At 46.4% G+C, this 72,089-nt stretch overlaps 5 protein-coding genes and 1 pseudogene across 5 annotated transcripts in view; all 6 read left to right on the top strand.

Moving 5' to 3' along the window:
- LOC138771664 (UDP-glucuronosyltransferase 2A2 pseudogene) overlaps nt 1-2,437 on the top strand; it is a 4,359-nt pseudogene extending 1,922 nt beyond the window's left edge.
- A 1,280-nt stretch (nt 2,438-3,717) lies between these two features.
- LOC138772033 (E3 ubiquitin/ISG15 ligase TRIM25-like) lies at nt 3,718-6,490 on the top strand. The gene has a single exon (XM_069952115.1). It carries the CDS (start codon nt 3,791-3,793, stop codon nt 6,275-6,277), a length of 2,487 nt encoding a protein of 828 aa, XP_069808216.1. The 5' UTR covers nt 3,718-3,790; the 3' UTR covers nt 6,278-6,490.
- Nucleotides 6,491-14,880: 8,390 nt separating this feature from the next.
- LOC138771896 (E3 ubiquitin/ISG15 ligase TRIM25-like) lies at nt 14,881-17,076 on the top strand. Its single transcript, XM_069951898.1, has one exon. It carries the CDS (start codon nt 14,881-14,883, stop codon nt 17,074-17,076), a length of 2,196 nt encoding a protein of 731 aa, XP_069807999.1.
- Nucleotides 17,077-27,283: 10,207 nt separating this feature from the next.
- On the top strand, nt 27,284-32,890 carry TOB1 (transducer of ERBB2, 1). Its single transcript, XM_069951721.1, has 2 exons — nt 27,284-27,431; nt 31,449-32,890. Exon 2 carries the CDS (start codon nt 31,529-31,531, stop codon nt 32,489-32,491), a length of 963 nt encoding a protein of 320 aa, XP_069807822.1. The 5' UTR covers nt 27,284-27,431; nt 31,449-31,528; the 3' UTR covers nt 32,492-32,890.
- Nucleotides 32,891-51,797: 18,907 nt separating this feature from the next.
- Nucleotides 51,798-54,888, top strand: LOC138772155 (E3 ubiquitin/ISG15 ligase TRIM25-like). Its single transcript, XM_069952344.1, has one exon. The coding sequence runs from the start codon at nt 51,929-51,931 to the stop codon at nt 53,360-53,362; it is 1,434 nt and encodes a 477-aa protein (XP_069808445.1). The 5' UTR covers nt 51,798-51,928; the 3' UTR covers nt 53,363-54,888.
- Nucleotides 54,889-62,715: 7,827 nt separating this feature from the next.
- The window catches only part of LOC138771895 (uncharacterized), a 10,548-nt gene continuing 1,174 nt past the window's right edge, over nt 62,716-72,089 (top strand). Inside the window, exons 1-3 of the mRNA XM_069951897.1 lie at nt 62,716-64,596; nt 64,826-64,833; nt 70,607-72,089. The exon at nt 70,607-72,089 is cut by the window's right edge and continues 1,174 nt beyond it. Coding sequence (XP_069807998.1) covers nt 63,066-64,596; nt 64,826-64,833; nt 70,607-72,089 — 3,022 coding nt within the window. The 5' untranslated portion in view covers nt 62,716-63,065. The remainder of the gene's footprint in view (nt 64,597-64,825; nt 64,834-70,606) is intronic.

Here is a 72,089-nt window from a genome sequence, read left to right as displayed (position 1 = left end):
AGCTGGTAGAGAGAGAACACGAGCTGACTGTTCTTAGGCCTTCAACCAGTCTGTACATTGAAGAGACGTCTGAGGACTTCAAGGTGTTGACTGTACCGATGTCTGTACAACAAACAGTGAGCAAGAAGGAATTTGAGGACTATGCCATGAACTGGATTTTCCAACAAGCTTTCACCAAGCATGAGTCGCCTTTCAGCCTGGCGTGGGAGTTCATCCAGGCCCTACAGACAGGCACACAGATGGCCACCGTGGCCATTGGAGCTTTATTTGAAAATCAGGAGATTCTGGAAAGTCTTAGGAACAGTGAGTTTGATCTGATCCTAGCTGATCCCTTTACGGTCTCGGGAGTGATGCTAGCGCATTACTTGAAGCTTCCCATTGTATTTTTTGGAAGGTGGATGCCTACAGAAGACATGCATTTTGCTATTGCACCATCTCCGCTCTCCTATGTGCCTGTTATAAACTCCAGGGTAAAAGACAGAATGGTTTTCTTGGAAAGGGTACAAAATGTTCTGCTTTATTTCCTGTACCAGGCGGCCAGCCATCTCATGATATACCCGGTCTATGACAAACTTATTCAGCGTTACCTGAATACTGACAATAGCGTGTTTGAGATGTACAAGAAGGCTGACATCTACCTGATGAAAGTCGACTTCGTGTTTGAGTTTCCACGGCCAACTATGCCCAATGCTGTGTATATTGGTGGCTTCCAGTGCAAAGCCCCCAAGCCTCTTGTCCAAGAAATCCAAGAGTTCATGGACGATTCTGAGCACGGCATAGTGGTCTTCTCCTTGGGAACCATTGTGAAGACCCTGCCACTTCACATAGCCAGGGAGATTGCAGCTGGTTTGGCTAAACTGAAGGAGAGAGTTATCTGGCGTTACTCTGGAGAACCTCTGGACACCCTGGGGAATAACACCAAGACTGTTGACTGGCTTCCGCAGAATGATCTTCTCAGTCACCCTAAGACCAAGGCTTTCCTAGCACATGGTGGGGAGAATGGCGTCTATGAGGCTATTTGCCATGGTGTCCCCATAGTAGGGTTCCCGCTTTTTGGTGACCAGTATGAAAATATCCTTCGATTGAACTCCAAAGGGGCTGCTATCCTACTGGAGAACACCAAAGATGTCACTGCCCAGGATATATTCAGTGCTGTACGTTTGGTTATTGATGACCCTTCCTACAGCCAGGCCATGAAGCAGCTCTCTAATCTGCACCATGACGTTCCTGTTCCACCAAGGGACCTTGCTGTGTTTTGGACGGAGTTTGTCATGCGCCATGGAGGAGCAGGTCATCTGCGGGCAGCCGGCCACGACCTGTCATGGTACCAGTATTATCTCCTTGATGTTATGGCTGTTCTTTTTACGGGATTGTGCCTGTGTGTTTATCTAGTGTACAAAGTCCTTCGAGCTGTGCTGAGAGTCTGCTGCGGAAAGAAGCAGAGGACGAAGCAGAAAAGATCATGAGGTTAATATCCAGAGTGTTAATATGAACTGTACGGATGGATTTACACATGGTTTATTGGGTTCCAGATAAGGCTGGAAAAACACTGGGGCTACGGAGCGGTAGTGTGCCGTACCACAAATTGCTGCAGTATGGGCAGTTAACAGGTGAAGTGTATAGTGCAATAGGTGTGTATTTGCAGCGTTTTGTAATAAATCCGATGCGGTTCTTGGCCACTTGGCACACTACAGCCCCTGACTGAAACGTGGGAACACAGCCTTAACGCAGTATCACGTCGTACCTCCCAACTTATGCTGGAAGGAAAGAGGGACATTCACAGCAATGTGCCACTCCCCCCATAGCCACATCCACTCACAGGGGGCGTCTTCTGATTAGATTTGCTTCTCTTTTCCTCTCCATCTGGCTTGGCCATCATGAGGACTACTCCTGGCAACGTCTTGTCAAACATTTTAGGCTTTTTTCTTTTGCACCATCCTGACCTTCTATAAAAAGTCCACATCTGTATTGCTTCACACTGTAACAGTGCTCACTCTGTGTCTCTATTTAGTGTTTAGGCCCAATGTGGACCCTTAAAAAGTACTCTATACCCTTGTATAGTAGTTAAGCCATATCTGTGCCTCCATATAGTAGTTAGACCCCCTGTCCTCCCCATATAGTAGTTAAGCCCCTCTATCTCCCATACCGCAGGTAGGACCCTCTGTCTCCATATAATAGTTGGGGCCCTCTGTGCTATATATAGTCCATATATAGTAGTTAGACCGCTCTTTCTCCATATGGCACTTGGATGTCTATTTATGTGTGGACACATTACATGTCTTTCTAGTAATGATAAGTTGGACAGTTGAGCATTTGTTATTTTATAGACTAATCACTACTGCCTTATTAGATGATGCGTGTATGTATTTTATGAAGGATTCCAACACATGTAGTAGCAACAGGTTTAATCATTCATGGTGGAGGTTGTTGGACATTTAATAAACGACTAATTATCATTCTGTAGGCTTCTATTGGCATATTTTTCAGTAAATCACCCTGGTATTAACCCTCCACCCCCATATAAGCCTTATCCCCTGGTAGTAAACACCCCCCCTCCCAAAATATAAGCCTTATCCCCTGGTAGTAACCCCCCTGGTGATCAGGTAACTATAGTAATAGCGCCCCCATATGGTGATCAGGTAACTATAGTAATAGCGCCCCCATATGGTGATCAGGTAACTGTAGTAATAGCGCCCCCATATGGTGATTAGATAACTGTAGTAATAGCGCCCCCATATGGTGATTAGATAACTGTAGTAATAGCGCCCCCATATGGTGATTAGATAACTGTAGTAATAGTGCCCCCATATGGTGATCAGGTGACTGTAATAATAGTGCCCCCATATGGTCATCAGGTGACTGTAGTAATAGCGCACCCATATGGTGATCAGGTGACTGTAGTAATAGTGCCCCCATATGGTGATCAGGGAACTGTAATAATAGTGCCCTCATATGGTGATCAGATAACTGTAGTAATAGCGCCCCCATATGGTGATCAGGGAACTGTAGTAATAGCGCCCCCATATGGTGATCAGGTAACTGTAGTAATAGCGCCCTCATATGGTGATCAGATAACTGTAGTAATAGCGCCCCCATATGGTGATCAGGTAACTATAGTAATAGCGCCCCCATATCGTGATCAGGTAACTGTAGTATTAGCGCCCCCATATGGTGATCAGATAACTGTAGTATTAGCGCCCCCATATGGTGATCAGATAACTGTAGTAATAGCGCCCCCATATGGTGTTCAGGTAACTGTGGTAATAGTGCCCCCATATGGTGATCAGGTGACTGTAGTAATAGCGCCCCCATATGGTAATCAGGTGACTGTAGTAATAGTGCCCCCATATGGTGATCAAGTAACTGTAGTAATAGCGCCCCCATATGGTGATCAGGGAACTGTAGTAATAGCGCCCCCATATGGTGATCAGGTGACTGTAGTAGCATTATGATACTTGTAGTTCTCCAGCAGCTGTATACTGATCACCTCTAGTAAATACACTACACCCGGGATATTCAGTTTGGCAGTGCATGATGGGAGTTGACGCCAGCAGTTTGGGGATTTCTCTAAAGGATCTGCGGCTGCGCGAAACAGAGGGACGCTAATAAATACGTTCTCATCATGTGACTGTCGTCCTTCCAATCACAACTCCCTGTTCCAAGCAAGAATAGAAGCTGCACTGTGATTGGCTGCCACCTCTGGCTGCTGATTGGCTGTACTGTGCAGCGTTGCCTAGCACGCCGGCGGTTTGGTTTGTGTTGTGCCGGTGGATCGGTTCTCTGCCTCCTCATGGCTTCCGGTGACCTGAGGGATGAGCTGATCTGCGGCATCTGCCTGAACCTGTACAGACGGCCGGTGACGCTGAGGTGCGGGCACAGCTTCTGCTGGGGGTGTATAGAGCGCGCGCTGGACAGCCAGGAGAAGAGCGCCGTGTACACCTGCCCCAGCTGCAGGAAGCGCTTCTCCACCAGACCGGTGCTGCAGAAGAACGTGGCGCTCAGCGGCATATCGGAGCGCTGCCTGTTCCCTCCCCGGGAGAAGCGCCGCCGGCTGAGCTTCTGCAGCTACTGCCTCCAGGCCCCGGTGCCCGCTGTCCGCCACTGCCTGCTGTGTGAGGCCTCCCTGTGTGACGACCACCTGAGGGTCCACAGCAAGAGCCCCGAGCATGCGCTGTGCGAGCCCAGCCCCTTCAAGAGGCTCCATGCCTGCCCCAGCCACAGGCAGCAGCTGGAGTATTACTGCCCCCAGGAGGCCACCTGCCTGTGCTCCACCTGTGCTGAGGAGCACCGGGGCCACCAGCTGGAGCCACTGCCGGAGGCGGCCAAGAAGAAGAAGGAGAAGCTGAGAAAGCTGCTGGAGAAGCTGAGCTCCGAGCACCGGGCCATCAGGGAGAAGATCCTGGGGCTCAGGCGGCAGGAGGAAGCCCTGGACTATGACGCCAAAGCCGCTTCCAGTAGGATCGTGTCCCTGCTCCAGGACCTCCGGCAGCAGATGGACGACCTGGAGAAGCACATCAAGGAGGAGATTAACTCGAAGAAACAGCAGGTGTCCACCGCCCTGACGAAAAGCGTGGAGCACCTGGAGGGGCAAAGCAAGGAGCTCTCAAAGAAGATGTTCCTTATCAGGGACCTGAGAGCCACCAAAGACCCTGTAACCGTCCTGACACACTGGAAGATGGACAGTGAGGACTTAAGTGACATTGGGGATTTTAAGCGAGACAGTGATGACAGTTCATCGGATACTGACGATAGCGAACTAGAGAGTGAGGATAGTGTGCAAGGTGCTGGGGAGAGTGTGCAAAATACTGGAGAGAGCAGTCAAGGTGCTGGGGAGAGTGCGCAGGATACTGGAGAGAGCAGGCAAGGTGCTGGGGAGAGTGCACAGGATACTGGAGAGAGCAGGCAAGGTGCTGGGGAGAGTGCGCAGGATACTGGAGAGAGCAGGCAAGGTGCTGGGGAGAGTGCACAGGACACTGGAGAGAGCAGGCAAGGTGCTGGGGAGAGTGCACAGGACACTGGAGAGAGCAGGCAAGGTGCTGGGGAGAGTGCACAGGACACTGGAGAGAGCAGGCAAGGTGCTGGGGAGAGTGCACAGGACACTGGAGAGAGCAGGCAAGGTGCTGGGGAGAGTGCACAGGACACTGGAGAGAGCAGGCAAGGTGCTGGGGAGAGTGCACAGGATAGTGGAGAGAGCAGGCAAGGTGCTGGGGAGAGTGCACAGGATAGTGGAGAGAGCATGCAAGGTGTCTCGGAAAGTGCGCAATACAGTGGAGAGAGCAGGCAAGGTGCTGTGGACAGTGCACAGGATACTGGAGAGAACAGGCAAGGTGCCGGGGAGAGTGCACAGGATAGTGGAGAGAGCATTCAAGGTGTCTCGGAAAGTGCGCAAGACACTGAAGACAATTGGCAGGGTGTCTGGGTGACTATGCAAAATGCTGAAGGGAATGTGCAAGACACTGGAGAATTTGAGGAAGACCCCGAACGCTGGGCACAAAGTTTTCGAAGGAAGAGGATAAACTCCTCAGAGAGATCTGAAGACACTAGAGTGCACAGGCGAGGTGCTGATGAGAGTGCCCAAAGCACTGCGAATAGTGAACAAGGTGCAGAGCAGAGTGCAGAAGACAATGAGCAGCTCTATGTAGAGGGAAGTCTGCATGGAGACATCTCTGAGATAATATACTGCAGCTTATCAGACATGTTGCTCAGGGTGAGCAGCTGGTTCTCTCTGGGAGCTGCGGCCAAGATCCTGCTGGACAGGGACACGGCCTCCAACAACATCAGTCTGTCCCTACACATGAAGTTTGCTTTCTGTACGGAGAAGGATCAGAACAGACCTCCTGCCCCGGGCCGCTTCCAGAGCCACCAAGTTCTAAGCTACATCAGCTTTACTTCAGGACGCCATTACTGGGATGTGGGGATTGGCGGTTACGGAAGCTGGAAGGTTGGCGTCTGTTACCCCAGTATAGAGCGCAGCGGGGATCGCTCCTACATCGGGAATAATGACCGATCCTGGTGTTTGTGTGACATGAGTGGTGACCAGATCTCCGTCATGCATAATGGAGAACAGATCCATCTACCAATGAAGATCCGCCCCAACACCATCCGTGTCTGGCTGGACTATGAGGCTGGCCGCTTGGCCTTCTATGATCTGGGTGAAGAGGACAGACATCTGTACACATTCAGCACCACCTTCACCGAGCCGCTGTATGCCGCCTTTTATGTAGGGGCAGGATGGGATTCGAGAAATTATTTAAATATTAGTAACCGAAGATGGTGACAACCATAGAGGCTGTGACCAGGAGACCACCATAGAGACTGTGACCAGGAGACCACCGCAGAGACAGGAAGTAGTAGGAGATACCTGGTGGAGACGTCGGGTTATGTTTGTACTTCCCATTTGCTCATCCGCTGGTATGGCGGACGTTGTGCTGCTTTAGGCTCTCAGGTTCTGTTTTTCCTTTAGCCCAATAATAAAGTGAAGCGTTGTGGATCAGTGTCTGCTGGATATGACGGACAGATGACCCCTATAGCAGGGGCCCTTATATGCCTGGCTGTGTATAGCATCGGTTACATTAGGATATATAGTGACATTCCAGTGATCCGGCATTCCGAACTATCAGGATGTGATCAGTGTTGGGTCTATAGCCAGGCCCATATGTTCTCCAGCCTCACAGCAACCAGCAGTGCTGGAGCATCACTCATTACCTGGTATATACCGTATACTGCAGGGGCCAGACTAATGGAATGTCACTATATGATAGGAAGCAATGCATGTATCATACTGTGTACACAGGACGGTGGTATATACACTACAGAGGGACATTGACAGTTCAGATGATGTTATACACAGACTATACAGAGGTGTTATATAGGGATGAGTAAATTTACAGTACTAGTGAAGCACTTTGCTCGGCAGTCGGCTTGTCAGGTAAATGTTACAGCTCCATATAATATGTGCAGGACTGGAGCGAACTTTCATGTATTTCACTTGCTTGATGCATGAGTATGTGGTTAACACCTCGAATCATCACATGGCAGATGGGGAGGAACGCTCGTTTGAATGAGAACCGAAATATAGGAATATGGATAAAGAAACGAGATATAGGAATATTGCAAAAGAAAATGAAAGTGAAAAGCAACTGGACATATGAGTGATAGCTTTTCAATAGTGCTATACGAGTAAAATACATGAAAGTTCACTCCAGACCTATACATATTATATGGAGCTGTTTATGGGGGACCGTGGAACCCTGGTTGGTCTGTGAAGCAGTTCACACAGTGGCAGAGTGTAGGGGTACTATAACACAAAGCAATTATCTGCTGAACTTGGCCGATAATCGCATCATGCAATAGCTCATGCTGTAAAACAATGATCAGCCGACATGCATAATATTGGCTGATCGCTGTGTTACAAAAGGAACCAAAATCCTGAGGCTGATAGTGACAGTCTGCTGTCCGTCGCATCAGACCGCTGCTACTCCCTAACTTTAGATCGTAAATGTAGTAACAGGTCCACCATACGGTGATCAGGTAAAATGTAGTAACAGCACCACCATATGGTGATCAGGTGAAATATAGTAATGGCGTCACCATGTGGTGATTAGGTATAATGTATTAATAGTGCCCCATATGGTAATCGACCAAAGAGCTTAAACAGTGAATAACCACAAGTAACTAGCCATCAGTGGACGACAAATCCCAGAATGCCAGAAATGTTCATACACGCATCTCCGACCTCCCTCTTAGAACCTACCGCCACCTGATTAACACAGCAAGATCATGTATTGTGGGGAAATCCGCAGCCTCCCAGTATCGGTTGAGGATACCAAGCGTATTGAAGACCTCACAGCACAATTGCATGACCGATCCTCTCGCTTTTTCTGCACCTGGTTCTACTGGGACCAATTCACCGATAAGGAGGAATACAAATCTCTGACTTGCTTCCTCTATGCCTTCCTTTTTTTTCTTCCCATTTCTCCTCTTCCCTCTTTGCTCCCCTTCTCCTCCTTTCTCCTCCCCCGGTTTCATGTTGTTTTGGGTGTCTGTTCTCTCCCTTTACTTCTTTTTATGAGGCCAAAACTGTTTATTGGAGTTTTGCGATGCTTCCTCCTTTCTTTTGTTATATGTTGTGCCTTTTGAAGTTTAATGGGGTTATCCAGCGCTACAAAAACATGGCCACTTTTGCGCCGCTCTTGTCTCCAGTTCAGGTGTGGTCTGCAATTAAGCTTCATTTACTTCAATGGAACTGAGTAGGGATGGTCCGAACCTGCCGAACGCTCAGCAGCAGATTCCCGCTGTCTGCCCGCTCCGTGGAGCCGGCGGATACAGCAGGAGGAATGCCTGGAAAACTGGGATACAGCCTATGGCTATGGCTGTATCCCAGTTTTCCAGACGGTCCTCCCGCCAGACAGTGGGAATCATTACCGAGGGTTCGTACGAACCCGAACCGAACTCGGTTCGGACCATCCCTAGAACCGAGTTTCAAGCCTCCCAAACTGGAGACAAGAGTGGCCGTGTTTTTGTAGCACTGGATAACCCCTTTAACTCGTACATGCTGTGTTATGTGTTTTGTGATCTGGGCCTACTTGGTGCTGTTATTTCTAATTTGAAAAAAATTATTGAATTCAGAATTTTAAAAAAAAGTTCATACACTTGTTGCTGGTGCGCACAGACAGCATGGAACATATAGTTCTCCAGGATTGTGAATTGAGTAATGTAATCCCCCCCCCCCCCCCCAGGTAGCGTGAATCAGGCGCTAAGACTACATCTACCTGATCTCTATATGGGAAAGCAATTACTATAGGTTACCTGATCACCATATGGTGGCGCTACCAGTACATACAAGTAAAGAGAAGGGACAGGCACCGCGTGTGTGTGTGTGTGTATATATATATATACACACATGTATATGTATGAATGAAGGGGTGCTATACAAGCTCACACATGAACATATCACAAGCAAAAAATACAAAAAACTGGCCACCGTTGTTGGTGAAATAGCTTTATCAGAATGGCAAAACTATGAAAAACATAGAAGAAAACGTGTAATAGAAGATGTGCTCCCAAGTCACGATGTGTGCAGAGACAACATACGGGAGTACTACTTGTATAGAGCAATAAACCAATGTACACTCCTACATATGCATGGTGTCCACCTGCCTACAGACATTGCTACAGGGAAACAGATATATCATGGGCATAACTATCAGCCACCAATGCGGAGTCCATGGTAGTCGTATGTCAGCCGCCATCTTGGCACGGTCTAATAGCAATTATTATACACTAAAGAACAGGTGTGGTGAAAAGTTTGCTTATTTTTGACAGCAAGTCAGACAATCCCAAACCAATATATAAGGCCAAAATCTGGGTCCGCAAGCAGATAGTCCCCCTAAGGCAGGCATGTCCAAAGTCCGTCCGGAGGGCCATTTGCGGCCCGCGTTCCGAACTTTTACGGCCCCCCAGGTATCCAGCTTGCTATTATCTGCCTGTGTTATAAAGCATGTAGCATGTAAAATGGTCGGCCCTCGCACATGTTCACTTCATCAAATTTGGCACTCTTCGAAAAAAGTTTGGACATGCCTGCCCTAAGGTGACACATTCATATGGGCGTGCCACAGAGAAAACACTACTCTGGACAGTAACCATGGAGGAGGGAGAACACCGGGGAGGAGGGAGAACACCGGGGAGGAGGGGGAACACCACGGAGGGGGGAGGAAGGATAACACCAGGGAGGAGGGGGAACACCACGGAGGGGGGAGGATGAGGGACACTGGGGAGGAGGGGGAACAACAGGGAGGAGGAGGGAGAACACCAGGGAGGAGGGGGAACACTGGGGAGGAGGGGGAACAACAGGGAGGAGGAGGAAGAACACCAGGGAGGAGGGGGGAGGAGGGAGAACACCAGGGAGGAGGGGGAACACCACGGAGGGGGGAGGATGGGGGACACCGGGGAGGAGGGGGGAACACCACGGATGGGGGACACTGGGGAGGAGGGAGAACACCAGGGAGGAGGGGGAACAACAGGGAGGAGGAGGGAGAACACCGAGGAGGAGGAGGAACACCGGGGAGGAGGGGGGAACACCACAGAGGGGGGACACGGGGGAGGAGGGGAACACTGGGGAGGAGGGAGAACACCAGGGAGGAGGGAGAACACCAGGGAGGAGGGGGAACAACAGGGAGGAGGGAGAACACCGGGGAGGAGGGGGGAAAACCACGAAGGGGGGAGGATGGGGGACACTGGGGAGGAGGGGGAACACCGGGGAGGAGGGAGAACACCGGGGAGGAGGGAGAACACCGGGGAGGAGGGGGGAACACCACGAAGGGGGGAGGATGGGGGACACTGGGGAGGAGGGGGAACACCTGGGAGGAAGAGGAACAAGAGGGAGGAGGAGGGGGAACACCAGGGAGGAGGGAGAACACCGGGGACAAGGGGGGAACACCAGGGAGGAGGGAGAACACCGGGGAGGAGGGGGGACACTGGGGAGGAGGGGGAACACTGGGGAGGGAGAACACCAGGGAGGAGGGGGAAAACCGGGGAGGAGGGAGAACACCAGGGAGGATGGGGGACACTGGGGAGGAGGGAGAACACCAGGGAGGAGGGGGAACACCACAGAGGGGGGAGGATGGGAGACACTGGGGAGGAGGGGGAAAACCGGGGAGGAGGGGGGAACACCGGGGAGGAGAGAGAACACCGGGGAGGAGGGGGAACACCGGGGAGGAGGGAGAAACACCGGGGAGGAGGGAGAACACCAGGGAGGAGGGGGGGTACACCGGGGAGGAGGGAGAACACCACGGAGGGGGGAGGATGGGAGACACTGGGGAGGAGGGGGAACACCACAGAGGAGGGGGAAAACCGGGAAGGAGGGTAGAACACCAGGGAGGAGGGAGGACACCAGGGAGGAGGGAGAACAACGGGGAGGAGGAAGAACACCAGGGAGTAGGGAGAACACCAGGGAGGAGGGGGGGACACAAGGGAGGAGGGGAAACAGAAATGGGCAAAATTCTGAAACTAATCAAGGAAATTAATTAGGGGAAAATTTGTTTTATTTAAAAGCAGTACTCTGGCAAAAATCTTTTTCTTTCAAATCAACTGGTTTCAGAAAATTATATAGATTTGTAATTTACTTAAAAAATCTCAGGTCTTCCTAAACTTACTCCAGAGCAGTAATCCCCATAGACACCCTCTACTGCTCTGGACAGTTTCTGACATGGACAGAGGTGGCAGCAGAGAGCGCTGTGTCAGACTGGAAAGAATACGTCACTTCCTGCAGGGCATACAGCAGCTGATAAGTACTGGAAGTAATTTACAAATTAATGTAACTTTCTGAAACCATTTGATTTGAAAGTAAAAAAAAGATTTTGCTGGAGTTCCACTTTAGGCAAATGATATTTGTGTGTGTGTATCTACTTGTGAAGACTATTTCTAAAGATAAATTACTTAACTTACCTGATCACCATATGGGGGCGCTATTACTATACTCACCTGATCACCATATGGGGGCACTATTACTACAGTCACCTGATCACCATATGGGGGCACTATTACCACAGTTACCTGAACACCATATGGGGGCGCTATTACTACAGTTATCTGATCACCATATGGGGGCACTATTACTACAGTTATCTGATCACCATATGGGGGCACTATTACTACAGTTACCTGATCACCATATGGGGGCACTATTACAACAGTCACCTGATCACCATATTGGGGCGCTATTACCACAGTTACCTGATCACCATATGGAGGCGCTATTACTAGTTACCTGATCACCATATGGGGGCACTATTACCACAGTTACCTGATCACCATGTGGGGGCGCTATTACTACAGTTGCCTGATCACCATATGGGGGTGCTATTAGTACAGTCACCTGATCACCATATGGGGGCGCTATTACTACAGTTATCTGATCACCATATGGGGGCGCTATTACTACAGTTATCTGATCACCATATGGGGGCGCTATTACTATAGTTACCTGATCACAATATGGGGGCGCTATTACTACAGTTATCTGATCACCATATGGGGGCACTATTACTAGTTACCTGATCACCATATGGGGGCGCTATTACTAGTCACCTGATCACCATATGGGGGCGCTATTACTACAGTTACCTGATCACCATATGGGGGCACTATTACTATAGTTACCTGATCACCATATGGGGGCGCTATTACTACAGTTACCTGATCACCATATGGGGCGCTATTACTACAGTCACCTGATCACCATATGAGGGCGCTATTACTACAGTCACCTGATCACCATATGGGGGCACTATTACTACAGTTACCTGATCACCATATGGGGGCGCTATTACTAGTTATCTGATCACCATATGGGGGCGCTATTACTATAGTTACCTGATCACCATATGGGGGCGCTATTACTACGGTTACCTGATCACCATATGGGGCGCTATTACTACAGTTACCTGATCACCATATGGGGCGCTATTACTACAGTTATCTGATCACCATATGGGGGCGCTATTACTATAGTTATCTGATCACCATATGGGGGTGCTATTAGTACAGTCACCTGATCACCATATGGGGCGCTATTACTATAGTTACCTGATCACCATATGGGGGCGCTATTACTACAGTTACGTGATTACTATATGGGGGCGCTATTACTACAGTTATCTGATCACCATATGGGGGCACTATTACTACAGTTATCTGATCACCATATGGGGGCGCTATTACTATAGTTACCTGATCACCATATGGGGGCGCTATTACTAGTTACCTGATCACCATATGGGGGCGCTATTACTAGTCACCTGATCACCATATGGGGGCGCTATTACTACAGTTACCTGATCACCATATGGGGGCACTATTACTATAGTTACCTGATCACCATATGGGGGCACTATTACTACAGTCACCTGATCACCATATGGGGGCGCTATTACTAGTTACCTGATCACCATATGGGGGCGCTATTACTAGTCACCTGATCACCATATGGGGGCGCTATTACTACAGTTACCTGATCACCATATGGGGGCACTATTACTATAGTTACCTGATCACCATATGGGGGCGCTATTACTACAGTTACCTGATCACCATATGGGGGCACTATTACTATAGTTACCTGATCACCATATGAGGGCGCTATTACTACAATCACCTGATCACCATATGGGGGCACTATTACTACAGTCACCTGATCACCATATGGGGGCACTATTACTACAGTCACCTGATCACCATATGGGGGCGCTATTACTACAGTTATCTGATCACCATATGGGGGCGCTATTACTACAGTTATCTGATCACCATATGGGGGCACTAATACTACAGTTACCTGATCACCATATGGGGGCGCTATTACTACAGTTATCTGATCACCATATGGGGGTGCTATTACTACAGTTATCTGATCACCATATGGGGGCGCTATTACTACAGTTACCTGATAACCATATGGGGGCGCTATTACTACAGTTATCTGATCACCATATGGGGGCGCTATTACTACAGTTATCTGATCACCATATGAGGGCGCTATTACTACAGTTACCTGATCACCATATGGGGGCGCTATTACTACAGTTACCTGATCACCATATGGGGGCGCTATTACTACAGTTACCTGATCACCATATGGGGGCGCTATTACTACAGTTATCTGATCACCATATGGGGGCGCTATTACTATAGTTACCTGATCACCATATGGTGGCACTATTACTACAGTTATCTGATCACCATATGGGGGCGCTATTACTACAGTTATCTGATCACCATATGAGGGCGCTATTACTACAGTTACCTGATCACCATATGGGGGCGCTATTACTATAGTTACCTGATCACCATATGGTGGCACTATTACTACAGTTATCTGATCACCATATGGGGGCGCTATTACTACAGTTATCTGATCACCATATGGGGGCACTATTACTACAGTTATCTGATCACCATATGGGGGCGCTATTACTACAGTTACCTGATCACCATATGGGGGCGCTATTACTACAGTTACCTGATCACCATATGGGGGCGCTATTACTACAGTTATCTGATCACCATATGGGGGCGCTATTACTATAGTTACCTGATCACCATATGGTGGCGCTATTACTACAGTTACCTGATCACCATATGGGGGCGCTATTACTACAGTTACCTGATCACCATATGGGGCGCTATTACTACAATCACCTGATCACCATATGGGGGCACTATTACTACAGTCACCTGATCACCATATGGGGGCACTATTACTACAGTCACCTGATCACCATATGGGGGCACTATTACTACAGTTACCTGATCACCATATGGGGGCGCTATTACTAGTTATCTGATCACCATATGGGGGCGCTATTACTACAGTTACCTGATCACCATATGGGGGCGCTATTACTACAGTTACCTGATCACCATATGGGGGCGCTATTACTACAGTTACCTGATCACCATATGGGGGCGCTATTACTATAGTTACCTGATCACCATATGGTGGCACTATTACTACAATTGGAAGTTGTTTTTAGACATTGCGCGGTGCAGTACCACACGTCTCAGAACCTTCTTTCAAGTGAGGTATTGTGGTACTTGTAGTTCTCCAGCAGCTGTATACTTATTGCCTCTCCTTGTGATTATCAAAGCCTGGTGATTATTGCAGGATCTGCGGCTGCGCGAAGCAGAGGGACGCTCACTGCTACTTTTCTTATCATGTGACTTTCGTCCATCCAATCACAACTCCCTGTTCCAAGCAAGAATAGAAGCTGCACTGTGATTGGCTGCCACCTCTGGCTGTTGATTGGCTGTACTGTGCAGTGTTGCCTAGCACGCCGGCGGTTTGGTTTGTGTTGTGCCGGTGGATCGGTTCTCTGCCTCCTCATGGCTTCCGGTGACCTGAGGGACGAGCTGATCTGCGGCATCTGCCTGAACCTGTACAGACGGCCGGTGACGCTGAGGTGCGGGCACAGCTTCTGCTGGGGGTGTATAGAGCGCGCGCTGGACAGCCAGGAGAAGAGCACCGTGTACACCTGCCCCAGCTGCAGGAAGCGCTTCTCCACCAGACCGGTGCTGCAGAAGAACGTGGCGCTCAGCGGCATATCGGAGCGCTGCCTGTTCCCTCCCCGGGAGAAGCGCCGCCGGCTGAGCTTCTGCAGCTACTGCCTCCAGGCCCCGGTGCCCGCTGTCCGCCACTGCCTGCTGTGTGAGGCCTCCCTGTGTGACGACCACCTGAGGGTCCACAGCAAGAGCCCCGAGCATGCGCTGTGCGAGCCCAGCCCCTTCAAGAGGCTCCATGCCTGCCCCAGCCACAGGCAGCAGCTGGAGTATTACTGCCCCCAGGAGGCCACCTGCCTGTGCTCCACCTGTGCTGAGGAGCACCGGGGCCACCAGCTGGAGCCACTGCCGGAGGCGGCCAAGAAGAAGAAGGAGAAGCTGAGAAAGCTGCTGGAGAAGCTGAGCTCCGAGCACCGGGCCATCAGGGAGAAGATCCTGGGGCTCAGGCGGCAGGAGGAAGCCCTGGACTATGACGCCAAAGCCGCTTCCAAGTGGGTCCTGTCCCTGCTCCAGGACCTCCGCTGGCAGATAAGTGTCCTGGACAGGGACCTCAATTATGCCATCAAATCGAAGAAAGTGCGGTTGGCCTTCCTCCTGCCCATCGGTGAGAAGCGCCTGGAGGGGCAAAGCAAGGAGGTGTCACGGAGGATGCTCCATATCAGGGACCTGAGAGCCACCAAAGACCCTGTAACTATCCTGACACACTGGAAGATGGACAGTGAGGACCTAGGTGACATTGGGGAGACTATGCGAAACCGTGACGACAGTTCGGCTGATACTGACGATAGTGAGCAAGAGAGTGGGGATAGTGTGCAAGACACCGGAGAGTGCAGGCAAGGTGCTGGGGAGAGTGCACAGGATACTGGAGAGAGCAGGCAAGGTGCTGGGGAGAGTGCACAGGATACTGGAGAGAGCAGGCAAGGTGCTGGGGAGAGTGCACAGGATACTGGAGAGAGCAGGCAAGGTGCTGGGGAGAGTGCACAGGATACTGGAGAGAGCAGACAAGGTGTTGGAGAGAGCGCGCAATACACCGTAGAGAGCAGGCAGGGTGCTGGGGAGAGTGCGCAATACAGTGGAGAGAGCAGGCAAGGTGCTGGGGAGAGTGCACAGGATACTGGAGAGAGCAGACAAGGTGTTGAAGAGAGCGCGCAATACACCGTAGAGAGCAGGCAGGGTGCTGGAGAGAGCAGGCAAGGTGCTGGGGAGAGTGCACAGGTTAGTGGGCAGAGCAGACAAGGTGCTGTGGAGAGTGCACAGGATAGAGGAGAATGTAAAGAACTCTCAACGAGAAAATTTCTAAGGCCAAGAAGAAACGCTGTGATGATACCGCGACACACTGCAGCGCGCAGACAAGGTACTAAAGAGAGTGCAGAAGACTATGAGCAGCTTTATGTAGAGGGAAGTCTGCATGGAGACATCTCTGAGATAATATACTGCAGCTTATCAGACATGTTGCTCTGGGTGACCAGCTGGTTCTCTCTGGGAGCTCCGGCCAAGATCCTGCTGGACAGGGACACGGCCTCCAACAACATCCGTCTGTCCCCGCACCTGAAATTTGCTTGCTGTGTGGAGGAGAATGGGTACAGACCTCCCGCCCCGGGCCGCTTCCAGAGCCACCAAGTTCTAAGCTACATAAGCTTTACTTCAGGACGCCATTACTGGGACGTGGGGATCGGCAGTCAAGGAAACTGGAAGGTTGGCGTCTGTTACCCCAGTATAGAGCGCAGCGGGGATCGCTCCTACATCGGGAATAATGACCGATCCTGGTGTTTGTGTGACATGAGTGGTGACCAGATCTCCGTCATGCATAATGGAGAACAGATCCATCTACCAATGAAGATCCGCCCCAACACCATCCGTGTCTGGCTGGACTATGAGGCTGGCCGCTTGGCCTTCTATGATCTGGGTGAAGAGGACAGACATCTGTACACATTCAGCACCACTTTCACCGAGCCGCTGTATGCCGCCTTTTATATAGGGGTAGGGTGGTACCTGAATAATTGGTTAAGTATTAACAACTAGACTGTGACCGGGAGACCACCGCAGAGACTGTGACCGGGAGACCACCATACAGACAGGAAGTAGGAGGAGATACCTGGTGGAGACGTCGGGTTATGATTGTATTTCCCATCTGCTCATCCGCTGGTATGGCGGACGTTGTGCTGCTGTAGACTCTCAGGTTCTGTTTTTCCTTTAGCCCAATAATAAAGTGAAGCGTTGTGGATCGGAGTCTGCTGGATATGACGGACAGATGAGCCCTATAGCAGGGGTCCTTATATGCCTGGCTGTGTATAGCATCGGTTACATTAGGATATATAGTGATATTCCAGTGATCCGGCATTCCGAACTATCAGGATGTGATCAGTGTTGGGTCTATAGCCAGGCCCATATGTTCTCCAGCCTCACAGCAACCAGCAGTGCTGGAGCATCACTCATTACCTGGTATATACCGTATACTGCAGGGGCCAGACCCAGACTAATGGAATGTCGCTATATGATGTGATAGGAAGCAATGCATGTATCATTTTTGAATCAGATCACTTTTTTTATTGAATTTTTCAACAAATACACAAGATAAAACATTATACAAAAGAAATGCAAATTCCTATGCAATTCCATCAAGATACTGTGTACACAGAGGACGGTGGTATATACACTACAGAGCGACATTGACCGTTCAGATGATGTTATACAAAGACACATGGTGATAAGCAGAGGTGTTATATACAGTACAGGTACATGGTGATATACTGGGGTGTTATATACAGTACAGGTACATGGTGATATACAAGGGTGTTATATACAGTATATCTGGGTGTACTTGTAGATAATAAACTACAGAACAGCACACAATGTCAGTCAGCTGCTTCTAAGGCCGGCAGGATATTGTCATGCATTAAAACAGGCCTGGACTCTCGGGACAGGGATATAATATTACCGCTTTATAAAGCTTTGGTGCGGCCCCATCTGGAGTATGCTGTCCAGTTTTGGAACCCGATTCATAAAAAAGGACGTTCTAGAGCTGGAGAGGGTACAAAGACGTGCAACTAAACTAATAAGGGGAATGGAGCATCTTAGTTATGAGGAGAGATTAAAAGAATTACATTTGTTTAGTCTGGAGAAGAGACGTATAAGGGGAGATATGATTAACTTATTTAAATATATAAATGGCCCCTACAAGAAATATGGGGAAAAGATGTTCCAGGTAAAACCCCCTCAAAGGACAAGAGGGCACTGCCTCCGCCTGGAGAAAAAAAGGTTCAATCTCCGCAGGCGACAAGTCTTCTTTACCATGAGAACTGTGATCTGTGGAACAGTCTACCACAGGATCTGGTCACAGCAAAAACAGTAGAGGGCTTCAAAACAGGGCTTGACAAGTTCTTAGACCAAAATAATATAGATGCATATGTATAGAACCTATCACCCCTTCCCTGTATCCATCCCCTCCTTGGTTGAACTTGATGGACATGTGTCTTTTTTCAACCGTATTAACTATGTAACTATGTAACAGTACAGGTACATGGTGATATACAGGGGTGTTATATACAGTACAGGTACATGGTGATATACAGGGGTGTTATACACAGTACAGGTACATGGTGATATACAGGGGTGTTATATACAGTACATGGTGATATACAGAGGTGTTATACACAGTACAAGTACATGGTGATATACAGGGGTGTTATACACAGTACAGGTACATGGTGATATACAGGGGTGTTATATACAGTACATGGTGATATACAGAGGTGTTATACACAGTACAAGTACATGGTGATATACAGGGGTGTTATATACAGTACAGGTACATGGTGATATACAGGGGTGTTATATACAGTACATGGTGATATACAGAGGTGTTATACACAGTACAAGTACATGGTGATATACAGGGGTGTTATATACAGTACAGGTACATGGTGATATACAGGGGTGTTATACACAGTACAGGTACATGGTGATATACAGGGGTGTTATATACAGTACATGGTGATATACAGAGGTGTTATACACAGTACAAGTACATGGTGATATACAGGGGTGTTATATACAGTACAGGTACATGGTGATATACAGGGGTGTTATATACAGTACATGGTGATATACAGAGGTGTTATACACAGTACAAGTACATGGTGATATATAGGGGTGTTATATACAGTACAGGTACATGGTGATATACAGGGGTGTTATATACAGTACAGGTACATGGTGATTTACAGGGGTGTTGTATACAGTACATGGTGATATACAGGGGTGTTATACACAGTACAGGTACATGGTGATACAGGGGTGTTATATACAGTACATGGTGATATACAGGGGTGTTATTTACAGTACATGGTAAAATACAGAGGTGTTATATACAATACAGGTACATGGTAATATACAGTGGTGTTATACACAGTACATTTACATGGTAATATACAGGGGTGTTATATACAGTACATGGTGATATACAGGGGTGTTATATACAGTACATGTTAATATACAGGGGTGTTATATACAGTACATGGTGATATACAGGGGTGTTATACACAGTACATGGTGATATACAGGGGTGTTATACACAGTGCATGTACATGGTAATATACAGGGTTGTTATACACAGTACATGTACATAGTAATATACAGGGGTGTTATATACAGTACATGGTGATATACAGGGGTGTTATACACAGTGCATGTACATGGTAATATACAGGGTTGTTATACACAGTACAGGTACATGGTGATATACAGGGGTGTCATATACAGTACAGATACATGGTGATGTACAGGGGTGTTATATACTGTACATGGTGATATACAGGGGTGTTATACACAGTACAGGTACATGGTGATATACAGGGGTGTTATATACAGGTAGATGGTGATATACAGGGGTGTTATACACAGTACAGGTACATGGTGATATACAGGGGTGTTATATACAGTACATGGTGATATACAGGGGTATTATACACAGTACAGGTACATGGTGATATACAGGGGTGTTATATACAGGACATGGGGATATACAGGGGTGTTATACACAGTACATGTTAATATACAGGGGTGTTATATACAGTACATGGTGATATACAGGGGTGTTATATACAGTACATGGTAATATACAGGGTTGTTATACACAGTACAGGTACATGGTGATATACAGGGTTGTTATATACAGTACAGGTACATGGTGATATACAGGGGTGTTATATACTGTACATGGTGATATACAGGGGTGTTATACACAGTACAGGTACATGTTGATATACAGGGGTGTTATATACAGGACATGGTGATATACAGGGGTGTTATACACAGTACAGGACATGGTAATATACAGGGGTGTTATACACAGTACAGGTACATGGTGATATACAGGGGTGTTATACACAGTACAGGTACATGGTAATATACAGGGGTGTTATATACAGGTAGATGGTGATATACAGGGGTGTTATACACAGTACAGGTACATGGTGATATACAGGGGTGTTATATACAGGACATGGTGATATACAGGGGTGTTATATACAGTACATGGTAATATACAGGGTTGTTATACACAGTACAGGTACATGGTGATATACAGGGTTGTTATATACAGTACAGGTACATGGTGATATACAGGGGTGTTATATACTGTACATGGTGATATACAGGGTTGTTATACACAGTACAGGTACATGGTGATATACAGGGTTGTTATATACAGTACAGGTACATGTTGATATACAGGGGTGTTATATACAGGACATGGTGATATACAGGGGTGTTATACACAGGACATGGTGATATACAGGGGTGTTATACACAGTACAGGACATGGTAATATACAGGGGTGTTATACACAGTACAGGTACATGGTGATATACAGGGGTGTTATACACAGTACAGGTACATGGTAATATACAGGGGTGTTATATACAGGTAGATGGTGATATACAGGGGTGTTATACACAGTACAGGTACATGGTGATATACAGGGGTGTTATATACAGGACATGGTGATATACAGGGGTGTTATATACAGGACATGGGGATATACAGGGGTGTTATATACAGTACAGGTACATGGTAATATACAGGGGTGTTATATACAGTACAGGTACATGGTGATATACAGGGGTGTTATGCACAGGCCATGGGGATATACAGGGGTGTTATACACAGTACAGGTACATGTTGATATACAGGGGTGTTATATACATGCCATGGGGATATACAGGGGTGTTATATACAGTACAGGGCATGGTAATATACAGGGGTGTTATATACAGTACAGGACATGGTGACATCCAGGGGTGTTATATACTGTACAGGTACAGGCTGGGTTCACACTACGTATATTTCAGTCAGTATTGTGGTCCTCATATTGCAACCAAAACCAGGAGTGGATTGAAAACACAGAAAGGATCTGTTCACACAATGGTGAAATTGAGTGGATGGCCGCCATATAACAGTAAATAACGGCCATTATTTCAATATAACAGCCGTTGTTTTAAAATAACAGCAAATATTTGCCATTATATGGCGGCCATCCACTCAATTTCAACATTGTGTGAGCAGATCCTTTCTGTGTATTCAATCCACTCCTGGTTTTGGTTGCAATATGAGGACCGCAATACTGACTGAAATATACGTAGTGTGAACCCAGCCACATGGTGATATACAGGGGTGTTATATACAGTACATGTTAATATACAGGGGTGTTATACACAGTACAGGGCATGGTGACATCCAGGGGTGTTATATACAGTACAGGTACATTGTGATATACAGGGGTGTTATTTTCAGTACATGGTAATATACAGGGGTGTTATACACAGTACAGGGCATGGTAATATACAGGGGTGTTATATACAGTACAGGTACATGGTGATATACAGGGGTGTTATATACAGTACAGATACATGGTGATATACAGGGGTGTTATATGCAGTACAGGTACATGGTGATATACAGGGGTGTTATATGCAGTACAGGTACATGGTGATATACAGGGGTGTTATATACAGTACAGATACATGGTGATATACAGGGGTGTTATATGCAGTACAGGTACATGGTGATATACAGGGGTGTTATATACAGTACATGGTCATATACAGGGGTGTTATATACAGTATATGGTGATATACAGGGATGTTATACACAGTACAAGTACATGGTGTTATATACAGTACAGGTACATGGTGATCTACATGGTGTTATATACAGTACAGGTACATGGTGATATACAGGGTGTTATATACAGTACAGGTACATGGTGATATACAGGGGTGTAATACACAGTACAGGTACATGGTGATATACAGGGGTTTTATACACAATACAGGTACATGGTGATATACAGGGTTGTTATACACAGTACTTTTACATGGTAATATACAGGGGTGTTATATACAGTACACAGTGATATACAGGGGTGTTCTATACAGTACATGGTGATATACAGAGGTGTTATACACAGTACAAGTACATGGTGATATACAGGGGTGTTATATACAGTACAGGTACATGGTGATATACAGGGGTGTTATATACAGTACATGGTGATATACAGAGGTGTTATACACAGTACAAGTACATGGTGATATACAGGGGTGTTATATACAGTACAGGTACATGGTGATATACAGGGGTGTTATACACAGTACAGGTACATGGTGATATACAGGGGTGTTATATACAGTACATGGTGATATACAGAGGTGTTATACACAGTACAAGTACATGGTGATATACAGGGGTGTTATATACAGTACAGGTACATGGTGATATACAGGGGTGTTATATACAGTACATGGTGATATACAGAGGTGTTATACACAGTACAAGTACATGGTGATATATAGGGGTGTTATATACAGTACAGGTACATGGTGATATACAGGGGTGTTATATACAGTACAGGTACATGGTGATTTACAGGGGTGTTGTATACAGTACATGGTGATATACAGGGGTGTTATACACAGTACAGGTACATGGTGATACAGGGGTGTTATATACAGTACATGGTGATATACAGGGGTGTTATTTACAGTACATGGTAAAATACAGAGGTGTTATATACAATACAGGTACATGGTAATATACAGTGGTGTTATACACAGTACATTTACATGGTAATATACAGGGGTGTTATATACAGTACATGGTGATATACAGGGGTGTTATATACAGTACATGTTAATATACAGGGGTGTTATATACAGTACATGGTGATATACAGGGGTGTTATACACAGTACATGGTGATATACAGGGGTGTTATACACAGTGCATGTACATGGTAATATACAGGGTTGTTATACACAGTACATGTACATAGTAATATACAGGGGTGTTATATACAGTACATGGTGATATACAGGGGTGTTATACACAGTGCATGTACATGGTAATATACAGGGTTGTTATACACAGTACAGGTACATGGTGATATACAGGGGTGTCATATACAGTACAGATACATGGTGATGTACAGGGGTGTTATATACTGTACATGGTGATATACAGGGGTGTTATACACAGTACAGGTACATGGTGATATACAGGGGTGTTATATACAGGTAGATGGTGATATACAGGGGTGTTATACACAGTACAGGTACATGGTGATATACAGGGGTGTTATATACAGTACATGGTGATATACAGGGGTATTATACACAGTACAGGTACATGGTGATATACAGGGGTGTTATATACAGGACATGGGGATATACAGGGGTGTTATACACAGTACATGTTAATATACAGGGGTGTTATATACAGTACATGGTGATATACAGGGGTGTTATATACAGTACATGGTAATATACAGGGTTGTTATACACAGTACAGGTACATGGTGATATACAGGGTTGTTATATACAGTACAGGTACATGGTGATATACAGGGGTGTTATATACTGTACATGGTGATATACAGGGGTGTTATACACAGTACAGGTACATGTTGATATACAGGGGTGTTATATACAGGACATGGTGATATACAGGGGTGTTATACACAGTACAGGACATGGTAATATACAGGGGTGTTATACACAGTACAGGTACATGGTGATATACAGGGGTGTTATACACAGTACAGGTACATGGTAATATACAGGGGTGTTATATACAGGTAGATGGTGATATACAGGGGTGTTATACACAGTACAGGTACATGGTGATATACAGGGGTGTTATATACAGGACATGGTGATATACAGGGGTGTTATATACAGTACATGGTAATATACAGGGTTGTTATACACAGTACAGGTACATGGTGATATACAGGGTTGTTATATACAGTACAGGTACATGGTGATATACAGGGGTGTTATATACTGTACATGGTGATATACAGGGTTGTTATACACAGTACAGGTACATGGTGATATACAGGGTTGTTATATACAGTACAGGTACATGTTGATATACAGGGGTGTTATATACAGGACATGGTGATATACAGGGGTGTTATACACAGTACAGGACATGGTAATATACAGGGGTGTTATACACAGTACAGGTACATGGTGATATACAGGGGTGTTATACACAGTACAGGTACATGGTAATATACAGGGGTGTTATATACAGGTAGATGGTGATATACAGGGGTGTTATACACAGTACAGGTACATGGTGATATACAGGGGTGTTATATACAGGACATGGTGATATACAGGGGTGTTATATACAGGACATGGGGATATACAGGGGTGTTATATACAGTACAGGTACATGGTAATATACAGGGGTGTTATATACAGTACAGGTACATGGTGATATACAGGGGTGTTATGCACAGGCCATGGGGATATACAGGGGTGTTATACACAGTACAGGTACATGTTGATATACAGGGGTGTTATATACATGCCATGGGGATATACAGGGGTGTTATATACAGTACAGGGCATGGTAATATACAGGGGTGTTATATACAGTACAGGACATGGTGACATCCAGGGGTGTTATATACTGTACAGGTACAGGCTGGGTTCACACTACGTATATTTCAGTCAGTATTGTGGTCCTCATATTGCAACCAAAACCAGGAGTGGATTGAAAACACAGAAAGGATCTGTTCACACAATGGTGAAATTGAGTGGATGGCCGCCATATAACAGTAAATAACGGCCATTATTTCAATATAACAGCCGTTGTTTTAAAATAACAGCAAATATTTGCCATTATATGGCGGCCATCCACTCAATTTCAACATTGTGTGAGCAGATCCTTTCTGTGTATTCAATCCACTCCTGGTTTTGGTTGCAATATGAGGACCGCAATACTGACTGAAATATACGTAGTGTGAACCCAGCCACATGGTGATATACAGGGGTGTTATATACAGTACATGGTAATATACAGGGGTGTTATACACAGTACAGGGCATGGTGACATCCAGGGGTGTTATATACAGTACAGGTACATTGTGATATACAGGGGTGTTATTTTCAGTACATGGTAATATACAGGGGTGTTATACACAGTACAGGGCATGGTAATATACAGGGGTGTTATATACAGTACAGGTACATGGTGATATACAGGGGTGTTATATACAGTACAGATACATGGTGATATACAGGGGTGTTATATGCAGTACAGGTACATGGTGATATACAGGGGTGTTATATGCAGTACAGGTACATGGTGATATACAGGGGTGTTATATACAGTACAGATACATGGTGATATACAGGGGTGTTATATGCAGTACAGGTACATGGTGATATACAGGGGTGTTATATACAGTACATGGTCATATACAGGGGTGTTATATACAGTATATGGTGATATACAGGGATGTTATACACAGTACAAGTACATGGTGTTATATACAGTACAGGTACATGGTGATCTACATGGTGTTATATACAGTACAGGTACATGGTGATATACAGGGTGTTATATACAGTACAGGTACATGGTGATATACAGGGGTGTAATACACAGTACAGGTACATGGTGATATACAGGGGTTTTATACACAATACAGGTACATGGTGATATACAGGGTTGTTATACACAGTACTTTTACATGGTAATATACAGGGGTGTTATATACAGTACACAGTGATATACAGGGGTGTTCTATACAGTACATGGTGATATACAGGGTTGTTATACACAGTACAGGTACATGGTGATATACAGGGTTGTTATACACAGTACTTTTACATGGTAATATACAGGGGTGTTATATACAGTACACAGTGATATACAGGGGTGTTATATACAGTACATGGTGATATACAGGGGTGTTATACACAGTACAGGTACATGTTGATATACAGGGGTGTTATATACAGGACATGGTGATATACAGGGGTGTTATACACAGTACAGGACATGGTAATATACAGGGGTGTTATACACAGTACAGGTACATGGTGATATACAGGGGTGTTATATACAGGTACATGGTGATATACAGGGGTGTTATACACAGTACAGGTACATGGTAATATACAGGGGCGTTATATACAGGTAGATGGTGATATACAGGGGTGTTATACACAGTACAGGTACATGGTGATATACAGGGGTGTTATATACAGGACATGGTGATATACAGGGGTGTTATACACAGTACATGGTGATATACAGGGTTGTTATACACAGTACAGGTACATGGTGATATACAGGGGTGTTATATACAGTACACGGTGATAAACAGGGTTGTTATACACAGTACATGGTGATATACAGGGGTGTTATACACAGTACTTTTACATGGTAATATACAGGGGTGTTATATACAGTACAGGTACATGGTGATATACAGGGGTGTTATACAAAGTACAGGTATATGGTGATATACAGGGGTGTTATAACGGATTAATCCGGCATTGCTATATACGTTTAAGTGTGTATATCACACGGGATATTGTTATACACGGTACAGGTACGGGTGGCGTTATACGGGGGACAGCTGTAGGCCACATGATCACATTTGACGTCACAGGACCGCCCATTGCAGTTGGCAGCACTCCTATAAATAGAGCCTTCATGTCCCAGGTGATTGACATTTCAGTCTTCCAATCACTTGCCACCTGCTGACCCACATTGAACAACACGCTCTACCACTGGTTCATTAGGAGCCAATCGTAATCCGGTAATCGTCCAGTCTTGTGACGTCACTATACAGCCTCCTGAAGTGACAGTCCCCTTTACCTATAGCAGCCCGCTGTCTCCGAATCCTCGCTTCTCCATTGGTTGGAATGTTTTATCGTTCCCGCCCCCTGCTCTTAGAATGGCGGAGACTCCATATAAATAATCTACCTGACAGGAGACGAGCTGAAGTCAAGTACGTCGCTCGGAGAGGGGCAGGATCCTGGCTACGGAGCCCCGGACGGCGGTGTCAGCTCGGTAAGGGCCGCACTGCACGCCGCAGACTGAGGGGCAGACCGCTGTGCGGGACGGGGCGAGCCCGAGAGCTGCTGACAGGGCCCGGTGTGACGTATAGGCCGGGCAGGGGGGCCTGGGCTACGCGGAGGGCTGGGGCGCCCCGCTGTGCGGTGTGTGTGACCGTGAGGGGCCCTGCGGGAGGGTGCTGTGTGTGCGGCGGAGAGGGGCCCCGGCTGTGACGTAGATGCGCGGTTTGTTTTCTACCTGAGGTGACTGACGGGCGCGATATGTGAGCGACATATTAATGAGCTGTCCGTGTCTCTGTGACAAGCAGGGGCCCCGGGGTGACAGCAAGGGCCCTGGGCAGCTAGGTAAGTGACGGGGGCCTGGATGTAGAAGCTAGGGGCCCATATGTGACTGACAGGGGCCTGGCTGTAACCCGTAGGGGCCCATATGTGACTGACAGGGGCCTGGATGTAACCCGTAGGGGCCCATATGTGACTGACAGGGGCCTGGATGTAACCCGTAGGGGCCCATATGTGACTGACAGGGGCCTGGATGTAACCCGTAGGGGCCCATATGTGACTGACAGGGGCCTGGATGTAACCCGTAGGGGCCCATATGTGACTGACAGGGGCCTGGATGTAACCCGTAGGGGCCCATATGTGACTGACAGGGGCCTGGATGTAACCCGTAGGGGCCCATATGTGACTGACAGGGGCCTGGATGTAACCCGTAGGGGCCCATATGTGACTGACAGGGGCCTGGCTGTAACCCGTAGGGGCCCATATGTGACTGACAGGGGCCTGGATGTAACCCGTAGGGGCCCATATGTGACTGACAGGGGCCTGGATGTAACCCGTAGGGGCCCATATGTGACTGACAGGGGCCTGGATGTAGAATCTAGGGGCCCATATGTGACTGACGGGGGCCTGGATGTAACCCGTAGGGGCCCATATGTGACTGACAGGGGCTTGGCTGTAACCCGTAGGGGCCCATATGTGACTGGCAGGGGCCTGGATGTAACCCGTAGGGGCCCATATGTGACTGACAGGGGCCTGGATGTAGAATCTAGGGGCCCATATGTGACTGACAGGGGCCTGGATGTAGAAGCTAGGGGCCCATATGTGACTGACAGGGGCCTGGCTGTAACCCGTAGGGGCCCATATGTGACTGACAGGGGCCTGGCTGTAACCCGTAGGGGCCCATATGTGACTGACAGGGGCCTGGATGTAACCCGTAGGGGCCCATATGTGACTGACAGGGGCCTGGCTGTAACCCGTAGGGGCCCATATGTGACTGACAGGGGCCTGGCTGTAACCCGTAGGGGCCCATATGTGACTGACAGGGGCCTGGATGTAACCCGTAGGGGCCCATATGTGACTGACAGGGGCCTGGCTGTAACCCGTAGGGGCCCATATGTGACTGACAGGGGCCTGGCTGTAACCCGTAGGGGCCCATATGTGACTGACAGGGGCCTGGCTGTAACCCGTAGGGGCCCATATGTGACTGACAGGGGCCTGGCTGTAACCCGTAGGGGCCCATATGTGACTGACAGGGGCCTGGCTGTAACCCGTAGGGGCCCATATGTGACTGACAGGGGCCTGGCTGTAACCCGTAGGGGCCCATATGTGACTGACAGGGGCTTGGCTGTAACCCGTAGGGGCCCATATGTGACTGACAGGGGCCTGGCTGTAACCCGTAGGGGCCCATATGTGACTGACAGGGGCCTGGCTGTAACCCGTAGGGGCCCATATGTGACTGACAGGGGCCTGGCTGTAACCCGTAGGGGCCCATATGTGACTGACAGGGGCCTGGCTGTAACCCGTAGGGGCCCATATGTGACTGACAGGGGCCTGGCTGTAGAATCTAGGGGCCCATATGTGACTGACAGGGGCCTGGCTGTAGAATCTAGGGGCCCATATGTGACTGACAGGGGCCTGGCTGTAGAAGCTAGGGGCCCATATGTGACTGGCAGGGGCCTGGATGTAACCAGTAGGGGCCCATATGTGACTGACAGGGGCCTGGACGTAGAAGCTAGGGGCCCATATGTGACTGACAGGGCCCTGGACGTAGAAGCTAGGGACCCATATGTGACTGACAGGAGCCTTGATGTAACCAGTAGGGGCCCATATGTGACTGGCAGGGGCCTGGATGTAACCAGTAGGGGCCCATATGTGACTGACAGGGGCCTGGATGTAACCAGTAGGGGCCCATATGTGACTGACAGGGGCCTGGACGTAGAAGCTAGGGGCCCATATGTGACTGACAGGGCCCTGGACGTAGAAGCTAGGGACCCATATGTGACTGACAGGGCCCTGGACGTAGAAGCTAGGGACCCATATGTGACTGACAGGAGCCTTGATGTAACCAGTAGGGGCCCATATGTGACTGGCAGGGGCCTGGATGTAACCAGTAGGGGCCCATATGTGACTGACAGGGGCCTGGATGTAGAAGCTAGGGGCCCATATCTGATTGACAGGGGCCTGGATGTAGAAGCTAGGGGCCTATATGTGACTGACAGGGGCCTGGATGTAGCAAGTAGGGGCCTTGAGGTATTGGTTAGGGGCCCATATGTGACTGATGGGGGGCCTGGAGGTAGCAGTAGGCAGCCCATATGTGACTGTTGGCCTTAAATAAGCCAGACTGTTCTGTATAGGATCTGCAGGTGCCTGTATGTGACAGCTTTGTGTATAGTGGTGATGGCTGCTGTGTGAGGATGGCCGCCATATCCCAGATACTGTAATGGTGCTCTAAATGTGCGCATTGGGGTCATGTGACTTGCAGGGATTGTTTTGTGCCTGGTCAGGGCTGTATATAATGTATGGGGTTACCTGCCCCCTCCTGGGGTCACGCAGCCGCCCTGTAGCCTCTGTGCAGTGATCTGGATACATGTGTCCTAAGCTGTCACAAAGCACAATGAACAGTAGGGGGCGTCCTGACAGCTGGAGACTGTCTGCCCCTTTGGCATGAGGGGTAAGGCAGTATACTTTGTGGTAGCATACAGCAGAAGTGTGTGTGTGTGTGTGTATATTTGTAACTTATTTTTTCTTCGTATTATCTCTGCACCATCAGGACTGTGTGTATTTATAGCAGGCTCTCTGATTATTTTGGGTGCAGGGTCTACCTGGTATTTATAACTCACGGTTGACAATTCAGGTTGTCTGATTTCTTTATTTGTCCTGGTTGTCTTTTCATACTTAAAGATTTGCTGGGGCATCTGAAGCCGGGTGGCCGTGGTGTTGCCTACTACTCACATTGTATCACCCTGGCATGGTACACCCCCAGTGTGGCACTGTAGCTTGGTACTAGTGGGCGATTTGTTTGTCTACTTGTTGCATTAGACACTTTGCAGCCAGAGCCTTCCCTGAGCTTACAGGATGTTGTATCAGGTGGTTTAACCCCCCCCCCCCCTTTCCCAATGTTTGTGAACCCGCTTTGGGTGTGTTGCCACCTGCTCTATAATTTGACGTGTCTGACATGTTTTATTAAATACCTTTGCTTGTGTCTTGATCTCTATTCTCCACCCCACCCTTGCTGATCCAAGCAAGTGTTTAAAGGTCGCCTTATACTGTCTCCAAGATTGTGTTACATTGAGTGGGAGGGGACCCGGAGCCCAGGGGCTGTATGGGTATTAGAGCAGGATCTGGCAGAGTTGGAGTTCTCACTCTTTAGGCCCAGTTCTATGCTCCAGCACGTATCTGCAGATCTACAGGCAGATAGGGATACAGCAAGTGGCGGCCAGAGGTCGCGTTCTGCAACTCGCTGAACTCCTCCTTGTCTTGTGATCCAACCTGTTTATACCTAGGAGGCAGCAGCTTGCCTCCAACCAGAGAAACCTCCTAGAAGCTGAGCAAATATTGACCCTGGGAGCTGCGACCAGGGAATTAAATCCACTTCATCTGAACATTGGGATTTGGGGGGAAGCAAATAACTTTATTTTTTTATTTTATTTTTTTTTACACAAATTAAATATCTATTGGTTGTATAAGAGAAAATAGTGCAAATACCTGATACTTTCTTCTTTATATCTTTCAGGAGAAACCAAAGGATTGAATTGTCGCTTCCTCTCTGCCACTTTGAAGCCATCTTTTCCGGTATTAAAACGCTAGACAGATATGCAGCTTGAAATCCAGGTAGCACTGAATTTTATTATATCCTATCTGTATAACAAGCTGCCCCGGAGAAGAGTGAACATCTTTGGTGAAGAGCTTGAGAGACTCTTGAAGAAGAAATATGAAGGACACTGGTATCCAGACAAACCTTACAAGGGTTCGGGGTACCGTTGCATTCACGTCGGGGAGAAGGTTGAACCGGTTATAGAGCAGGCGGCCAATGAAAGTGGGCTGGATATAGAAGACATCCGCAGGAACCTTCCTCAGGACCTTAATGTCTGGATTGATCCCTCAGAAGTTTCCTACCAGATCGGAGAGAAGGGACAAGTCAAAGTTCTCTACGTTGATGATAACAATGAGAACGGAGCAGAGCTGGACAAGGAAATTAAGAACAGTTTTAACCCTGAGGCCCAGGCATTCATGCCAATCACTGACCAAGCGTCTCCAGTGTCCAGCTCGCCGTCACCCCCTTTTGGTGACTCTGCTACTGTAAGCCCAACCTTTATGCCCAGAGCGACTCAGCCTTTAACATTTACGACTGCCACTTTTGCTGCCACTAAGTTTGGATCTACTAAAATGAAGACAAATGCCCGTAATAAGCTGGCTCGGTCCTCCCCAACGCAGTTTGGCTTCAACGTCAATAACTTGTTAAAGCAGAGTGCCATGTCGTCGTCCATGCACTCTGTCTACAGCCTTGGCCTTACCAACCTCCCTCAGAAAACATCTGCCCTTTCCCCCAATGCAAAGGAGTTTATCTTCCCTGCCATTCAAGATCAAGGCAGGTCCAGCATAAACTGCCCCGGAGAAGGCGGCCTGAACCTCGGCCCACTGCCGTACACTAATGCGTTTGACATGTTTGCAGCGTACGGTGGTCTCAATGAGAAGTCTCTTGTGGAAGGATTGAGTTTCAGCCTGAGTAACGTGCAGTATACTAACCAGCAATTCCAGCCAGTTATGGCTAACTAACCAGAAATAGAACTGCTTCTATATCCAAAGTATTGTACAAGCTGCATGATCCCAATGTGATTTCTTTTTCTTTTTTTTTTTTTTTTAAATCCTTTTTTTCGCCCTCAGCTTGTAACCCTTGTACATCCAAGGTTGGTTGCAGAAGCACATAATTTTCTTCTGTTATTTTAAGTTTTCTTTTGTGAAAACTTAACTCTGTGTTCACTACTTTTTTTTTTTTTTTTTAAGGAATATTGCCTCTTACAGTATTTAGAAGCTAATTTTTTTATAGGCTTTGAAATTGTTTTTCTAAAGGGGCGCTTTGGGTATGTATAAGGTATATGCATACACTGCTCCGAAGAAATCCTGCGCGCCCACTTGCCTGAAAGGTGGACGCTGTAAGAAAAAAATAAAAAAATTATATATATATATATATATATATATATATATATATATATATATATATATATATATATATATATATATATATATATATATATATATATATATTAAAATATAAAAAATGATATATTGTCTAAATGTATAAAGGGGAATATGTTTTTCCAGCTCTGTATGTGTTTTATATATAACTATATTTACATTACACATTTCAAGATTTTTACGGATCTGTGATTCCTTCAGCAGCTTTATGTAGAATTTTTCTTTTTCCTTTTTTTGTTTATTTTTTATTTCTGGAATTAAGTCTTCAAGACACCAGTTCAAAAAAAGAAGGAAAAAAAGTTTATTCCTCGCTTTACCTTATTATATAGAGGGATACCTGTAATTTCAGAGTTGTATTTTCTGTTACAAATTCAGATTTTTGCTATATAAGATGGAGAGATGTAATTGTAATTTTTGTATCTAAATTGTGCAATACTTGATAAAAGAAATGTTAAAGTATATTAAGTCAGTGTCTTACATGTTAAGAACTGAAATAGTTTATATTTAGTTTGTATTAAAATTATTTTAAATTAAAGTAATCTTCATTTTGGTACTGATCCCGTCTACTTGATCTGTATATGGGGGTGCGGGTTTTGGTTCCCAGCCTCGGGCCGCAGCATTTCTCCTTGTTTGTGCAGGAAGGGTCAGGTAACACAATAGAACTTGCTGCTGCAGGGCTCTGAATGGATTTGCCTCCATTCATGGGCTTCAGACCAGCGCATCAGCACTCTCTCTGCCTCTATTCGGGATTAATAGCATACAAAGTCCGCTCAATAAAACTGCTGATTTACTTGTTATAAATGAAAGTTTATTTTAGGATTAGAAGGTCGAGCAGAAAATTCCAAAAGTGTGGAATTCTTAATGGTGAAGAACTTCATGTAGATAATCACGGCAGCCTCCTCTCCTTCCCTGAACTTCTAGGTTGGGGTTTGAGCAAATTACTTCAACCCCTTAAATCATGCAGCACTATGTAATGTGGTTTAAAGGAGAAGTCCGGCCAAAACTATTTTTTAATATGTTACTTATGGAAGGTTAGGCAAATTTCAAATGTACATTAATTATGGGAAATGCACATATAGGGCTATTTCACTTAATTTAGTAGATCAGAGAGACTTCAGATTCTCTAAAAAAAAAAAAAGTGACGTCCCGAACCAGGTGTGTAATTCCAATGGAGTGTCCAGCAGGGGGTGCACATACACACATATGTATATGTATATGATTGAATACGTTTATGGAGCATGTGTCCTTGCTCCCCAAAGTATTCCATAAATGTAATCAATACATTTGGATATCCATCACAGTAAGCCTGCCGCTCTGGACTACACTGAACTACTACTCTTATCACCTGCTCATAGCATGAGCAGGTGATGGGAGAGTAGTAGCTGGGTTATATCGCTAGGAGATCGCCGACACTGATGCTGCCGGGCGCAGGAGGAGTCGCTCATCACAGTGCAGCCATCATGCCCCTCCGCTCCCCCCTCCTGCTTCTTCCGGGATCCGGCCAAACTTCAACCCTAGCCCATGGCTGACTCCCCGCCCGGCCGCAGCTCTCCGATTACATATACCGGCTCCCGATGCTTCCTGGTGTCCCCAGCTGGCACGCGTGGTAGAGGGGAAGCACCGGGGGCCGGTATGTGTAATCTGAGAGAGGCGGCCGAGCAGGGAGTCAGCCATGGGATAGGGTTGAAGTTTGGCTGGATCCCGTAAGAAGCAGGAGGGGGGAGCGGAGGGGCATGATGGCTGCACTGTGATGAGCGGCGCCCGGCAGCATCAGCGGCGGCGATCTCATAGCAATATAACCCAGCTACTACTCTCCCATCATGTGATGGGAGTAGTAGTTCAGTGTAGTCCAGAGTGGCGGTGGTTCGGCGGGCTTACTGTGATGGATATCCAAATGTACTGATTGATTATATTTATGGAATACTTTGGGAGCAAGGACATATGCTCCACACAGTATTCAATAAATGTATTCAATCAAAAACACTGTAATACATTTGCATACACATCCATTGTAATTCCAATGGAGTGTCCAGCAGGAGTGCACTATATATAGAAGTCAATGGTACTCATTGACTTCTATATAGTGCGCCCCTTGCTGGACACTCCATTGTAATTACACCCCCGCTTTGTGATGTCATATTTTTTTTTTTTTTTTTTTTTTTTTTAAAGAGAATCTGAAGTTTCCCTGATCTACTAAATTAAGGGAAATGGCCCTATATGTGCATTTCCCATAATTAATGTGCATTAGGAATGTGCCTAACTTCCGTAAGTAATATATTAAATAGCTTTGGCTGGAGTTGTTCTTTAAGGGAATTCAACAAAAAACCCTAAAGTACTGTGCTCTGTTTACTGTGGGATGGGTAAATAGGACTTTTTTTTATGATCCCAACCTCCTGTCCCCTCTGGATTTTTCCTTGATGCCCAGAATACCTGTTTTTAATTTCTGCCTCTCTCTCGAACACACACAGCCTGCTGCAGCCATAGCAAATACATACACACAGCCTGCTGCAGCCATAGCGCATTGAATAAAAGCACACAAGAGAAAACACCACATTGAGGACAGAGGTTATTGCTACACTACTTATGTCTTCTCCTCCTCTATATTACACAGGATATCTTCATATTACACTGCTGCTCATATACAGTCATCCAGCATCCAGGAAGAGAACAGCACAGATCTCCCCCCATACAATGGACTTTTCCAGCTCAGAAACAAACTGCCAAATATAGCCCAGATTACTGATATATGGAGGAAACTAAATGTATGGGAGAAAGGGTTTTTCTAGTTGTTATAAATAAAGGGCTTAGATTGACAGAACACATACTACATTAATGAGGAACATTTATTAAATCCATATGAAAACTCAATAACATTTTGAGTTTTATTTATAAAGCAGGAGTTGGTAAATTTTTTTCCGACCCCAGCTAAAGCGAGCTCCGACTCCACAATCCTGCTAAAAACAGGCTGCATGGAAGTTGCTAATGTCTGTGCAGCTCTTTCTAAACAATTACCAGGCCATGTAATAGGCCCAATAAATGAGCGCTCGTTTACAGTATTAATCGAGCTGTATTGGGTGTCGCCCATCTTTTCTAGATGGGATAGGATACAAATAAACTGATATTGTATCCATTCTTATAGTTAGATGGCAGCCATTGTGTCCCACTGTATGAAGTGTACCACTTTGTATACATATTTACAGTAGTCCTCCATACTACATTTAGAAAACTGTTATTCTGCCATATAGACTCAATTGACTTCAGCCTGGTGGATACATTTAATAATAGCATATATATATATATATATATATACATATATATATATATATATATGCTATTTGCTTCCTGTATGTCAGGCTGAATGTTTCTTCAGGATACAGTGTGTACAGCACCTTATTGTATGTAGCCTTACACTATATGACTTCTCAGAAGATGCGGATAACATAAACTCATCAGAGCGATTTCTTAATTTACATCGCACCTCGCCCACAATATATAGTGTGTGGGTGTCAGCTCCGCACATGAATCATTGTATTTTTAGAGCCTTGATTTCCATTCACTTCATTTAGCGTCCTGACATCAGTACATCAGTATCTACCTGAGACATTCCACATAGAGGGGAGAACGAATACAAACACATGGGGAACCGGCCCCTGTACAAGCACGTCCTCTATATAATCAGACCTCCACCCCACCCCCACCACCCCAATATGACAAGGAGAGGAGCATGATATACTGCAGAGCAAGCCCTTACAGTGAGGAGTACAAAGGAGTAACATAACCACATATGAAGCGTCTGGCCTAAAGGAGGCAGAATAATAGCTACTGTAATAATGCTCTCTACTGTGTGTTCAAGACTATAACTACTATAATACTGCTCCTATATACAAGAATATAACTTCTATAATACTGCCCCCTATATACAAGAATATAACTACTATAATACTGCTCCTATATACAAGAATATAACTACTATAATACTGCTCTTATATACAAGAATATAACTACTATAATACTGCTCCTATATACAAGAATATAACTACTATAATACTGCCTGCTATATACAGGGATATAACTACTATAATAACTTGTGGAGCAGGTCTGAGTTAGCACCAAAGTCTGTGTAGTATCAGCTGTATACCCATGAGCTAGGATCGGTTCATACACAGAATTCTGATGTGTTTTTTATTTGGCCTAGCGGCACTGGTGTCAGCCATAGGTGTGAGGTGCAGCACTCTGTTTCTTCCTTGAACCGCATTTTATTTCTCTCTTTTCTCCGTGTTTTGCACTCCTCCTGGTGAGACCCACATGGCCGCGGTTGGCAGGAGACACCTGGGTGCACATGGTTTTGGTTCCTCCTGTTTTTTCCCATTCTGTTTGCTGCAGCTATGGTGAGTGTAGTTCCTTATCCAGACTTGTGCTGCTTGGGGGCGACCTTCTCCGCCGGCGGTGCTGGCCGGGTTCTGGTGTGGTGTTTTTGGGTCTGGTCCTGTGGCGTGGGGGTCGCAGGGCCGTCCCATGGCCCCCGTTCCCTGGCTGTGCGCGCCTGCGGGGTTGGTGGCCACTGACTGGCACGGTGTGGGCTTGGTGTGGGGACCCATGTGTGTCAGATACCGGCGCGGGGTGCATGGGGCAGTATGGCTTGATCGGTTCATACACAGAATTCTGATGTGTTTTTTATTTGGCCTAGCGGCACTGGTGTCAGCCATAGGTGTGAGGTGCAGCACTCTGTTTCTTCCCTGAACCATAACTACTATAATACTGCTCCTATATACAGGAATATAACTACTATAATACTGCTCCTATATACAAGAATGTATAAAATTTACCTGAAATTTGTATTTCCTGGAGTCCGTAGGCAGCACATACTCATGGGTTAATGGATTCCCGTTGACCCGGACAGAAGAGGGTTAATCTAGCAATTAAACACAAATAGATTAATTCCAAGCATCTGCTGATCACCCTATAAGAGAACTAGAGAGACCACAGGACACTGTATTGTATGCAGCAATAGGATTTATTGGGAGGGTATATTGTGCTGCCTACGGACTCCAGGAAATACAAATTTCAGGTAAATTTTATACTTCCTGGTCGTCCTACGGCAGCACATACTCACGGGATATCAAAAGCAATGATAACAAATAAAGGGGGGGGATTTAGTTTGCGATTGCTCCTTGAAGCACAGTTAAGCCAAAGGCTGACCCCTCTGAGGTTGGGATGTCGAGGCGGTAGTGCTTTACAAACGTTGATGATGAAGACCAGGTTGCAGCCCTGCAGATTTCCTCTAAGGGTAAGTGGCCCCTTTCCGCCCACAAAGTCGCTGTGGATCTGGTAGAGTGCGCTCTCACTGAGAGTGGGCACTGCAATCCCTCTGAAAAATAAGAAAAAGAATAAGATCTCTGATCCATCTTGACAAAGAAGACTTACTTTTCTTTTCGCCCTTCCTAGGGCCTTGAAACTGAACAAACAATGCTTCAGATTTACTGAAGCTTGCTGTTTCTTCCAAGTAGGAGCAGATGGCTCTTTTAACATCTAGGAGAGGCAACATACCATCCTGATCTTCTTTCAACACTGGAAAAATGATTTCCTGATTTAAGTTGGTGGAGGTAGGAACCTTCGGTAGGAAACCTGGCATAGTTCTTAAGATGACTGCCTCTGGTAATAATCTCAAGTAAGGTTCTTTACAGGAGAGGGCGTTCAGTTCACTAATTGTCCTGGCAGAGGTAATCGCCACAAGGAATAAGGTTTTCCACGAAATCCACTTGAGATCGGAGGAAACTGGCTCAAAAGGATCTTCTGTTAGACGCTTAAGGACTATTGACAAGTCCCAGGAAGGAAGAGGATCACGGTAGGTCGGTCTCAGCCTCGCCACTGCTCTGAAGAAGCGGGAAATTAGAGGAACCCTGGAAAACAGACCATTCAGGTAAGCATTTATGGCTGTCAAATGAACCTTTAAAGTGTTGAGTTTAAGGCCTTTTTGTAATCCTTCTTGAAGGAACTGGAGAACCGATGAGACCTCTTCGGCAGATCTTTGATTAGTGGTACACCAGCCAGAGTAGATTCCCCATATCCTTGAATACACCTTTTGGGTGCTGTCTTTCCTAGATGCTAACAAGGTTTGCACCACTTCACTTGAGAGACCTTGCTGCATAAATCTCTCGCGTTCAGGTTCCACGCAGATAGATGTAGATTGGACAGACTCGGATGGAATAGTCCCTCTTGATGTAGATGGTCTCTGCGGAGCGGAAGCTTCCAGTATTCTCCCTTCGATAGTGTTAACGCGAGCGGAAACCATGCCCTCCGGGGCCAGTATGGAAGATTAACAATGGCCCTTGCTCTGTCCTCCCGTATCTTCTTCAGTACCCGAGGTATTAATGGTACTGGAGAAAGGGCTTAGATGAACATTTTCGCCCAACTGATGGTGAGACCGTCCACTGCCACTGGGTGATCTCTCCTGGACAGAGAACAGAACCTTGGTAACTTGGCGTTCTTTTGGGTAGCCATCACATGCAGAGCTGGACAACCCCACTTGCTCACTATCAACTCTAAGACCTATGGGTTCAGCTCCCATTCTCCTGGAAGTATAATTTTGCGGCTCAGAAGATCTGCCTTGGTGTTCAGTACTCCTCTGATATGGACTGCTGATATTGACATCAGCTTGTTCTCTGCCCAAATCATCAGACGTCTGCATTCTCGTTGTAGCGTTGGACTCCCCGTACCCCCTTGCTTGTTCAGATAATAAACACAAGTGATGTTGTCTGATTGAACCTGCACCGGATGATTGTGCAGAAGTTGTCTGAAGTGAATTAATGCCAGTCTGATTGCCCTGAGCTCCTTTAAATTGGACGACATTTTCTTTTCTGATGGGAACCACCTTCTCTGCACCCACTGAGAGCCGACATGGGCACCCCAGGCTGAGCCGGAGGCATCCGTAGTGAGGATCAAAGGAGTTGGAGTTATCAGACTCTTCCCTTGTTGAAGTCTCGTCTTGGCGAGCCACCACCTCAAATCTACTTTCACTTTGGTTGATATTGGGATACAGTAGTCCAGGCTGTCTGGAGATCTCTCCCAATGACTCAGGATATGGCCCATTGGACTGCTTCTATCGCTGTAATCAACATACCCAGGACCCTCATGGCGAACCGAATAGAGCATTCTTGATAGGAACACAGGCTTCTGATTGCTTGTTGTGTTTTAAAGACTCTGTCTGGAGATAGAAACAGACGCATCTGGACGGTATCGATGACGAATCCCAGGTAAGTAATTCTCTGGGTGGGCAGTAGACGGGACTTCTTTTCGTTGATAATGAATCCGTGGTCTTGCAGAACTTACAGAGTCATTTTGAGATGGCGGAGAAGAAGATCTTTCGTGGGAGCTCTCACAAGCCAATCGTCGAGGTAGGGAGTTATGTATACTCCTTGGGTTCTGAGATAAGCGGTGAGCACTACCGCAATCTTGGTGAAGACCCGCGGAGCTGAGGTGATCCCGAATGGGAGACAGGTAAATTGATAGTGGAGTATCTGGCGGTGATGTAGAACTGCCACTCGAAGAAATCTCCTGTGAGATTTTAGTACGTGCAGGTAGGCGTCTTGAAGGTCTATGGTTGCAAGATAATCGTTCCTCTGAATCGCCAAGACTGCCGTCTGAATGGATTCCATCTTGAACCTTTTCTTTAGAAAAAAATTGTTTAAAAAGGTAAGGTCAATTACAAGCCTCCAGTCTCCACTGCTTTTTGGTACGGCAAAAATTGGGGAGTACACTCCTTGGCTTCTTTCTGCGATGGGTACTTCTTCCAGGGCTCCTTTTTGAATAAATTGGTCTAATAAGTGATGTATTACGGTGATTCAACTTCATATCATATTTTTTAAAATAATTTTTGGGTGATATTTTGTATTAATTTGCCATTTTACTATCTATATTTTATAATAACGCTTATAGTTTTTACTATCACCACTAAGCCTAGAACTAAGCTGAGACTTCCTGTTTCTGTGATGATCGGGAGGAGACTGCTGTAAAGCATTACGGCGAAAGGTGGCACCAGTAGATAGAGAAGACAATATCAGCTCAGCCTCCCCCTCCTGTCCTGTGGACAGGCACATTTTCCATTCATGTCAGTGGGGCAGCTCTTGTCTATTGTTGCCTGTGTGGCTTACCGTAAAGCATATCATTAAATGCTGTTAAAAGTTTACTGTACAGGAAGGAAATGCAGAAGAAAGTTACATCCAGAGCAGAACACAGAACACAGTGCTGGACAAAGATTTAGGTATAGAACACTTTGAACACAAATAATTTGTAAAGAGGTTTATTGTTTTATTATGTATAGAAGAATAGTACAGCCCACACTGGAATCCATACCGTGTTTTCCTTATAATAAGACAGTGCCTTATATAAATTTTTGCTCCCAAAGAGGCACTATGTCTTATTTTCGGGGGATGTCTTATTTCTTCCCCCCACCCCCCGGCCTTTCCCGTCTCTCCACCTAGCTCTCCCGGTTTTGACAAGGCAGTCCTAGCAAATTAATATCCTGAGCATGTCCTGGCCGTCCCCGTCCCTGTGACATCATGCCCCGCCCCCGTATGGGCCTTCAAAACAAACCATAAAGGGAACCTGTCACCCCCCGTGCCGGGGTGAAGGCCGCCCGACCCCCCGCTAGAGCCCCGTATACTTACCCCATCTCGCCAAGTCCCGCTCCTGGAGCTGATCCCGGGACAGAGATATCCTTGACGAAAGCCCAGCGCGCGCGCTGCATAGTTGAGTCCGACGCCCATAGAGAATGAATGGAGCCATCATTCTCTATGGGCATCGGACCCATCTCTGCAGCGAGCACGCCGGGCTTCCGACAAGGATATCTTCATCCCGAGTCCGGCCCCAGGAGCCGGACTTGGCGAGATGGGGTAAGTATAAGGGCCCTTTTCCACCGGACGATTATCGTTCAGATTATCGTTAAATCGTTTGATTCTAAATGATAATCGTTCGGTTGAAATGCAGTTAATGATTAACGACCGAACAAGAAATTGTTGATCGCTTTATAAGACCTGGACCTATTTTTATCGTTGCTCGTTCGCAAAACGTTCGCAAATCGTTTGCATTGAATAAGACATTGTTCGGTCAATCGCAGTAGATACGAACGCAATAGCGAAGAAAAAACGTACGCAAATACGATCATAAGTAACGATTACACCATGTAACAATTTTCCAAAAATTTTTTGTTCCCAGTTGTTAAGTGTGTTTTCCTCCTTGTTTGTACCCTAAATGAATAGAAAAAAAGTTATTATTCCCTGTAAACTTTGCTTTTGTGGTCAGCACAATGATATTTTGAAATTGATCTATTTTTAAGGATATTCGCCATATTTCAAGATACTTAAGAAGCTTCTGGAATTGTGAGAACTAGCAAGAAGTTTCTAGAACTGTCCAGAATTATCTGGAACTTTCTGGGACTGTACAGAATTGTAGGTAGCTGTATAGCTACAGTTATATAGGGCCACTATAGCCCTTCTTGAGAGCTGGAGAGCCGGTCTATTCGAGGCTATAGGTATCACCTGTAACCCGAATGAGTGGCGTCTCTTCATAGACAGCTCATGCAAGAGCTTCAAAGGCCAGTGTCAAGATGTTGCTAGGTGCCTTGAAGTATGAGGAGTACGGCTGGGAAGTTATTGGAGATTTCAAAATGGTGTCATTCCTGATGGGCCTCCAAGGTGCTTTTACTAAGTATCCTTGCTTTATTTGCCTTTGGGACAGCCGGGATACTAAAGCGCACTACCACAGGCGGGACTGGCCTCAGCGGACAGAGTTCATTGTGGGGAAGAACTATGTAAAGTGGGAGCCACTGGTGGACCCAGTCAAGGTACTGATGCCACCACTACACATCAAGTTGGGGCTCATAAACAATTTGTCAGGGCTCTAGATAAGGAGTCGACAGCTTTCAATTACCTCCAAGATCTTTTCCTTAAGCTGTCTGAAGCAAAGATCAAAGCTGGTGTCTTCGTCGGACAACAAATCAAGAAGATCATAGAGTGCAGTAATTTTCCCAAGAAGCTGAATAGGAAGAAGAGAGCGGCTTGGAACAGTTTTGTCGCAGTGGTTCGTGGCTTCCTAGACGATCATAAAGATGAAAACTATGTACAACTGGTCCAGACTCTGATAAAGAACTATGCTGCAATGGGCTGTAGGATGTCACTCAAAATCCTTATCCTTGATGCGCATCTTGATAAGTTCAAAGAGACAATATGACGAGAACATGATGGGAGATTATATTTGGGGATTGATTCCTGAATCTGATTTGCAGTATAGTCGTAAATCTTGGAAAAAAACACACTTCTAAACAGTTTTTGGTAATCTGTGTAAGGCTATGTTCACACAACGTTTTTTTCAGCTCCATTTAAAATGACGTTCCTTATTTTGAGTCTAAAATAGCGGACGTCATTTAGCAGCCTGGCCTGGCAATGACGGCTGTTGGTACATTATTCTAGTTTGGGGTTACTAATTGGCCTTTGGGTGTGTCTTAATTGAAAAGCCCATTAAATTTAATAGTAAAAATGGAGAAAAAACGGTGAAAAAAGAAAAACTGTGTGTGAACTACTAATAAAAAACGTCCGCTGTTTGCAAAAGACGTCCGAAAATATTGATCATGTTCATTATTTTGACGTCCCTGGCAAAAATGTCCATTAGTTGATGCACTGTGTGCGTTGGACGTCTGTCTTCCCATTGACTTCAAAGCATTGCCATTGCAGTTAGTTAAATCACGGCAAAAATGGACGTTTTTTTAAATATGAAAATCGGCCGCCTTTTCAAAATTTTTGACGTTGCGCGAACATAGCCATAATTTGCAATGCCTATAGTGTTCTTAGTTTGACTGTATAAATGAGAAGATGCAAAATCGTGTTTCTATAATAAAAATTTTGTTGCCATGGTCACAAAAGCGAAGTTTATGATGAATGTAAGCAATTTTTTATTTGTTTTAGACATAAGCAATAGGAATATAACATTAAAAAACTGGGAACATAGTGAAAACCGAAAAAAATTGCACAATTATTTAGAAGTATAACAAAGTCCTTTATTATGTTATTATGTTATGTTATTGTGTTACATAGTGTTATCGTTCCATGGAAATGAGTGAACGTTTTCAGGTCTTTCACAATAGCGGTCGTTTGAGATCGTTAATCGTTAACGATTATGCTAACGATTATCGCCCGGTGGAATAGGGCCCTAAGGGTCTCCAGCGGGGGTCGGGTGGCCTTCAACCTGGGCACGGGGCGGGGGGGGGGGGTGACAGGTTCCCTATAACTAAATTTAAGAACAGCTGGCAGCATTGGCTGGAGGCTGTATATTCAGCCACTAGATGTCGCTCTCTCCTCCCAGGTACAGGGCCTGGCAGGGACGCCACTCCTGCCCCAGAAGAGCCTGAAGGATGAAGATGGCCGTGTGCTGCTGTGAGCAGGTAATGATGAGCGGCCCACATGAGGGGATTATGGTGAAAGAAGTAAAGCTATATACGTTGGTGTAAGAGGCCAGGAGAATAGTGATCAGAGCTGTGACTGGTATATACTGTATACACAGTTCTGATTAGTCTCTCACACCAATGTATATAGGTCTACCTCCTGCAGTATCATCCCCTCATGTGCGCTCCTCAGTATACCAGCAGTCTCACACCACACTGTATTATACTGGTGGTATAATGAGGGGCCCACATGAGGGGGATTATATACCAGTATATACCAGTCACACCTCACTGTATTATACTGGTGGTATAATGAGGGGCCCACATGAGGGGGATTATATACCAGTATATACCAGTCACACCTCACTGTATTATACTGAGGAGCCCACATGAGGGGGAGGATGCTGAAGGAGATAAAGCTCCAGTCTGCCCCAGTGACCCCCCAGTCTGTCCCAGCTGTGCCCAGTCACCGCCCCAGTCTGCTCCAGTCACCCCCCAGTCTGTCCCAGCTGTCCCCAGTCACTGCTCCAGTCACCCCCCAGTCTCCCCCATCTACCCCCCAGTCTGCTCCAGTCACCCCCAGTCTGCTCCAGTCACCCTCAGTCTTTCTCAGTCTGCTCCAGTCACCCTCAGTCTGCTCCAGTCACCCCCAGTCTGCCCAGCTACCCACTGTCTGTCCCAGCTACCTCCAGTCTGCTCCAGCTACCCCCAGTCTGCTCCAGCCACTCCCAGTCTGCCCCAGTCACCCTCCGTCTGCCCCAGTCACCCTCCGTCTGCCCCAGTCACCCTCAGTCTGCCCCAGTCACTCCCAGTCTGCCCCAGTTTCCCCCAGTCTGCTTAAGTCACCCTCAGTCTACCCCAGTCACCCTCAGTCTGCTCCAGTCACCCCCAGTCTGCCACAGCTACCCCCAGTCTCCCCCCAGTCTGCTCCAGTCACCCCCAGTCTTTCCCAGTCTGCCCCAGTTTCCCCCAGTCACCCCCAGTCTGCCCCAGCTACCAATTTTTCAAGGTTTTGTGGGGCCCCATGACTCCTAGCTACACCCCTCATGTGTTCCTGTACTACTACTACACCCCTCATCTATTCCTGTACTACTATTACACCCCTCATCTTAGGGCTGGGCAGTATACCGTGAAAATACTGATACCGTCCCTGGCGTTGGTTAACCGACCTCAACTTCGCCAGGAAGGTATCTAAGGTATTTTCACCCGCCCCAGGACACTGACAGGTCAGGCTCCCCTTCCGGTCTCTCTCACACGGAGCTCCTCGGTCTCTTCGCTTTTATAACAGCATGCAGTGCTGCCCCAGTCACCCTCAGTCTGCCCCAGTCACCCTCCGTCTGCCCCAGTCACCCTCCGTCTGCCCCAGTCACCCTCCGTCTGCCCCAGTCACCCTCCGTCTTTCCCAGTCATCCTCAGTCTGCTCCAGTCACTCTCAGTCTGCCCCAGTTTCCCCCAGTCTGCTTAAGTCACCCTCAGTCTACGCCAGTCACCCTCAGTCTGCTCCAGTCACCTCCAGTCTGCCACAGCTACCCCCAGTCTCCCCCAGTCTGCTCCAGTCACCCCCAGTCTGCCCCAGTTACCAATTTTTCAAGGTTTTGTGGGGCCCCATGACTCCTAGCTACACCCCTCATGTGTTCCTGTACTACTACTACACCCCTCATCTATTCCTGTACTACTATTACACCCCTCATCTTAGGGCTGGGAGGTAAACCGTGAAAATACTGATACCGTCCCTGGCGTCGGTGAACCAACCTCAACTTCGCCAGGACAGTATCTGCGGTATTTTCACCCGCCCCAGGACACTGACAGGTCAGGCTCCCCTTCTGGTCTCTCTCACACGGAGCTTCTAGGTCTCATAACTTCTATAACAGCATGCAGTGCTGGGGGTCCCGGGCCGCGCTCCTTTGCCTCCATCCTGTCACAGCGCGTCAATTTTGTCCCCCCGCCCCGATCTTGCCGCTCTAGCCGGCCGGTCTCCACTTATAATAGAGTCAGAGCACGGCTAGCAGGGTGACGTCACAGAGCGGGGACCGCAAGCGGCCTTCGGACACTGGTCCGCGTCCAAGATCTCCTGCTCCGAGACGTGATGCGGGGATCGGTGGCGAACCGAGCACTGACACCAACAGGTGCCGTGCTGAGGCTGGGGAGGGGGCTGGCACAGTTATAGGGAGAGGTCCCCGAGTGCCGCTGCGGGGGTGCCAGAGGCTGGGGGTAGAGGGGTGTGAAGCTATCACATGACCTTCTAGGGATAGCACTGACAATTAGCAGGATCTGGAGCTTTGCTTACATGGGATCAGACCCCCTGTGATTTGTCACTTCATTGTACTCTTGTGATCAGCTGACTCATAAAGGCTCTGATCACACCTGTGTCCAAGTTTTCATTGAAAACAGTGCAGGATCCATCCACACATGAACACCACCTGCACCACACAACAGGAGCTGTATATAGAGGTATACAGCTATGTACACACTACAGGACATGTGTATACAGGTATACAGCTATATAAATCCTACAAATATTGTGCATACCAATAAGTATTCTGTAAGTCCAAAAGTAATAAATATTAATTCCTTTATTCAAAAAACATAATGGGACATACACTATTAAAAATGGTAAGACATGCAGAAAATGGCACAGGTAAACCACAGATCACACCTGGACAAGATAATATCAGAAAAACCTGGGTCAACAGCTACACTAGATACATGTAAAGTGCATGTGCAAAAGATATATACCAAATACAATCACTAGAGTGTAGTCTGAGTATGTAAACATAAAGAATGCCCAGCTTCCGAAAGTGCAAATAGCAAAGTGCTCAGTATACCTATTGTCTGGTGGTCTATAGTGGCTCCCTCTCCCCAACGCACGTTTCGCGAGGCAGCTTGATCACGGGGCTATGTACACACTACAGGACGTGTATGTAGAGGTATACAGCTATGTACACACTACAGGACATGTGTATACAGGTATACAGCTATGTACACACTACAGGACGTGCATATAGACGTATACAGCTATGTACTACATAGCTGTATACCTCTATATACATGTCCTGTAGTGTGTACATAGCTGTATACCTGTATGTACATGCCCTATAGTGTGTACATAGCTGTATACCTGTATGTACATGCCCTATAGTGTGTACATAGCTGTATACCTGTATACACATGTCCTGTAGTGTGTACATAGCTGTATACCTGTATATACACGTCCTGTAGTGTGTACATAGCTGTATACCTCTATATACACGTCCTGTAGTGTGTAAATAGCTGTATACCTGTATACACATGTCCTGTAATGGCTGTATACCTGATTATACACGTCCACCCTAATAATGACAAATAATAATGACTATAGAGTATAGAGGCCCGGCCTTGTTGTTGCTGCTCAGTGAGTTCCTTTTTTATTTTAGGATAGTTGGTAGGCTAGTTACAGTGTCTTATTTTAGGAGGATGCGGGGAAACATGGTAGTAATGCCATTAATGGATGGGTTTGTGACCCACCAGGGATGTCATGTGACCCCGCGCGGATGTTGTGTGACTCTTAAAGGGGTAGTGAGGCGCTCAGCAATTATTCACAGAATAACACACATTACAAAGTTATACAACTTTGTAATGTATGTTATGTCTGTGAATCGCCCCCTTCCCGTGTCCCATCACCCCCACCCGTGTACCCGGAAGTGTGGTGCGCTATACATACCTGATCCGTGTCGACCGACCCCGTCCTCCATCTTCTTCAAAGATGTCATCTTCGGGAGACCGGCCGGCCGACCCGCTCCTGCCGGCCCACCTCTGCAGCGTCATCAGCTGCTCAGCCGCGATTGGTTGAGCACAGTTATGCTCAACCAATTGCGGCTGAGCAGCTGATGACGCTGCAGAGGGGGGCCGGCATGCAGGACGGCTGCAGCAAGTCGGCTGGCTCCCGAAGATTGCATCGACAGAAGATGGTGGTCGACGCGCGTCAGGTATGTATATCGCACCACACTTCCGGGTACACGTGCGGGGGTGGGGGGACACGGGAAGGGGGCGATTCACAGACATAACATACATTACAAAGTTGTATAACTTTGTAATGTGTGTTATCCTGTGAATAATTGCTGAGCGCCGCACTACCCCTTTAATATTAAGTTAACACTCATCACTTGTAGGATGTGGGCTGTAGATTACTGAGCAGGTACCTGCTGTAGCCCCATCATGTCTGTCAGCACTTGTGGAGCAGCATATCTCCCATGCTTCTTACTCCCCCCTTTACATGTAGAGGTCGACATGACTGTCCATAGTGCAAATATGTGCACATGGGAGTACACACCCAATACAATGTATATAGACTGTTCACATGCTGCACATTCCCTGTACAGTGTGACTGCCCACAAAGACAACAGTGACTGCACTCTGACACTCGCCTTGTACCAGAGGTTATAGGAGGAATAAAACCAAATCAACTGGCTGGCAGGAGGAGTCCATAAGCAGGGTTGGTGTCAGTTCACACTATGTGCAGTTTTGATGCACATTTAGAGAAATATTGTGATAAGGAGAAAGTGATTTGGCTTGTTATGTAGAGTGTTTAGTGGAGAGTTAAAGGGGTACTCCAGCGGGAAAAATAATTCTTTCAAATGAACTGGTGCCAGAGATTTGTGATTTTTTTCTATTTAAAAATCTCCAGTCTCCCAGTACTTATCAGTTGCTGTATGTCCTGCAGGAAGTGATGTATTCTTTCCAGTCCAACAGCCACCTCTGTCCATGTCAGGAACTGTCCAGTGCAGGAGAGGTTTTCTATGGGGATTTGCTACTGCTCTGGACAGTTCCTGTCATGGACAGAGGTGGCAGCAGAGAGCACTGTGTCAGACTGGAAAGACTTGAGGTTTTTAAAGTGACTCTGTACCCACAATCTGACACCCAACCCCCCCCCCCCCTCCAAACCGCTTGTACATTCAGATAGCTGCTTGTAATCCAAGATCTGTCCTGGGGTCCGTTCAGCAGGTAATGCAGTTATTGTGCTAAAAAACAACTTTTAAACTGGCAGCCCCATGCCCAACGGCCGGGGCTTAGATTGTGTATGCATTAGGCTGGCACCACCTCTATGGCCCTCCTATCGTCCAGAACGGCTGGTAATCAACCAAGTATGGCCAGTAATCGCTTTGTGTAATAGTACCCCTAGTGAATAGTGATGCTGCAGCCACAAAAAAAAAATCACTCCTTGATGGATTATTGGTCTCTGGTCACAAGCCCCATGTGACTTGCCTCCATGCTATTTTGTTTATCCAGCAAAAATATTTTTCTATCAAATCAACTAGTTTCAGAAAGTTATATAGATTTGTAATTTACTTCTATTTAAAAATTCCAAGTCTTCCCATACTTATCTGATGCTGTATGTCCTGCAGGAAATGTTGTTTTCTTTTCAGTCTGACACAGTGCTCTCTGCTGACATCTCTTTCCAAGACAGGAACTGTCCAGAGCAGGAGAGGTTTTCTATAGGAATTTGCTGCTGATCTGGACAGTTCCTCTCTCTGACAGAGGTGGCAGCAGAGAGCACTTTCTGAAACCAGTTGATTTAAAAGAAAAAGATTTTCGCTGGATAACCCCTTTAACATCCAGGTTGCAACTGTAATACAGTTGTGGGACAGCAAGTCGCAGACTAGTCGTACAAAATATTTTGGATGAGACTTGCTGTTGTATGACCCAAAGCTCCAGCCTTTAGTGCCCACATATGTACTTTCTTTTTTTGTAAGCATTGTAAAAGCCATATACATAGCTGCTTGTTGCATATATTTGTGACACCACTATCAGCTGAAATACTTGTTGCTGGTATCTGACATATTCCGGTAATGTACTGTGAACCCAGCCTTGGCTAAACATTAAAGGGGAACTCCGGATAAGAAAAACTTGTTTTCTATTAAAAGTTATATAGATGTGTCTATACATTGTATTACTGTATCTGTACGGTTCTGCCACGCTGGTAGCTGATAGAAATCCAGGAAGTGAAAAAAAATTGCCCCTGTGTCAATCCACATGGTCTCCTGCTCTTTCTTCTGTCCCCCCTTAGGGTAGCTTCACACGTACCACTGTCTCCATACATTACGGCTCCCGCACCGCTGTCTCCATACATTACCTGGCTCTGGCTGCACGGGGTCCCGGCGTCTTACTCTGCCACCCAGCCAATCAGTGTGTTGCCCAGCCGTAGCCACTGATTGGCTGGGCGGCAGAGCAGGACCCCGTGCAGCCAGAGCCAGGTAATGTATGGAGACAGCGGTGCGGGAGCCGAAGGGGTTAAGGGGGCGGCTGCATTACATACACGCAGCGGTCTTTCAGACCACTGCTTGTATGTAGTGATAGGGGCCTTCCAGGACCTCGGCTCGTAGCAGAAACTCGCAGCAAGTTTTTTGCTGCGAGTCGGTATGTGTGAAGGCACCCTTAGGAGATTAATATTCCAGGCCTCTGTCTCACATTGTGTGTGTCTGCTAGTCTCAGCAGGTGTTTCAACTTTCGTTGATTGTGCAAAAGTCTACAGAGAAATTAGGGCTGTGTTCACACATGTTGAAGTGTCATTGCAGTACTGCAGTATCTGCACAAAAATGATGCAGTAACACAAATAGATAATGCTAAACAGCAGAGAGGATCAGAGCCGGCACTGCCAATCATACCTGCACAAAAAACAAGGCATAAACAGTATATCCCATGTAAGATAATATCGGATAAAGTCCTTTTCGTGGGAATCAACTTCAAAGATAAAAGATGCTTCATCATAATATGTGTGTGGAAAGGGGGGAAAAATATTTAAAAAGTTCTTTGCTTTATTCCAATATCAGCATTACAGGTAGAGAATACAGTGCTGTTCGGGTGAGACCACAATGAAATGATAAAGTACTGCAAATAATTCAGTAACACAATGAAACTGCAATGTGTGAACACAGCCTAGATGTTCTGCAACAGCTTTGGGCGGGAAATAGGCAGGGTGGAGGACTGTGATGAACAGCTGAGGGAAAGCATTGCATTCTGGAACCTGTAGTACTGAGTACATCTGCTCAACCAGGAAATACAGAAACACAAAACAAACCCCCTCAAAACAAATGGATTTTTGGTAGTTTCATAGCTGGCATATATAGGTAAGTATTGTTTTATGCTTCTGCAGAAGTTTCATTTTTTTTTTACCTCTACCCGGAGTTCCCCATTTAACATCAGATGTGCAAACCTGCCCTCGTTCTGGTCACATGTATCAGCCTAGAACACAGAGAGCTGTAACAAACCCTCTGCTGTGATAAGCAGTAGGCGTCTGCACATTCCTCTGTACGAATCACGGGGAGAAGATTCATCACAAAGTTTATTGGAAAGTTGCAAAACTTCTCATTGTGCAGCGCTTGAGCGTCATCCACATAGAGGTTGAAATAGTAGAAGGACGTCTCCCACAGCTGGTGGTGGTGGGGTGGGGTAACATAATTCCCCTCCTCCCCTCTTGTCACAGGAAGGATTTCCATATGGGTGAAGTCGTCCTATAGGCTGTATCACATCTCAGAGTTTTTGGACTAGGGGCGTGGACTTACATTGGCTTAGATACAGTTTCTCTTTCATTTCCTGCACTTCACGTGATGATGGACGACTTTAGAGACGAGCTGCTCTGCTCCATCTGTCTGGATGTTTTTACCATCCCTGTAACCCTGGTGTGTGGACACAACTTCTGCTGGACGTGTGCTGATCAAGTCCTGAAGAGGAAGGTGTCAGGATTCTATATGTGTCCTCAATGCCGGAAAAGATTCCGATCCAGACCCGTCCTGAACAAGAACATAAACCTGAGCAACATTGCCGAGCAGGTGCGACTGGAAGAAAAATGTCCCGTCAGATGCACCTACTGTGACATTGTCATCCGAGCTACCACAACGTGTCTGCAATGTGAGACCTCCATGTGTGAGAGACACCTTCAGTGTCACAACAGGTCGGTGCAACATGACTTGATTGACTGCATTCCTACCCTGGAGGAGAAAAAATGCCCCCTGCATAATAAGATCCGGGGGTATTTCTGTGCAGTGGAGGGCACTTGTATATGTGTGTCCTGCTGCTTGTCCAAAGAGTATCGGGGCCTCCCGGTGGAGCCGCTGAATGAGGCCTATGAGAAGAAGAAAAAGAGACTTAAAAAAATTCTGGAGCTGCTGCACTCCACGATAAAGGAGACCGAAATGAAAATACAGAAACTCAAGAAGAACATACAGAAAGTCCAGGATAAAGCTGAGGATGCTCCATTCCAGGCCGCCATGGCCAGTAAAGAGCAGGTATTACAACATTTTACTAGCCAGCTCCAGGAGCTACATCAGGCAAACTTGAATCGGGAATATAAGATATATCAAATTGAGTATCTGAACCGCAAAGTCGACCCCATCGACTTCTTGGAGGAACTGGTGGTAGATACCAATGATGGTCAGAACACTGAGGAAGATACAGGGATTGTCCAAAGATATCTGCCGAATATAACAGCAAGAGCCAAAAAGTGGTGGTTCCCTGCTCAGAATCCTACAGACATATTACTCAGCATACACACGGCTGCCAATGGTATACAGGTATCCTATGACCGCAAGACTGTCATCTGCTCAGTCATGGCGACCCACCCAGAAAGATCAGACAGGTTCGAACATAACCAGGTATTAAGCGTCAAGAGATTCAACTCAGGGCGCCATTACTGGGATGTGCTGACCAGCCAGCCTGGAGACTGGATGATAGGGGTCTGCTACCTCAGCATGGACAGGAAGGGGAAGAAATCATTCCTGGGATGTAACAGCAAGTCGTGGTGTCTGCGGAGATGCGGCAATGAGTTCTGGCTACAACACAATAATGTCTGTCTGTACTTACCTCACATCACGTCCTGTCACACTGTGAGGGTCTCTCTGGATTACAAGGCCGGACACTTGTCCTTTCATGATATTGGTTCTTCCATCAGACACCTTCACACCTACAGAATCATCTTCATTGAGCCTGTGCGCGCTGCGTTCACCTTATTCAGTGGTTGGCTGCAAATCCGGCGTCCGCCATAGCCTGCTGCTCATACTCCCTGTTTCACGAAGTTTCCGCATAGACACAATGATGCATTTTGTTACCAGGATTATTGTACTGTATTGTCTTTGTCTGCTACATGACTGTACCAATCATGATTGTTACACTTCCTCACTACTGCCACCACTATGATGGTGGTAGTGGTGGTGGTGGTAGTAGTAGTAGTGGGGAAGGACAACACCCATTAGGGATACACCACAGTCAGCCAGAGGGGTTAATCCATCTTCTAGGATATATGACCCGGGGGGAGCCATGTATTACATTATAAGACCTGGGGGGACATTATAGGAGCTGGGGGACCCATACATTATATTATAAGACCTAGGGGACCCATAAATTACATTGTAAGACCTGGGGGCCCATGAATTACATTATAAGACCCGGGGGGACCATGAATTATATGATAAGACCTGGGGGCCCATAAATTACATTATAAGACATGGGGGACCCATACATTACATCATAAGACTGGGGGACCCATACAATACATTGTAAGACCTGAGGGACGTATACATTCTATTATAAGAGCTGGGGGACCCATACATTATATTATGGGAGCTGGGGGGCCGTACATTCTTTTATAGGATTCAGAAGACCAATACATTCTATTATAGCACCCAGGGGACCATTATTACCTTATAAGACCTGGGAACCCATGTATTACATTACAGAGGACCCACCAAAAGTTTTATCTTGCACTATGCACTATAGAGACCCCCGGCCTCAGCTTATCAATGGAGGACACATTGTCTTAACTGTGTGAACACTGTTTAATAAACTCCTGGCACGTGATCAGTGTGTATGATTTCCTGCAGGGGGTGCTCATCTGCCCACCATAGAATGATAGTTGGGGGGGGTTCCCGCAATACCACCAGTTGCCTCTAGATCAGGGATGGGAAACTTTGGGCCTCCAGCTGTTGCAAAGCTACAAACTTACAAGTAAGGTTAAAGGGGAACGGATAAGAAAAACTTGTTTTCTGTTAAAAGTACATTAAAAGTTTTATAGATGTGTCTATACAATGTATTACCGTATCTGTACGGTTCTGCCACACTGGTAGCTGATAGAAATCCAGGAAGTGAAAAAAAATGGCCCCTGTGCAAATCCACATTGTCTCCTGCTCCTTCTGCTATCACCTTAGGAGACAAATCTTCCATGCCTCTGTATCACATTGTGTGTGTTTGCTGAAATCAGGCTGATGATGCAGACAGGGGGCAGGGCGTGATGTCACAGGAGGCGCGGCTGGATCACCCAATCCCCTGAGTGATCCACCATCTCTGAATGGCCAGAAGCAGGTGTTGCACTGATTTCTCTAATTGTGCAGAAGTGTGCAGTGAAATTAGGGCTGTGTTCACACATGTTGGAGTGTCATTGCAGTACTGCAGCGTATTCACAAAAATGTAAACACAGGTAAATGATTCTAAACGGCAGAGAGGATCAGAGCCTTATTGTGGGGCTCAACTTCAAAGATAACAGATGCTTGATCATAATATGTGCGTGGAAATAAAAAGAAAAAAAAAATCTAAAAGTTCTTTACTTTATTCCAATATCAGCGTTACAGGTAGAGAATACAGCGTCCTGTGTGGTGTTACAGGTAGAGAATACAGCGTGCTGTGTGGTGTTACAGGTAGAGAATACAGTGTGCTGTGTGGTGTTACAGGTAGAGAATACAGCGTGCTGTGTGGTTACAGGTAGAGAATACAGCGTGCTGTGTGGTGTTACAGGTAGAGAAAACAGCGTTCTCTGTGGTGTTACAGGTAGAGAATACAGTGCTGTGTGGTGCTACAGGAAGAGAATACAGTGTGCTGTGTGGTGTTACAGGTAGAGAATACAGCGTGCTGTGTGGTGTTACAGGTAGACAATACAGCTTGCTGTGTGGTGTTACAGGTAGAGAATACAGCGTGCTGTGTGGTGTTACAGGTAGAGAATACAGGGTGCTGTGTGGTGTTACAGGTAGAGAATACAGCGTGCTGTGTGGTGTTACAGGTAGAGAATACAGCGTGCTGTGTGGTGTTACAGGTAGAGAAAACAGCGTTCTGTGTGGTGTTACAGGTAGAGAATACAGTGCTGTGTGGTGCTACAGAAAGAGAATACAGTGTGCTGTGTGGTGTTACAGGTAGAGAGTACAGCGTGCTGTGTGGTGTTACAGGTAGAGAATACAGCGTGCTGTGTGGTGTTACAGGTACAGAATACAGCGTGCTGTGAGGTGTTACAGGTAGAGAATACAGTGTGCTGTGTGGTGTTACAGGTAGAGAATACAGTGTGCTGTGTGGTGCTACAGGTAGAGAATACAGTACTGTGTGGTGTTACAGGTAGAGAATACAGCGTGCTGTGTGGTGTTACAGGTAGAGAATACAGCGTGCTGTGTGATGTTACAGATAGAGAATACAGTGTGCTGTGTGGTGTTACAGGTAGAGAATACAGCGTGCTGTGTGGTGTTACAGGTAGAGAATACAGCGTGCTGTGTGGTGTTACAGGTAGAGAATACAGCGTGCTGTGTGGCGTTACAGGTAGAGAATACAGCGTGCTGTGTGGTGTTACAGGTAGAGAATACAGTGTGCTGTGTGGTGTTACAGGTAGAGAATACAGTGTGGTGTTACAGGTAGAGAATACAGTGTGCTGTGTGGTGTTACAGGTAGAGAATACTGTGTGCTGTGTGGTGTTACAGGTAGAGAATACTGTGTGCTGTGTGGTGTTACAGGTAGAGAATACAGTGTGCTGTGTGGTGTTACAGGTAAGGAATACAGTGCTGTGTGGTGTTACAGGTAGAGAATACAGCGTGCTGTGTGGTGTTACAGGTAGAGAATACAGCGTGCTGTGTGGTGTTACAGGTAGAGAATACAGTGTGCTGTGTGGTGTTACAGGTAGAGAATACAGTGTGCTGTGTGGTGTTACAGGTAAGGAATACAGTGCTGTGTGGTGTTACAGGTAGAGAATACAGCGTGCTGTGTGGTGTTACAGGTAGAGAATACAGCGTGCTGTGTGGTGTTACAGGTAGAGAATACAGCGTGCTGTGTGGTGTTACAGGTAGAGAATACAGTGTGGTGTTACAGGTAGAGAATACAGCGTGCTGTGTGGTGTTACAGGTAGAGAATACAGTGTGCTGTGTGGTGTTACAGGTAGAGAATACAGTGTGCTGTGTGGTGTTACAGGTAAGGAATACAGTGCTGTGTGGTGTTACAGGTAGAGAATACAGCGTGCTGTGTGGTGTTACAGGTAGAGAATACAGCGTGCTGTGTGGTGTTACAGGTAGAGAATACAGCGTGCTGTGTGGTGTTACAGGTAGAGAATACAGCGTGCTGTGTGGTGTTACAGGTAGAGAATACAGCGTGCTGTGTGTTGTTACAGGTAGAGAATACAGCGTGCTGTGTGGTGTTACAGGTAGAGAATACAGTGTGCTGTGTGGTGTTACAGGTAAGGAATACAGTGCTGTGTGGTGTTACAGGTAGAGAATACAGCGTGCTGTGTGGTGTTACAGGTAGAGAATACAGCGTGCTGTGTGGTGTTACAGGTAGAGAATACAGTGTGCTGTGTGGTGTTACAGGTAGAGAATACAGTGTGCTGTGTGGTGTTACAGGTAAGGAATACAGTGCTGTGTGGTGTTACAGGTAGAGAATACAGCGTGCTGTGTGGTGTTACAGGTAGAGAATACAGCGTGCTGTGTGGTGTTACAGGTAGAGAATACAGCGTGCTGTGTGGTGTTACAGGTAGAGAATGCAGTGTGGTGTTACAGGTAGAGAATACAGCGTGCTGTGTGTTGTTACAGGTAGAGAATACAGCGTGCTGTGTGGTGTTACAGGTAGAGAATACAGTGTGCTGTGTGGTGTTACAGGTAAGGAATACAGTGCTGTGTGGTGTTACAGGTAGAGGATACAGTGTGCTGTGTGGTGTTACAGGTAGAGAATACAGTGTGCTGTGTGGTGTTACAGGTAGAGAATACAGCGTGCTGTGTGGTGTTACAGGTAGAGAATACAGCGTGCTGTGTGGTGTTACAGGTAGAGAATACAGCGTGCTGTGTGGTGTTACAGATAGAGAATACAGTGTGCTGTGTGGTGTTACAGGTAGAGAATACAGTGTGCTGTGTGGTGTTACAGGTAAGGAATACAGTCCTGTGTGGTGTTACAGGTAGAGAATACAGCGTGCTGTGTGGTGTTACAGGTAGAGAATACAGCGTGCTGTGTGGTGTTACAGGTAGAGAATACAGCGTGCTGTGTGGTGTTACAGGTAGAGAATACAGTGTGGTGTTACAGGTAGAGAATACAGCGTGCTGTGTGTTGTTACAGGTAGAGAATACAGCGTGCTGTGTGTTGTTACAGGTAGAGAATACAGCGTGCTGTGTGGTGTTACAGGTAGAGAATACAGTGTGGTGTTACAGGTAGAGAATACAGCGGGCTGTGTTTTGTTACAGGTAGAGAATACAGTGTGCTGTGTGGTGTTACAGGTAGAGAATACAGTGTGCTGTGTGGTGTTACAGGTAGAGAATACAGCGTGCTGTGTGGTGTTACAGGTAAAGAATACAGTGTGCTGTGTGGTGTTACAGGTAGAGAATACAGCGCTGTGTGGTGTTACAGGTAGAGAATACAGTGTGCTGTGTGGTGTTACAGGTAGAGAATACAGCGCTGTGTGGTGTTACAGGTAGAGAATACAGCGTGCTGTGTGGTGTTACAGGTAGAGAATACAGAGTGCTGTGTGGTGTTACAGGTAGAGAATACAGCGTGCTGTGTGGTGTTACAGGTAGAGAATACAGAGTGCTGTGTGGTGTTACAGGTAGAGAATACAGCGTGCTGTGTGGTGTTACAGGTAGAGAATACAGCGTGCTGTGTGGTGTTACAGGTAGAGAATACAGTGTGCTGTGTGGTGTTACAGGTAGAGAATACAGAGTGCTGTGTGGTGTTACAGGTAGAGAATACAGTGTGCTGTGTGGTGTTACAGCTAAGGAATACAGTGCTGTGTGGGTGTGACCACAATAAAATGATAAAGTACTGCAAATAATTCAGTATCACAATGAAACTGCAATGTGTAAACACAGCCTAGATGTTCTGCAACAGCTTTGGGTGGGGAATAGGCAGGGTGGAGGACTGTGATGAACAGCTGAGGGAAAGCATTGCATTCTGGAACCTGTAGTCCTGTGTACAACTGATAAACCAGGAAGTGCAGAAACACAAAACAGAACATTCCCCCCCCCCCCCCAAAAAAAAAAAAAATAAAAATGGATTTTTGGTAGTTTCAAAACTGGTATTGATAGGTAAGTAATGCTTTATGCTTCTGCAGAAGTTTCATTTTTTTTAACCTTAACGTGTATATAGTGTCTTGTAGTGCGTCCTTAAGGCAGTTAAATATTCCATTTAATCTTGGGTTGTTCCCATCTTGATCCATAAATCCACATGCTCAAGTTCTCAGGCTATTGCTACATGCTACAAGGCTGGCTTCTGGCCTAATATAATATTATTATATGTAATAAGGGCTGGTGGCAGTACTATAAGCCTTGCTGCACCCTTGTGGGCAGGAAGTGACGGTGTAAATCTATACCCAGTTAACCTCCCGTACTCTTGGTAGAGTGCAGGACGTCATACAATGCAGAGTATGAGGTAAGAGGCCTGTGCGCAATAGGGACATTCATCTAGATTAATCTAACCTGCTAATAGTTTCCTTAAATGCCTCTGTCAGTTTTGTCAGGGCCGCCGCCACACACACTCCCTGTGCCTGCCTTCCGCTGTGCATGCCAGTGCCCATGTGCCGGGCCCAGCGCCACCGTCTTTTCTGCCTTCCCGGGCGCCGTACATGTCTTGGCTTCAGTCTCTTGCTCTCGGCAGGTGCGCGCGTCCCCACCTTCTAGGGCGTGCGCGCAGCGGCTGCTCTGAATTTAAAGGGACTGTGCGTTCCTAATTGGTCAACATGCACAAACACTCCCCTATAAACCCCTTCCCTGATCCTAGTGCTAGAGCCTCTGAATGCTTCCCTTAGCATGTGGTCCCAGCTGCCTGTGATTCCTGCCCATGGTTGTAGCCATTCCTGGTTCCTGGCTGTTACTGCAATTCAGGTTCCAGCCTTAAAGGGGTTATCCAGCGCTATAAAAACATGGCCACTTTCCCCCTACTGTTGTCTCCAGTTTGGGTGGGGGTTTGAAACTCAGTTCCATTGAAGTAAATGGAGCTTAATTGCAAACTGCACCTGAACTGGAGACAACAGTAGGGGGGAAAGTGGCCATGTTTTTGTAGCGCTGGATAACCCCTTTAAGTCCTGCTGTGTTCCAGCCTGCCTACCTACCTGTTTCCAGCTGCACCTCCCCGCTGCCACTAGCAAGCCAAGCCAGGGATAGTGACGTGGGGGTCTCCTGCCTTGTGGTGGGCACTGGTGAAAACCAGCGGCCCCTTAGACTCTGCCACCTGGTGTGGCTTACGTCATGACAAGTGGTGGCACAGCGGATCCTCGGCTCCAGTTGTTACATTGACAGCAGCATTTAAATGGTTAGCACCACCCCCCAGCTGCTGAAAGCGCTGTACAGAGAGCGCTCCGGTTACGAGCACTCTCTGTAACCCTTTAGGGACACCATGACGTATGAGGTAAATGGGTCCTTAAGGGGTTAAAGAACTTTCAAGTAAAGTTACAGGTTGGAAGTTATCCTTGAACTCCTTGTGATTGTATCTTGCACTAACACCTGGCACAAAGGGGGTAATAAGAACATTTCACAAAGTGTGTGTTGCAGCAACCGCTAGCCCTGCATATAACATCCTGCAGACCCCTTGGTCACCACAACAGGGAGCATTCCAATACCATTGGTATTATAAGGGGGACCTTATGTGCACACTTAATAATAGGGAGCAGTCAACTAGCACTGTTAAAGGGGTTATCCAGCGCTACAAAAACATGGCCACTTTCCCCCTACTGTTGTCTCCAGATTGGGTGGGGTTTTGAAACGCAGTTCCATTGAAGTAAATGGAGCTTAATTGCAAACCGCACCTGAACTGGAAACAACAGTAGGGGAAAAGTGGCCATGTTTTTGTAACGCTGGATAACCCCTTTAATAACAGGGACCGCTCTGTCAGTACTATTTATAATAGTGAGCACTCTGTCAGTACTATGTATAATAGTGAGCACTCTGTCAGTACTTTTAAAGGGGTTATCAAGCACTACAAAAACATGGCTACTTTTCCGCCTCTTTTGTCTCCAGTTCAGGTGTGGTTTGCAATTAAGCTTCATTTACTTCAATGGAACTGAGTTCCAAACCCCACCCAAACTGGAGACAAGAGTGGTGCAAAAGTAGCCATGTTTTTGTAGCGCTGGATGACCCCTTTAATAATAGGGAGCACTCTGCTACCACTGTTTTTATTAAGGGGAACTCTACTAACACTATAAATAACAGGATGCACTTTACTAACACTAGTAGAGTATTGTTGTACCATGTTAGCCATAGAAATCAGTAGAATAGAGAAGAAATCAGGTGATACCTTTTGGAGGCTAACTGAGTATATTTGAGTGTAAGCTTTCGAGAGTCTAGCTCCCTTCGTCAGACATGATGTTATACACAACTGAAAAAATCACAGACTTATATACAAACTAGACAGATCTCATCAAAGGATTTTAGAAACTTTAAAACTGACAGACCGAACTGCTTACCTGAGAAGCGACAGCTTCCATCCTAAACATACAAAACAATCTATTATATACAGCCAGGCTATTCGGTACAATCGTATCTGCTCAGAAAAAGCAGACCTGGACCAGCACCTCCTTAGGGTATAAACCCACACACCGTATATGCAGCGTATTTACTGCTGCGATACGCAGCAAATACGCAGCAAACACGCAGGAAATACGCAGCAGATTAGATCTAAATAACTGATCACAGCATCAAATCTGCTGCGTATTTGCTGCGTATACGGTGGGTGGGTTTGTACCCTTAGGGTACAAACACACACGGCATATACGCTGCGTATTTACTGCTGCGATACGCAGCAGATACGCAGCAGGTACGCAGCAGATTAGATCTAAATAACTGAACACAGTATCAAATCTGCTGCGTGTGTTTGTACCCTAAATCTTAGGACTAAATTCCTCCATTTGGGCTACAAACCAAATATGACGGACAAACAGATCAGCCAAGCAGCAGCCATCAACAGGGACACTCTCCTCACATACAAGGAGGCCCAAGATGAAACACGAGTGCCCCTAGTTGTCACCTACAATCAACAGCTGTAAATCCTACGAAAGATTTCTAGGGAACTCCAATCTGTGCTACACAAAGATAGCAGACTAAAAGAAATATTCCCAGTCCCCCCACTGCTTTCATTTTGGCAACCACCAAACCTGCGAAAATCATTGTCAGCAGTGCTCTGAAGGCCCCAACGGATAATGGCACCTCACCCTGCCTACAAAATTGGTGCAAAACCTGCACACATATCCATATCTCTGACAGTGTACCAGTCTCACAGTCACAGGAGGTACACACAATCAAGGGAACATTTTCTTGCAGATCTTCCAATGTGGTGTATCTGATCGTGTGTGTGTGATGCCCCACTACAGGCCTCTATGTGGGGGAAACAGGGCAGAGACTTAGTCAACGTATGAATTCACACCGCTTTACTATTAACAACGGCCGGACAGATCTCCCCGTGGCCGCACATTTCTCTGGAGAGGGACACACAGTAGAAGACCTGCGGGTTACAGTCTTAATGGGACATTTTAAGACACAAAGAGAAAGAAGGGAATGGGAATATAAACTAATGCTCAAATTTAAAACTTTGCAACATGGTCTCAATATCCATGCCAGCTTCATGTCGGCCTATGTGTGACCTGTTCTGGCTATGAAGACCATTAATTGCTATCAGGTCATTAATCTGACAACAATCAGGTAGCACCAAGAGCTTACCATCCTCTTGTCACGCCTCACCAGCTTTAGTTTATTGACCGGTTGTAAATAGCAGACCCTGTGTATATTGCATTTTGTTATTTTTAAAGTTTCTAAAATCATTTGATGAGATCTGTCTAGTTTGTATATAAGTCTGTGATTTTTTCAGTTTTGTATAACATCATGTCTGACAAAGGGAGCTAGACTCTCGAAAGCTTACAATCAAATATACTCAGTTAGCCTCCAAAAGGTATTGCCTGATTTCTTCTCTATTCTACTTTACTAACACTGTAAGGTGGGATATGTACTTGGTAAATATGGTCCACAGCAAGCGAGCCACAGGCTTTATAGCAAGTCTCTGTTTGACGTATGCAGGCAGCCATGATGGTTGGCAGCGAGTGACTAATCGCTCTTTGGGGTAGCCAGGGGAAGTACGCAGGGAGATTCCTTAGTGGTGGGAGGGCTGGGGGCAGGCAGCAGTTCCATTACTTCCTGTGTGCTCTGATATCTTCTTGTCCGGAAGGTGTTACTAATAGTAAACCAGAGCTGCTGTGTCAACAAGGGGCAGGAAGCAGCTGTACTCTGTGCAGAAATGTGTGAGGAGAAACCAGAAGAGTCAGGACTATCTCACTGTGTCCGGGAACTGCTTGATCCAGATCTAAGAGTAGAAGTCTACAAGTAACCCTATGGGCATGGATCTCACAAGATTCTGAAGGGGAGGATGAGATGCCTCCTCTTGGTTGGCAAAAGTCACAGCAAGAAACCACAGGAAGCGAGCACCGGACATGAAGGAGTGGCAAGTGCTGCTTAGTTTCTCTTTCAATCCTTTATTTTTTTAACTATGGCTGATCTACATGCTGAACTCAAATGTACCATATGCCTAGGGATATTTAAGGACCCTGTAACTCTGAGATGTGGCCACAACTTCTGCCGGGAATGTATTAACCAGGCGTTGGATGCTCAGGTGTCAGGAGTCTATACCTGTCCACAATGCCGGAAAAGATTCCGATCCAGACCTGCCCTGAACAAGAACACAAACCTGAGCAACATTGCGGAGCATTTCCACTCTGCGGAAGACACAGTGGAAGATGGCGACACTTGGGTCTTCTGCAACTACTGTGACTTTTCCGTTCCTGCCATTAAAACCTGTCTGCAATGTGAGATCTCCATGTGTGAGAGACATCTGAAACACCATAACAGGTCAGTGCAGCATACATTACTAGACCCCACCGCTTCCCTGGAGGACAGAAGATGTCCTATCCATCAGAGGCTCCGGGGGTATTATTGCACAGTAGATGACACCTGTATCTGTCTGTCCTGCTCCTTGGGCACAGAACACGGGGAACACCAGGTAGAACCAGTGAATGAGGCCTCAGAGAAGAAGAAGGAGAGGCTGAGAAAGCATCTGGAGACAATGAACTCAAAGGGAGAGGAGACCAAGAGAAAAGTCCAAAATCTGCAAGAGGGCAAGAGAAAAGTGCAAGAAAAGGCAGATGTTGTGACTAAGAGAGTCCATGACCGGTTTTTAGAGGTCAGGAGACAGCTGCTAGTCCTTGAGGAAACTCTTATCAATGACATCGCCTTACAGAAAGAACAGAGTTTGCAATCTCTTACTGATGAGATGGAAGAGTTGGAGAGGGAGCAGGAGGACCTACTGAGGAGTAAACATCACCTGGAGGAGTTGTGTCACACCACCGATCCATTTACTGTTCTACAAGACCCGCAGTCTGGTGCCGGAGGCTTGTGTGGTACCATAGAAGGAGAACCAAGTCGTAGATGGTCAGCCGGTGGTCTGGACGTGCGCCTGCTCTCAAAGACATTAGAGGAAGGACTGTGTGACATCATGCAAGGACTGAACACCTGGTTCTACATGCAGAAACCTGCAGATATATTACTGAATGTGAACACCGCTGCTCCTCACCTTCAGGTATCAGTCGACTGGAGGACTGTGAACCATTTCGACCCCAATCAGGACCCCACTGGAAAAGCAGGAAGATTGGAGGGCAATCGGGTCATAAGCACCAGAAGTTTTTCTTCAGGAAGACATTACTGGAAAGTGGAGGCTGGTGACTCTGGGAACTGGGGGGTTGGGGTGTGTTACCCCACTACAGACATTGGAGGAGACCAGTCAGGCCAGTCATGGTGTCTGCAAAGGTGTGACAATGGGCTCATGGTAGAACACAATGGCAAGGTCATCCAGTTACAGTACAGAACGTCCTGCAACAGTGTAAGGGTCTATCTGGATTACACTGCTGGCCGATTGTCCTTTTACGAACTGAGTTCCCCTGTCAGACACTTGTACACGTTCTCCGCTACCTTCACCGAGCCCCTTCACGCTGCTTTCATGGTACATAATAACTGGTTGAGAATCAGTAAATAAGGTGGCACAATACCCAATCCCCTCGGTGCAGAGTAGACGATATGATTATAACATCATATATCTGATGAGCTGTTGTAATATATGGGCACTGTACGGCACTATTCGTTAAGCACTGTATGGTTTCTTAGTATTGCACTATTATCTAGGTACTATATGTCAGGGGACACTGCTATGCGGGTATGGTGTCATTGCTTACATTGATGGCTGTGTGGTATTCATAGAATATGGGGTAAAGATCTTTGTATATATCCTATAATGTTACGTCAGGGATAATTCCGCTGCAGAGCTGCTATATACTTAGGCCCTATACCCCTAGGGTGTCTACATATGGCTAGAAAATACATCCGGCCACACACATAGACAGTAGACTTGGCTGAACCTGTTGATTCTCGCAGGACCAGTAGAACATCTAATATGTATGGACGCCTCCTTTGGCTGACAGCTGTGTCTATGGCTGGCTTTGCTGCCTCTGGTCTGGTGCCATGATGGGACGTAGATGATACATGTCAATTCTTTGGGCGGACGGTGGAATAAGCTTAAGTCTATGGGACAGGTGGAACTTTAAGCGGAGACCGCCGTGCGGACTCTGCTTGAAATTTCTGCCCGAATTTTGTAGTGTGCGCATAACCCATATACAGACAAGCTGCAGAAATGTTCAGCTATGGATAGTATTGCAGTATCCAGCTCCTTTGCTGTTATGTTGGGTTTGCTGCAGCACGGCCCGTGTCAGTCCGTTATTGCCTATCTGCAAAAATGTTACATTTGCACAGTTTCTAATAATGATTGAATTGCGCTGTATTTTTGTGCTATGTTCTTAACTGTTGGTGAAGGGTTTACACAGAAAGATTATCTGCCAAAGATCTGAAGCCAAAGCCAGAAGCAGACTATAAACAGAGATCAGGTCATAAAGGAAAGCCTGAGATTTCTCATTTTTTCACATCCATTCCTGGCTTTGGCTTCAAATCTTTGGCAGATAATCTGTCAGTTAATCTTTCTGTGTAAATGGACCCAAAGAGTTTGGAACATTACAGAAGATTCTAGAGAATTAGTATAATGAGCTGTCCATAGCTTTGCTGGAGCTCAGGGTTTAGAGTCTGAAGATATTACCAGGGGGTAGTGCTAACTGCATGGTTTAACTCTTCAACTGCCAGTAACATCCTGTAACAGCCTCAAGAACTATAACAAATGTCAAGCTTTTGTACCTTTATCCTGAAGATGTTACCTTGTTCAGTAAAGTTACCATTAGCAACTAAGTGTCTTGGCTTCCATCCACACCTACCAACATCCAGGGCCCCTGAGCCTCCATCAGACAGGATACTGTTACCAGGGTGTAGCTCTTGGGGCATTTACTACACCTGTGCTACCCCCTCACCTCTGCACCGGTCTAAAGATGGCCATACACCAAACTGACAGCTGAACGTTCAGCACGGCCAAGCAGACAGGGGTAAACCGCAGCCAAAGAGTTCTCCATGAACAAGGAGTTCATCTGTTGGTGGTCCTTCGGAAAAGCCCCACATACCTACCGCGAGTGAGTGGGGGGCTTGGCTGACTAAAATATAAGGTGTGTGGGGACCTTAAGGGCGTGCGGGTGCCTAAATCCTCGTGTCATCACAGTGACAGGCTGTAGCACACCACAAGACCAAGATAATAGCTTGATCATATCTAAAGCTTAAATGTTAGTCAGGAATAGTCAACTGCTGGAATAAACACCTACACACGTGGGCATTATGAAGGTGGGACTGTGTAATAGTTTACATACTTCCTCTGCCATAGAAAGAGTATAGAGAGGTTTGAAGGGTTTCCAGCAAAAAGAAACCTAAAGAGTGTCGCTTGCTTTGTGTGAAGGCAGTACTGTGTGGAGTGTTGCTGTTTGCTGCCAGTGGGTAGTGCCCTCATTCACAGTACCACTGGCATCAGTGTGCTAAGTGTTGTGGACGCTGGTGGGAATGCACACCACTGGTTGTGAAGTGAGCCTACAGCACTACTGGCAATTAAAGGAGAAGTCCCACCAATTAAAAAGAAAGCCAGGGGGGTGAGGGAAAGTAATAAACAAGTGGAGATGGATGCGGTACTGAATACTCGACTTTGGTCCTCCTTCACATGGGTAAACAAACTGTAGCAGCACTCCAGCCATTCAATGGTCAAAAAAGTGTGGATTTTATTCCAATACAGCAAGCATGATACAACGTTCCGATCCTCTTTCAGCAGGATGGATGGGGAACTGGTAATTGGTTCTGAAGACCCTAAAATGTCATCCCAGAAAAAAAAAACCCTGAGGAATAGGCAGATGGATGAAGCAAATTTTTACATACAACAGTCAGACAGAGCTACTGAACATAGTATATTACTTTTTATGTAGAGGACTGGAGAGATTTCAGGGTCCTGTATAGATCACAAATGAAGTTTGTAAATGTCCTGCACCATATGCAATTTACCTTCAACTAGTCCTGTGGGCGTTCCTCAGGACTGAACTAGTCACAAAACTAGTTACGCTATGGGAGCAGGGCCGTATTTACCACTAGGCACCCGTGGTCCAGTGCCTAGGGCAGCAGCAGCTGTTAATACGGCCCTGTATGGGAGCGTCGGTGCCCAGGTACCATCAACAATCTGGGCATGAGAGTTTGCTGCAATGCCTTGTGGTGTATTAATGGGTGGAGAGAACATCATCAATGTTAGGGATTTTGAGAATTCAGTCCACAGGAGTAATTAGAACAGTCTTTATTACAAGACATGTTTCGGGATACCAAAACAAAGACAAAGAGAGGTCTGGTGTCCTGAAACGCGTTGTTTCTGAGACTTGGAATAAAGACCTTCTAACTACTCCTGCGGACTCACTGAATTCTCAGAATCCCTAACATCAATGATGCTCTCTTGACCCATAGATACACCCCAGATCACTACACCAATCTTTATATCCCTGTGAGAGTTTCTTTTGCCCTGGATTTTACCTTATAATTTTTCCTTTGGTATGAATGGCTGATTGTTCCCTCTGGTTTTTTTTTGTCATCCTTCCCATATACATAACCAAGCCAAAACTGATCCGGAGCTGTGATATAGTCAGTGACAGTGTGTTGTGTCTCTATGCAGTTATACCACACTGAGCTTCAGTCCTCTTCATCTATCTGTCCTTTCTGTCGTCCATGGTCCGACTCATCCAGGCTCCCCAGCTCTCTATCATTTGCCTGCAGTGTTTGGTGGCCCTCCTGCCCTTTACATATTGTATAATATCAATGACAGAAACCTACGTCTCAGCTACCTTTTCAGAGAAACATATACTCTGTGTAGCCCCCATCCCTCGGGGTGGGGGATTCTTTTTCAACCCAGCACGTATAATGGGCTACAAAAACCATAATTTTTTTCCTCAACTACCACAGGTGCTGTAGACCCCCTTTAGAACAAGCAGTGTGGGTGTCACGGTGGGCTTACCACCATACCACTATGAGCACACCCACTGGTCTACACACTTTATATAATAGGCTAGTTACCACCATGAGCACACCCACTGGTCTCCCCACTTTATATAATAGGCTAGTTACCACCATGAGCACACCCACTGGTCTCCATACTTTATATAATAGGCTAGTTACCACCATGAGCACATCCACTGGTCTCCATACTTTATATAATAGGCCAGTTACCACCATGAGCACATCCACTGGTCTCCATACTTTATATAATAGGCTAGTTACCACTATGAGCACACCCACTGGTCTCCATACTTTATATAATAGGCTAGTTACCACCATGAGCACGACCACTGGTCTCCACAATTTATATAATAGGCTAGTTGCCACCATGAGCACACCCACTGGTCTCCATACTTTATATAATAGGCTAATTACCACCATGAGCACACCCACTGGTCTCCATACTTTATATAATAGGCTAGTTACCACCATGAGCACACCCACTGGTCTCCATACTTTATATAATAGGCTAGTTACCACCATGAGCACACCCACTGGTCTACACACTTTATATAATAGGCTAGGTACCACCATGAGCACACCCACTGGTCTCCATACTTTATATAATAGGCTAGTTACCACCATGAGCACACCCACTGGTATCCATACTTTATATAATAGGCTAGTTATCACAATGAGCTCACCCACTGGTCTACACACTTTATATAATAGGCTAGTTACCACCATGAGCACACCCACTGGTATCCATACTTTATATAATAGGCTAGTTACCACCATGAGCACAACCACTGGTCTCCATACTTTATATAATTTTCTATTTGCCACCATGATCACAGTGTTTGGTGGCCCTCCTGCCCTTTACATATTGTATAATATCAATGACAGAAACCTACGTCTCAGCTACCTTTTCAGAGAAACATATACTCTGTGTAGCCCCCATCCCTCGAGGTGGGGGATTCTTTTTCAACCCAGCACGTATAATAGGCTACAAAAACCATCATTTGTTTCCTCAACTACCACAGGTGCTGTGGACCCCCTTTAGAACAAGCAGTGTGGGTGTCACAGTGGGCTTACCACCATACCCCTATGAGCACACCCACTGGTCTCCATACTTTATATAATAGGCTAGTTACCACCATGAGCACACCCACTGGTCTACACACTTTATATAATAGGCTAGTTACCACCATGAGCACACCCACTGGTCTACACACTTTATATAATAGGCTAGTTACCACCATGAGCTGAGCACACCCACTGGTCTCCATACTTTATATAATAGGCTAGTTACCACCATGAGCACACCCACTGGTCTACACACTTTATATAATAGGCTAGTTACCACCATGAGCACACCCACTGGTATCCAAACTTTATATAATAGGCTAGATACCACCATGAGCACACCCACTGGTCTCCATACTTTATATAATAGGCTAGATACCACCATGAGCACGACCACTGGTCTCCACAATTTATATAATAGGCTAGTTACCACCATGAGCACACCCACTGGTCACCACAATTTATATAATAGGCTAGTTACCACCATGAGCACAACCACTGGTCTCCATACTTTATATAATTGGCTACTTGCCACCATGATCACACACGTACCTTATTTTAACATCAAGGTACTAACATGTAGATTTTTAGCAAGTCATTCAGATTGGCAGGAGGCCAATGTGATAACCTAGAAGTTTGTCACTTTATGATACTCTTTAGGCGCCATCTTCTTGTTGCATACTTAGAATTTCACACAATATAAAGTCTGCAGCTTGGTCTATAAAGTTTATAATTATAAAGATTTCCTCTTCCCTGGTGCGGGGTCAGTTAGTCAGTAGGTTAAAACATAAACTTGATTTTCCTCTTTCTTCTCAGAACAGATACAATAAACTTGGTTATAGCTCTCCTATAGCTCCTCCTGAAGCTTTATGGTTGCTATAAAGCCTAGGTGTGATTGATGGAGAACAGGTCACATACTGGTTGCGACGTTCCCGTCCTTGTTTGTTGATGTCAGAATGGCCGCCATCACCAAAATCTCACAAAAAGACCACTGTGCAACCATTCTAACCAGCAGCTCTGGCACTCCTCCTCCTCCTCCTACAGTGTGCAACGAGAATCAATGACTAATACTAATTGTATACCACAATATCATCAGTATACAGCGTGACGGGTATGTGGCATTAACAATAAAGCAATGAACAATTTTGGGCCTTCTGGGGGCAAATCCCTAAACCCCTTCCTGGCACATCCTGTACACTCCTTACATCCCTCTTCCATCTATCTATTAAACTAACAAATTCTGCTGTCTTCTGCTCTTTCTCCACAAGATGGCGAACTCTGCTGGCAACCGCGTAATTTTCAACACAGCTGACGGTCTGGTGTTCCGTTCTCACAGAGAAAGACACAGGAAAAAAAAAAGGGACGTCTGTGCATTCAGGGCATAACCGCGGGGGAAAACATGCCACATCAGTCCAAAGCCATCTAATTCAGCGAAAAAGTTACGACACAGGAAAACTCTGGACTTTTCCCAGGGACTGGAGAAATCCCGGCTATTATAAGTGGATTTAGCAAATACAGAGACACTTCCTGATTGCAATTATGGCATCTGCTGACTTCAAGTACGGGCAGAATTGCTCCATCTGCCTGGGCATTTACACAGATCCTGTCACCCTGAGGTGTGGGCACAGCTTCTGCCACGGGTGCATTGATCAGGAGCTGAATACCCAGGAGGAATCTGGAGTTTACACCTGTCCTGAATGCAGGAAACGATTTCACGAGAGACCAACATTGCAGAGGAGCATCGGCCTGTGCCACCCCACAGAGTGTGCATCCATGTCCCAGGAGGGCCACGAAGCCCCCGGGATATTCTGCACTTACTGCATCCATTCTCCAGTGCCTGCTGTGAAATCCTGTCTCCTATGTGAAGCTTCTCTATGTGACAGTCACCTCAGGGTCCACAGCAAGTCCCCAGAACACGTCTTATCAGAGCCCACCACTTCTTTTGGAAAGAGAAAATGTTCCACACACAAAAAGATCCTTGAATACTACTGCTCCAAAGACTCTGTGTGCATCTGCGTATCTTGCATCGCTTTTGGAGAACATAAAGGACACTTTGTGGAGCCCATCAATGCTGCTTTCGAGAAGAAGAGGGACCGGCTGATACATTTTTTAGAAAAGTTGACTGTGAAAAAAAGGAGGACAGAGAAACGAGTCAAGAACTTGCAAAAACGAAAGGCTGACGTGCAAGAAAAGGCGGCCTGTGTGACAAAGCAGGTCAATGTCATGTTCAGGGACATTCGGGAACAGCTGGACCATCTGGAGAAGAGAGTCCTCAGCGAAATCTCAAGCTGGGAAGAGCAAGTGTCACACACGGTCTCCAACCTGATCCAGCAGCTGGAGATGAAGAAGGACGAGCTGTCCAGGAAGATGTTCGAGGTGGAGGAGCTGTGTCATATGAGCGACCCCGTGGCTGTCCTACAAGGGAGGGGGTCCATACGAGATGACTTTTATGAGCGGCAGGAGAGAGATGATGAGGACAGAGAGGACAAGAAGATCCACGAGGCTGGAGATCTAGACGAAGGTCTAATTTCTGCCGCCTTACATGCTGGTTTAGCTGATATTATGATGGGCGTCAAGAGAGGGATTTATGTCTCTGAGTCTTTGGATATTTTACTCGATCTGAACACAGCTGGTAACTATGTGATGGTATCCGGGGATCTAAAAACTGTGACATGGTCTGACCTAAACCAGTGTCGTCTAGAAACTTTGGAGAGATTTCAGTACTGCCAGGTAATGAGCACCAGGAGCTTCTTATCTGGACGACATTACTGGGAGGTGGAGACCAGTGAGTCTGGAGACTGGATGATCGGGGTCTGCTACCCCAGTATAGACAGGAAGGGAGTCCAGTCCTATATCGGTAACAACAACAAGTCCTGGGGGCTATGTAAATTTAATAATGAGTATTCAGCCATACATTCCAGCGACGTCAGCCAGATATGTCACTACGTGTCCTCTCAGAGTTTCAGAATATATCTGGATTATGAAGCCGGCC

This window comes from Dendropsophus ebraccatus, chromosome 14 (genome assembly GCF_027789765.1).
Source record: "Dendropsophus ebraccatus isolate aDenEbr1 chromosome 14, aDenEbr1.pat, whole genome shotgun sequence".
Taxonomy (NCBI): domain Eukaryota; kingdom Metazoa; phylum Chordata; class Amphibia; order Anura; family Hylidae; genus Dendropsophus; species Dendropsophus ebraccatus.
This window is presented reverse-complemented; position numbering and strand designations above follow the sequence as displayed.

Excerpts from the sequence above, each read along its gene's own strand:
- LOC138772155 (XM_069952344.1), top strand. The coding sequence starts at position 51,929 with ATGATGGACGACTTTAGAGACGAGCTGCTCTGCTCCATCTGTCTGGAT.
- TOB1 (XM_069951721.1), top strand. The coding sequence starts at position 31,529 with ATGCAGCTTGAAATCCAGGTAGCACTGAATTTTATTATATCCTATCTG.
- LOC138771896 (XM_069951898.1), top strand. The coding sequence starts at position 14,881 with ATGGCTTCCGGTGACCTGAGGGACGAGCTGATCTGCGGCATCTGCCTG.
- LOC138772033 (XM_069952115.1), top strand. The coding sequence starts at position 3,791 with ATGGCTTCCGGTGACCTGAGGGATGAGCTGATCTGCGGCATCTGCCTG.